The 72,089-nt window shown below is 37.3% G+C and overlaps 1 protein-coding gene across 1 annotated transcript; it reads left to right on the top strand.

Annotated features, from left to right (window-relative positions):
• The first annotated feature begins 45,212 nt into the window (after positions 1-45,212).
• Positions 45,213-51,001, top strand: LOC128640314 (chymotrypsinogen A-like). The gene is made up of 7 exons (XM_053692807.1): positions 45,213-45,264; positions 45,374-45,477; positions 46,523-46,602; positions 48,106-48,184; positions 48,812-48,992; positions 50,473-50,606; positions 50,811-51,001. The coding sequence occupies exons 1-7, from the start codon at positions 45,213-45,215 to the stop codon at positions 50,970-50,972; spliced, it is 792 nt and encodes a 263-aa protein (XP_053548782.1). The 3' UTR covers positions 50,973-51,001.
• The last annotated feature ends 21,088 nt before the right edge of the window (positions 51,002-72,089 follow it).

Raw genomic sequence — 72,089 nt, 5'->3', positions numbered from 1 at the left:
GTTTATATCATAACCTATGTTTATATTTTTTTTTAATGCCAAGCACAATAACAATAAATAAAAAATATAATTATAAAATATAATTAAAATATAATTATAATATATATCGTCATAACATACATGGTATTAAGTTGTAAAGCTGTGTCAGTTTGGGGGTGAAAAGGTTAATCAAGGGGAGAGGAATATTTCATAATTTCAGAATAATAAATCACATTTTATTTGTATTGCACAGCAGATTTCAGGCAGTCAAATGGTTAAACATGCAGCTTTATTCTGCGTTGTGTTCCTGTATAACTATTGTACTTTCCAAGGCTTAGCAAGCTGTGTGATGTATGTGTGATGTAATGCACAATCACACCTGACAATGCAAATGAGTATAATTATATGCTGTGTAAGTGTTCTGTTGAATTATACTTGACAACGTTTGAAGGCCTGATTATTCTGATATATTGGGGAACAAAATCCACATTCCACATTAGGGCTTTATTGATAATTTGACATTCTGTGTAAGTTACTACTATTGATATAATTCTCAAAACCTTTTACTCTTACTATTTTTTTAGTAACTGTTTTTGTCAGTGCTTAGTGCTATAATGTGTGTTTTTCACACCAATTTATAGCACTGACAAAAACAGTTACTAAAAAAAATAGTAATAGTAAAACGTTCTGAATCTGAACGTGGGACCAGGTGGCTTCCTTGCTTGCTATTATGGACTGTGTCACTGGACTGTCACCTTCACTTGGTTGATTTTTTTGAGTGGCCTCAGTTAATAGGGAAAGTGGACTCAGGACGGAGTCAAAACAGTAACTAAAATTATTAAGAGAGAGACTGAGTAACGTTCAATCACCCACGTGGGGTGGGACCGGGTGGCTTTATGGCTACAGGCCAGGGAGGCTTACTAGTCAGCTCAGGCTTGGCTTGTTGCGAGGTTGGCTGCGTATTAGTAAACTAAAATGAAAATATTAAGGCTGCTTGAAATTTTAAAAACATAAACACTTGACTGTTCACTTGATTTTTTGTGTGTGGCCTCAGGACAGGAGTGAGACAGTGAGTGAATGGTTGTTATTATTATTAAATCTATATTCACAATGCCCAACCCATGATTCTTCTATGAGATATCAGACATGGATCTACTTTTTTGTGTGTGACTGTTGCAATGTAATTTGAAGCATGTGTGAGAAATATCAGGGAATATAAATAGGATTAGGCATTAGGCACCAATTGACAGTGTCAATTCAATTAAAAATTATTTTTGCATGAAAGTGATTCAATAAAAGAAAAATACATACTTTGGTGCCTACTGCCTAATCCTATTTATATTCCCGGATATTTCTCACACATGCTTCAAATTACATTGCAACAGTCACACACAAAAAAGTAGATCCATGTCTGATATCTCATAGAAGAATCATGGGTTGGGCATTGTGAATAATATAGATTTAATACTATAACAATAAATATATACTCTGTCTCTGGATGAGCATTTTTGTGTTAGCATCATGAAACAGGTAATTGGTTTAGGATTTAGAATTGCCACTGTGGTTAAGGTTAATAGAGCCCAGGGACAGCAATAATATACCAAATTTGTTGACCAAAAATTTACAAACCTGTGATACTGGACAGTGACACAAGTCAGGGCACACTTTTGCAGTGCACATGTGTCAAACCTTAACAAACAATAAAAACGTCCACATCAAAGGTAGAGCAGAACAGAATAGCCCTCTGTCATTGTTTTTGTTACACTGATTTTGATTTAAAGGGACAGTCTACCATAGAATTGTTATTGTTTCAAAAGATAGATAATCCCTTTATTACCCATTCCCCAGCTTTGCATAACCAATACAGTTATATTAATATACTTTTTACCTCCCCCTGATCACATGACTGTGACTGTTTATTATCTATTGTCTTAAATTTAGCATTGTTTTGTGCTAAATCTTAAATAACCCCCTGTGCCTGAACACAGTTTTATCTATATGGCCTACGTTTACTTTCTGTCTTTGTGTTGAAAAGAGATTTTAAAAGCATGTGATAAAAGGCAGCCCTCAAAGGCTTAGAAATTAGCATATGAGCCTACCTATGTTTAGTTTAAACTAAGAATACCAATAAAAAAAAAGCAAATTTGATTAAAATTAAAAGTCCTATCTGAATAATGAAAGTTTAGTTTATACTAGACTGTCCCTTTAACATATTACACTGAATAAAAATAAGTACTTAAATATTATATATAGTACATTACTTTGTAATGTTTTATTGACTGGGGATTGTCAAGTATTAGTCTTTGGTCAGATGTAAAGAGAATTTTGTGACTATTTTCTCCTCACTATTTTTCATTCAAATGTATTAATCTAGACGGAGAATACAAAATCTCAGTAAAGTTATCAGGGTTGTAATCCACCAGTAAGTAATTTAAATTTTGACCATTCTACCTACATATTTCATACCACTGATATTTATTTTATATAAGGTCTTAAAGGGACACTGTACCCATTAGTTTCTTTCTTGATTCAGATAGAGCATGCAATTTTAGATAACTTTCTAATTGTCTCCTATTATCACTTTTTCTTCATTCTCTTGCTATCTTTATTTGAAAAGCAAGAATGTAAGTTTAGTAGCCGGCACATTTTTGGTTCAATACCTGGGTTGTACTTGCTGATTTGTGGCTAAATGCACCCACCAATAAGCAAGCGCTATCCAGGGTGCTGAACCAAACAATGGCTGTCTCCTTAGATTAGATGCCTTATTTTTCAAAAAAATATAGCAAGAGAAAGAAGAAAATTTGATAATTTTTATTAGTATTGTACATTACATTGCCAGGTTGCCTATATTCTGCTGCTTGAGAATATCAAAGAATAAAAAATTACTTTAAAACTAATAGAATGTTTAATTCGAATTAGATTTTATATCTATTGCAACTATTATGTAACATTAATCTACACCTGCCTGAGCAAAGCAAGAGGCAATATTAGCACTATATTATGCTGAACGTCAGGGAGACAAAATCAATAACCCAGAATAATATTGTACTTATTAGTATGTATAATGTTCAGAAAATGATTGGAATAATACAATGTAGTTATCCACTGGTTAATTGGTAACTATATCTTATGCATAGGGACAGTAACATCAGCTTCAGCTAATCTAAGCAAAAATTATAGAGTGTACTGAGGTGAGGTCGTGAGCTGAGTGTCTCTCTGGAGTCCGCACTGTGCCACTCTGTGTGTTATAGGCGGTTGAGTTGTTTATGGCCACATCCGGATCTTAGACTATGCATTTTTTTTTTTATCTGATGGCCTCATGTTTTGTTTGGGTATTTAGCAGTGAGCACATAATATTATATTATACTGATTAACAAGTAACTGAGGTGAGGCGAGCTGAGTGTCTCTGCACTGTGCCACATTTAGATTGGAGTCTACATTTTATTCTGGCGCATCTAATTTATAGGTAGCACACTGGCACATAATATTATATTATACTGAGGTCGTGAGCTGAGTGCCCAAGACTATGATAAAGGACAGGTGAGGATATATGAGTGCTCAGTGCACTCCTTATAAATATTATTTTAGCAATCCCCAAATCAATTTATTGATGTTGTAGGTGGCTGCTTTGATGCTGTGTTTAAACAGAGCTGTCTACAGGCTCAATGTTGTCATAAAGTTATTAATAGAAATCCAAACTTTGGAAGCTGGATCAAATTAGTGCCTAATGAGTAACTGTGTCTGATTGTTCTTTTTATTGCAGTAAGTGACGGCTAAAGAGCTGGATAAAATGAATATTATGTGAATCATTAGTAGAAATTCAACACATGATTTCCTCCGACTCCTGCATATTAATTTATTTTTGTACTCCCTGGTGTTAATAAGCTTTTGATTTTTTTATAACTGTGAACATTCTCATTAGAGTACAAGCTATTTTTTCTTTTTATGCTACATTATTAATGAACCCAAAAAAATACACAGTTTGAATAAACTACAACCATGCTCTAATTCTCAAGTATTTTATAGACATTGTTTATCAAACTTAACTTTCTTTAAAAGCACTTATCATAAAATACCATGGCTGGTGTTACAATTATAATCTTTTTATTAATGAACTAACCTGCAGTGCACCCCACTGGGAGTGTAATTTCTTCTGCTGGCTGTGCTTGCTTTGGCTATTCAATAACTGAGACTCCAGTATCAAATATGTCAGTATAGTTTGGTAAGCCACAAGCTAAATCAGCTATTTCAAAGGGCAAAATAGTGAGCTACTTTTAAACAGTTTAATACACTATAGTTGAAAAATGGATTCTTAGGAACAATGTAAATTGGAGAAAATTTTGGGATGAAATGTCCCTTTAAACTTAATACCAGACAAATCTCTTCAAACATTTTATTTATTTTGTGGATTTGCTATTAAACCCTGCAGAGAGGTTAAACACATAATCAAAACTGCTCACCTGATGTGTTCAGCTAGCTCCTAGTAGTGCATTTCTGTTCGATTAGTCTGAATCATGAGCATACATAACATGACTGTGTTTTGTGTCTTTTTAAGACTAAACTAATATGTTATTCTTAAGCAGCAAAACAGAAATGTCTTGTAATAACAAGTTGTTTACTGTCCCTTTAATGGCAGATACCTTCTTTGGTATTAATAAGGTTTTGAGGGTTGAAAGCTAGGTTTGTGTACTTTTCTTTACCCCATAATGAGGTTATTTTTAAAAAAATTTAATTAGTAATTCTGACAGAGATATGTGTCAAGGAAAAAAAAAATTTTGGGGGTGGTTTTGACGTTAGTGAAAATGTATCTACTGAAACCTGTAAGTTCCCACTAACCAATGTCATCTGCTATCGTATGTGACAGTCTACATATGTTTATCCATTTTAGTGTTTTTTAATGTAGTTTATTCAAATTCCTTTTGACCTTGCCCTCGTTTTGATGTTCCAGTTGTTGCGCATGCGTAGATAGTTATTCAGAATCTGACTGCAGTTTAAAAGATATCAGATCCCATATCGCAATAAGGACAGGGCTACACTACACAGAGCATATCTAGATGTTCATTATGCAAGAAAGCAAGTAAGTTGTTTGTTGTTTTTTACATAATATGTTTATTTTTAGATTTACTTTGATTAACTCTAGTTCTCTCCTTCTGATTTCTCTCTTTTTTTCTCTGTTGCCAGGTGTTCAGTATTCTAATTTTTGGAAAATGGAAAACACTATATCCAACCTCAGAAATTTCTCAAGATTGGACTTTCCCTCAAAAATTGAAGTAATAAATAAAGGAAGACCAATGCCTGAGCTCAAGGACTTACTTCAAAAAGACAAAACCATGACACGTACATTCCAAATGGAGTGGTATCAAAGGAAAGAATGGCTGTGTGGCTGTGCTACAAAGAACCGCCTTTACTGCTTTCCGTGTATTTTATTCTCCACTACAGATAATGTTTGGACAAATGCTGGATTTGGAGATTTAAAAAATCTATCAAGGGGCACTAACAAACATGAGAAATCGACCAGTCGCATTCAAAACCAATTTGCTTGGAAAACCTTTGGATCAGCGAGAAGGATAGATACTTCTTTAAATGAACAGCGGAGATTAGATATCATCAACCACAATGCAAAAGTGACTGAAAACCGTGAGATTTTAAAAAACCTTATTCAAGCAACCTTCTATCTAGGCAAACAAGAAATAGCATTCCATGGTAACGAGGAGGGTGCAAAGTCTTCGAATCGTGGCAACTATGTGGAGCTATTGCATATGTTTGCATGGAAAGATGCAACTTTTGCAAGACATTTGCAAACATCCACTGTGTTTTCTGGATGTTCAAATAGAATCCAGAATGACTTAATCGAATCAGTAGCTGATATAGTAAGAGATGATATAAGAAAGGAGATTAATGCAGCCCCCTTTGTTGCAGTTGAAGTAGACGAGACAACTGATGTTACAAACATAACAAAAATCTCTGTAATTTTGCATTATGTGGCTAAAAGTGACCTGGATTGTGAGCTAATTGTGAAGGAGGCGTTCTTAGGATTTGATGAAGTGGTTGACAGACGAGCACCAGCTATTGCAGAGTATGTATTGGGAGTGTTGGAGAAATATCATTGTGTTGAAAAGCTGGTAGCTCAGACTTACGACGGAGCCTCTGTGATGGCATCAGCTATTAATGGGGTGCAAGCAAAGATTAAAGAAAAAAGTACCTGAAGCAACTTTTTTTTTTTTTTTAAATCAAAGTTTTTTATTTAGGTATTTAGCATTACAAAGTGATTAAAGAGGCATTAAATACAACATCTTTAGTACATAATAACCAGTGCACAGAAAGCATGAAATGAAACGGTACTACAAAATACACATATCTTCATCAATAATACAGCTTAGATGTGCATAAATATCCAAATTAAGTGTTGAAACCCGACTAAACAAGCTAAAGGCACATATATTCATTATTTCTACTGGGTAATGATACCTATTTTTTTTTTTTTTTTCATTGTTTTATATATTTAAATAAACACTCCTCCCAATTAAACTAGCCCACCTAATAGTATGATACCTAACATCTGCTTGTAAATAATGGACAAGAAATCATCAAACAAACCGTAGGAGAAGAGAATACAATTTACTCTATATGTATGTATTGTTTATAAGTTAGTCAGTTTGAATATCCATAGCAACTTGTACATCCTATAGTATGGTAAACTAAATATAACAATCATTGAATTCTACCTAACTTAAAAAGGGAAATAAGAAAAGCTTATTAGTAATTGTGGATTACACTTTTCTCCCTTGTAGTAAAGGACACCTTATAGTATAATATCAAGCTTCTATTTATGAAAATTGAGAAAGAGGGTATATTTGCAATAGAGGGGAGTTATATCTTATAAATTATGGCATAATGATGGTGGTTCAGAGTATCCATCATACATACAGAAGAACATCCAACAATCATACCAGCAAGGACATAGTATATAGCAACCATATCTTAAAATACTAATTTGCTGTGTGCTCAAGCACCTATGTAACTACGAGAAAATACTTTATTTGGCAGTAAATAGGATATATCAAAAGTAGTATAGATAGAAAGGGCTCTTGCAGGGGCTTAGTTTACCTCTGTGTCTAATTTTATACCTCTTAGATCTTAGTGAAGCAAATTATCAATAACTAGGCACTGAGAAATGCAGAGAAAATAAAATATAATCCAGATAAGCCTGGAAGAGACTACACATAGTTTTAACTATAGGGAGGTAATTTTGAATATATACCTAGCCTTCATGAAAGGAGCACTGTAAACTGCAGTCAAAATTAGGGAAATATTCTAACGCTTACTGTATAGCATGCCCCCTATGGAACTCAAATTATGTTTATCAAGTGGCACATAATGTGTAAGGTAAGACTTCAGTTGTTACCTAAATGATCTCAACTACATGCATTATATCCCTAAGATTTTTGCTAAGCAGGATATTTGTATATTGAAAACTAAACTATGCTGCTTGACGCAGTGACCCCAGTTGCAAAGAAGAATGTGTGTTCCGTCGGCTATGAAGAGCCATGAACTCCAATAAAGTTAATCCAGACCCTAAGCATACCTCTGCACAACATTTGCTAACTACCAACTGTAACCCACATGAGTATGTATATAAGGCAGAATATGTCAATAAAATATGAGAGTTACAAGAACCAGAAAGTTAAGGACCTACGTATCAAACTATTTAGATCTCATTAGTGAGTCCAGCAAACACAGTCATATAGATACCCGATTCTAGGTATTAGGTCTTCAGCTACAAACCGTCTAGGTTCACCCCACTCCAACTTTTATACAGCTTCTGCGAGGCAAGTTGCAAACATACCGGGAGACATGCCGGCCTGGAAAAAAGGCCCAGACAAAAAGCATGCCACCCCGGATCAACATTCGAGCAGTCAGTTGCCATCTCACTCTGTGTCTGCCTCGCTGTGTGTTAGGAGCCATAGTCCCGACTTTGACAAAATGTCCGGTGAGATCCGATGCTCCCGCTTCTCGCCTAGCAGTAAAACCCCCTCTTCCCCTGTGGGGACCGGCCGCATCCCCTTCCAGGGGAGCCGAGGGCAGCGCAACATACTCCTTGTCAGACCTCACAAGTAAGCTTCGTGTAAACTGCTCCTTACTTTGTAGTGTTCCGGAATTCTGTAGCTGTGCAGCAGCGTCTGTCGGGTCATCTCTGGCCTTATATCCGTGGTCTCAGTGGACCTCTCAGTGCCTCCAGCCTCTGGAACATTCGCAATGGGGCCTAACTCACTCATGGCCACTCTGCATGTGTCACGTAGATCAGCAAACCTGCAGTCCATTAGGTGCCCCAAGGCCTCCAGTTTAGCCCTTAGAATAGCATTAAAATCCTCCATGTTGCTATTGTTATATGATGTTCCCCTGTATGCAGAAGGTTATAGCAGATAAATACTGCTCAACTCGGAACTTGTAGGTGTCCGAGGGGGGTGATGTACACGCGTGATGAAGTCGCGGCCTATGTTCACGGACCTGACAGTTTAGGCCCAGCTTGTAGATTCATAAAAATGGAGACATCCTACAGCTTCATGTCTTCTCCTTTGCTGAATTAGTAAGTTACCCTGAAGCAACTTTTATTCATTGTTATGCCCACAAGTTAAACCTGGTGCTTTCTAATTCAGCTAAATCTATAGAGTGTAAAGAGTGTAAAGTATTTTTTTCTACACTTGAGGGAATGGCCACATTTTTCAGTAAATCGACAAAGCGCACCCACCTACTGGACGATATGGTGAAGAGACGTTTACCGAGAGCAGCACCCACCAGATGGAGTTCAAATTCCAGACTAGTGCAGACTGTCAACATGTATCAAAGTGATATACGTGCTATGTTCCTGTTTCTCAGAGAAAATCCAGATGGTTGGGATCATGAGACCTTGATGATGTCTGAAGGATATTACTGCTTTCTGAATAAAGCATCAACCTGCTTCTTGCTTATGACATATGAGGTCATTTTCATACAAACGGACGCACTCTTTCGATTACTGCAGTGTAAAGTGATGGATGTTGGATTCTGCTGTCGGAGAATTGCTGACACCATGAAATTTCTTGAAAATCACAGACAAGAGTTTGACAATTTGTATGGGAAATTTGAGGCGGATTGCATCAGAATGGGGCTGACAGACAATGTAAGGAGTAAACAGCCAATAAAAGATGTGAGGAGAAGGTTGTTTTACAACATTATGGACAATGTAAACGTTCAAATGAAAGCTCGGTTTGACCATTTTGCTGAGCTAGAATTCCTTTGTTTGGTCGATTGCACTAAATTGCTAGAGATGTCCAAACATATTGATGACCAAAAACTGCAGAGCCTATCAAGATATGGCAAATACTTTGATTTAGTTTGATTAAAATCTGATCTAATTGGATTTTATAGTTCTGAAATGGTGAGAAATGATTGCAGATCGCCTACAGATCTACTCAACTTTTTGGCTAACAACGATCTCATGAAGACTGTTCCAGAGGCAGTGAAATTACTGAAGCTGGTTCTCACGATACCAGCTACAACGGCCTCTGTTGAGAGGTCCTTCTCTGCTTTAAAGCGCATAAAAACACATAGCAGGAATCGAACCAGTCAAGGACGACTTTCCTCTTTGGCTGTTTTAGCAATTGAGAGAGAAAGACTGGTACAGTTGCATGAAAAAAACTGTGAAGATTTTCTTAATAAAGTTATTGAAAATTTTGTAAAAAAAGATAGAAGAATTGACCTTGTCTACAAATAAGGGAGATGAACAAGACCAGTCACAGAAAAAAGTTTTGATTGTTAATATTTGTTAGATGTTTTATCATATAAGTTATTAAAGACCTATTTTAAACATAACAAAATGTTTTTTTTTCTTTTCTCTGAAGTTAATTTAAAATACAATATTCTGGTATTGCAATATATGATCAAACTTTAAAAAAAATGCTTTATTCTCAAGGTCATCAACATATTGCAGTTGAACTGGTGCTTTAGTGCAATGTTTCTTAACCGTGGCCCTCAAGTAGCCTCAACAGACCAGGTTTTCATTATAGATGAACCAGTGCACAATTGAAGTGCTCAGCTTAGCAGCAGTAATACCATGGATGGATTGTTTACTAACCTGCTATCAACCATCAGCTGATTATTTCACCAATGCAGCACTGGTTCGGCTATAATGAAAGCCTGGTCTTTTGGGGTACTTGAGGACTTCAGTTGAGAAACAATGCTTTAGTTTAAATGCCAAATTTTACATTTTAATTTCAAAGGGACTTGCCAAAAAATGTCATTATAATCATAGAGAGTGGAGAAATTGCTGTCTCTGAGAAGGTAAAACCATGCACTCTTATTTTTTCATTTGTATTAATAGTGACCTTGTTGTCCTAAACTACGGTCTTTACTTTGTAAAATGTCCGCCACAGCCTTTGCCTGTGCCTATCCCTGTTCACCAGCTGCCACTGGTTCACAACATTTTTATATTTACTGAATAATGAAGGAATATATAAGCATAATTTGCTGCATTAAAGTAAAAAGTATGTTTTAAACATATTTTAATGGGCCTGGATTTCTAGATCTCATAATCAGATCAAGCATTTTGTTATCTGGCAAGAGTTTCTGTTACAATGCTTTAGACTAAAATCAGATGTTTACTAAGTTGACCAGTTCTCCAAGACACCATTTAAAGGGAGATGAAAATGTTTTCTTTCATGATTTAGAAAGAGCATGCAATTTTAAATAACTTTCCAATTTACATCTAATATCTGGTTTTCTTCATTCTTTTGATATCCTTTGTTGAAAATCATATCTAAATATGCTCAGTAACTAATGAGCATATTTAGATATGATTTTCAACAAAGGATATAAAAAGAATGAAGAAAACCAGATATCCTTTGTTGAAAATCATATCTAAATATGCTCAGTAGAAATGAGCATATTTATATATGATTTTTTAACAAAGGATATCAAAAGAATGAAGGCGTATCTGATTCCGAGCCACTGCCTCACCAGCCTCTGAAGTCACCGCACATCACTGCTGCCAGCAGCACTTGGCAAGCAAAGCAGGGAAGAAACCCTGACACTATCTATCTATCTATCTATCTATCTATCTATCTATCTATATGTAAAATATATAACGTATTTCAATATCTATATAGTTATATAAATCAATATAGATATAGATATTTATTGTACAAAAATATATTCATATCTATCTATCTATCTATCTATCTATCGGCTAGATTACGAGTTTTGTCGGTAAAGACTTGCGTTGCTAACGCTCCTTTTTTTTCCAGTGATCACATTAAACAACGCTGGTATTACAAGTTTTCTGAATGGCTGCGTTAGCACCTGCAAAAAAGCAGTGTCCAGCTCCTAACGCAGCCCCATTGTTTCCTATGGGGAAATACCTTTTTATGTCTACACCTAACACTCTAACATGAACCGCGAGTCTAAACACCCCTAATCTTACACTTATTAACCCCTAATCTGCCACCCCCGACATCGTCACCACCTGCATTATATTATTAACCCCTAATCTGCCGTTCCGGACACTGCCACCACCTACGTTATACCTATGAACCCCTAATCTGCTGCCCCTAACACCGCCACCACCTACATTATATTTATTAACCCCTAATCTGCCGCCCCTTACCTACAATTATTAACCCCTAATCTGCTGCCCCCAATGTCGCTGCCACTATACTAAATCTATTTACCCCTAATCCTAAATCGAACCCTAACCCTAACACCCCCCTAACTTCAATATTATTTAAATAAATCTAAATAAAATTACTATAATTAATTAAATTATTACTATTTAAAACTAAATACTTACCTATAAAATAAACCATAATATAGCTGCAATATAACTAATAGTTACATTATAGCTATTTTAGTATTTATTTTTATTTTACAGGCAACTTTGTATTTATTTTAACTAGGTACAATAGTTATTAAATAGTTATTAACTATTTAATAGCTACTTAGCTAAAATAAATACAAGTTTACCTGTAAAATAAATCCTAACCTAGGTTACAATTACACCTAACACTACTCTATAATTAAATTAATTACCTAAACTAACTACAATTAAATACAATTAAATTAACTAAACAAAATTATGAAAAAAACAAACACTAAATTACAGAAAATAAAAAAGAAATTACAAGAAGTTTAAACTAATTACACCTAATCTAAGCCCCCTAATAAAATAATAAAGCCCCCCAAAATAATAAAATTCCCTACCCTATACTAAATTACAAAGTAATCAGCTCTTTTACCAGCTCTTAAAAGGGCTTTTTGCGGGGCATTTCCCCAAAGTAATCAGCTCTTTTACCTGTAAAAAAAAATACAATACCCCCCCCAAGATTACAACCCACATACCCCTACTCTAAAACCCAGTAGGGGTATGTGGGTGCTTGGAACAGCCAATAGAATGCAATCTTAATCCTATTGGCTGATTGGATCAGCCAATCGGATTAAACTTCAATCCGATTGGCTGATTCTGGATTCTGTTATAGTAACGGCGATGTCTGGGAGTGGCGGAATAGGGGTTAATAAACTTTATTAGTAGCGGCGATGTCGGGAGCGGCAGATTAGGGGTTAATAACGTTAAAATAGTGTTTGTGATGTGGGAGGGCCTCGGTTTAGGGGTTAATAGGTAGTTTATGGGTGTTAGTGTACTTTGTTACAGTTTAGTTGAGTTTTGTGTAACATTTTTGTTGCGCAAAACTCATAACTACTGGTCTCAGATTGCAGAACAGATCGTGTCGGTATAGGCTGTACCGCAAGCTTTTTAGCCTCACTGCAAAACTTGTAATGGCAGCGCTACGGACGCTAATATGGCCATTTTTTCAGTGTTAAAACACAAACGCACAACTTGTAATTTAGGTGAATGTTAGAAAACCTGCAACTCCTACAAACACATTTGACATAGTCCAACGTTTAAAAAACCCCTGCAATATTGTAAAACTAAAAGGCTGTGACTACTGTATTTTATGGTATTGTAATATCTCGTACATTAAATTTTCCCACAAAGAAAATAACATGCCAAAATTAAAAACATGTTTTTTTTATAATAAACTTACTTTAAATACATAATAAACTATTTGTTATGGCTTCAATGGTTCAGTCCAAGGCCAGAAGGCATTAAGCCCCCCCACTATGCAATACATTATATTGTAAAAAAATAAATACATTCCTGTACTAAAGCAGCAATTTATTATACTTGGTGAGTCTGCTCTTACTGTAGCCTTTACCATATTGTGTTCACTTTCCTTAAGCTTGTTTATGTCACTTCCTGTTTCAGCTAGGGTGGGAAATTCAACTACAAGAAGGAGACCATTTCAGTTTCTAGCAGCGAGATCTGTGATATTAATTATGCTGAACATGTGATACAAGTGTCATTTCAGGAGTTATAAGGCTTAGCTTGAGACACCTGGCATTATGCCTCTGTGTTTGCTTCAGCCTCAATTCAACATTTTTCCAGGCTTCAGGAAATTCTAATCTTTTATGGTTTGCTCTGCATTGTAGTCTTTTGTAACACATGATCTTATAAACTGTCCATATCTCTTCAGATAGAATGTTATGCACCACCAGAGAGTCCTGCCTGCAGCACACAGTGCAAACATATATACAGCTACAAGACAAGTGCGGTCTGACAGTGCAGGGTAGCCATTCACTGAAGATATATAGTTAGGGGTGTATGTAGCATACTTGCAAATGGAGAACTAGACTGCTGTTTCACTATGTTTAGCTTTTATCAATGGTAACCTATGGCATACTTGAACAAAAGGCTAGTAAACTTTATGGTGCTTCACAAGCTGCTAGATTTGGATCTTGTATAAACCACATTATAATATGCTCTATTATCTGACCTCTATGAATTATATATTTCTATAAGAACTGCTTGTTTGGATATTGAGCTGCTATATTTTTGCCTCTATGCTACGCTGCATGAAATGTTGAGTTTTCTGGTCTTTTAACCTGACGTTTCAACCTACTGCATTAATAATGAGCTAATTTGTAAATGGGGGCACTAGTTGAGTTTACAATTAACCAATCACATTTGAAACCATGCCTGTAGGTAAATAGCATACACCTACAATTAATGAAAGGGATTATGATTAATCCCAATTTAAAGTTAGCTGTTGCTGTAGGATTTGCTTGAATGTTTGGGGTTGCATTTTTCTCTGAGAATCATGGTTCACAAAGAGTTGCGAAATGAACTGCAATAGCCAATTGTTGAAAGCTATCAATCAGGAGAGGGATGTAAAATTATAATGTGGCACCCCAGAGACATTGCAAAGGTCAGGATGACCCTCCAAAGCTGATGAGAGGATGAGGATAAACTTGTCAGGAAGGCTACTAAGAGGCCAACAGAAAGACTACAGGAATTTCTGGCAGGTACCGGTCACTTGTTGCCTATGACCACCATGTCTCGTAATCTGTACATGTCTGGGCTATGGGCTAGGGTGGCAAGACAGGAACACTTTCTTTCAAAAAGAAACATCCAGGTCAGAGTAAATTATGCCAAAAATGAATTCAGTCCCCCCAAACCATGTGGGAATATGTGCTATGGTTTGAGGAGACAAAGGTTGAAGATTGCTGCCTAAATTGTTTTGCACAAAGCCAATAAAGTTCATCAGCCAAGGACCACCATACAGACTTTGAAGCATAGTAATTGTAGCATTATGCTTTGGGGTTGATTTTATTCAGATGGGTCAGGGGCTGTTGTCAAAATAGATGGGACAATGAATAGCTCCAAATACCAAGATATTTTGGCACTAAACCTGTGTAATCGCACAGGAAAAGCAGAAACACACCAGAGTCTAGTTTGAAAACGCGAAGAAAGTTGTAGTCAGGGTTTGGAGAAGTGCTGAGAGAAGTCAAACAAGCTGAAGTCGATATACAGTAAAGCAATCCGCAAATAGTAACTAGATTAAGGGTGAGCAAACAACCAGAATAATCAGGCATGCAAGATGGCAGGAAGTGACCTCTTATAGGCCAAGAACAGTCACATGATCAGAGTAAGGTGAAGAGAGTTTAATGTAATGAAGCTAGAGACAGGTTCAAGGCAAGGTATGAAAGCAAATGGATTTAAGTTCTGAAATGGCAGATTGACAGAACAAAGGGTTAGTACCAGAGAGACCAGGCTTCAATACCATATCTGCCCCTAACAGTTCTCCCTCCTTCAGCTTTGAAGCATGAATATTTTCAACCGGTTTCAAAGATCTCTCTTCAGGTCCATATCCCTTCCAATTAACCAAATATTGTAAATGTCCAGGATGAACTCTAGAATCTAAAAAAAATTCTACCATATATTATTCTTCACCATCCTCTTGTTCAATAGGTGGAGGGAGTGAAATCCTACCTGGAAAAGTATTCTCATGAATTGGTTTTAGAAGAGCTGAATGATTCACAGGGTCTAATGTGGGATTTGTAGCAGGAAAGTAACTGGATTGACCTGTTATCTTATAAGGACCAATGTACTTTTGACTCAGTTTCTTAGATGGAACTTGAACCTTGAGATTGTTTGTGGAGAGCCAGACTCTGGGGCCTAGTTATCAAGCCGTCAACCTCAAATACGCTGGAATTCCGCAGCGTATTTGTGGCGAGGCTGATTCGCCTTAGTTATCAAAGGCTCGAGACTGGCAAAAGTAGAATTTTGTGACGTAAGCATCGTTCCGCCGGACTCAGTCCGACACAGATCGATTCTTACGTCACTCCAGATGTTCCGCACACAAGTGCGGCACATTCTCACTACTTTTGCTAGCTATCAAAAAACTAGCAGGTACTCTCGGCACTTTTACGGCCCAGCGTACCTGGTTTTCAATCCGCCACCCCTGGAGGCGGCGGATCCCATAGGAATCAATGGGAGTCTGACCATAGCGAAAGTACAAGTTCGCTGCTGACAGACATCCCATTGATTTCTATGGGAGCTGTCTACACCTAACACCCTAACATGTACCCCAAGTCTAAACACCACTAATCTGACCCCCCCTACACCGCCGCAACTAAATAAAGTTATTACCCCCTAAACCGCCGCTCCCGGAGCCCACCGCAAGCTACTCTATACATATTAACCCCTAAACCGCCGCTCCCGGAGCCCACCGCAACTATAATAAATGTATTAACCCCTAAACCGCCGCTCCCTGAACCCGCCGCAACCTATATTAAATGTATTAACCCCTATCCTGCCCCCCCTACACCGTCGCCACCTATAATAAATTTATTAACCCCTAATCTGCCCCCCCTACACCGTCACCACCTATAATAAATTTATTAACCCCTAATCTGCCCCCCCTACACCGTCGCCACCTATAATAAATTTATTAACCCCTATCCTGCCCCCCACTACGCCGCCGCCACTGTAATAAAATTATTAACCCCTAAACCTAAGTCTAACCCTAACCCTAACGCCCCCCTAACTTAAATATTAATTAAATAAATCTAAATAAATTAACTCTTATTAAGTAAATGAATCCTATTTAAAACTAAATACTTACCTTTAAAATAAACCCTAATATAGCTACAATATAAATAATAATTATATTCTAGCTATTTTAGGATTTATATTTATTTTACAGGTACCTTTCAATTTATTTTAACCATGTACAATAACTATTAAATAGTTATTAACTATTTAATAGCTTACCTAGCTAAAATAAAGAGAAATGTATCTGTGAAATAAATCCTAACATAAGTTACAATTACACCTAACACTACACTATACTTTAATAAATTATTCCTATTTAAAAATAAATACTTACCTGTAAAATAAACCCTAAGATAGCTACAATATAATTAATAATTATATTATAGCTATTTTAGGATTTATATTTATTTTACAGGTAACTTTGTATTTATTTTAGCTAGTTAGAATAGTTATTAAATAGTTATTAACTATTTAATAACTACATAGCTAAAAGAAATACAAAATTACCTGTAAAATAAATCCTAACTTAAGTTACAATTAAACCTAATACTACACTATCATTAAATTAATTAAATAAATTACCTACAAATAACTACAATTAAATACAATTACATAAACTAAAGTACAAAAAATAAAAAAAGCTAAGTTACAAAAAATAAAAAAATAAGTTACAAACATGTTACAAATATTACAACAATTTTAAGCTACTTACACCTAATCTAAGCCCCCTAATAAAATAACAAACCCCCCCAAAATAAAAAAATGCCCTACCCTATTCTAAATTAAATAAAGTTCAACGCTCTTTTACCTTACCAGCCCTTAAAAGGGCCATTTGTGGGGGCATGCCCCAAAGAAAACAGCTCTTTTGCCTGTAAAAGAAAAATACAACCCCCCCCAACATTAAAACCCACCACCCACATACCCCTAATCTAACCCAAACCCCCCTTACAAAAACCTAACACTAATCCCCTGAAGATCATCCTACCTTGAGTCGTCTTCAGGGAGCTAAGAGATCAAAGTGGCAGGAATTATAATCAAAAGTGGCTGATTCTGTTCTGAACTAAAATATATTATGAAAATCCTAATACAATTAATACAATTAATAGATTCTAGCGTTAATTTTCTGATATATTGATTAATATTGATTAAGGTTTCAAACTTATTAAGTTTACAAGATGGTGCAAAACTTAGGCCTTTTTCCAGTACTTTTTCTTGTTTTTCGTTTAGAGTTATTTTACTCAGATTAAATATACCCACTTTCTTGACATTTTTTATCTCACTTACTGTCTCTTTATTGTTTTGTTTAGAGGTTCCTCTCCCTCTTCTACCTCTAGCCTTCTTTTTCCTTGTGCCAATCTTGGTGGTTTTGGGGCCTCTAAAAAATCTCTTGAAGTCCCCGCAATCGCGGGGGCATCCTCTAAAAAATTTCTGCTATGTGTACTTTTCTCCTGCATATTGGAATGTAATTGTTCTCTATGATGAAATGTTCTCTGTGGACTAAAATTTTGATCTAGTGGTGCAAACCTATTTTGTAGTGGAATTCTCCAGTTTTGATGGTCATTATATTGATCTCTTTGTTGATCTTTATAGGTGTTTTGGCATTGCATATAGTAATTTCCAGATGTGTTATATGATCGTCTATATTGGTCACCTGTTGTATTATCAAATTGTCTATTATTATAATGACTGTCTGATTGTCTGTTGTCATTCTGTCTATAATTATAATTGTTTTTATATCGGTTGTATTGGTCAAATTGTCTATTATCATTATGTCCATAGTAATTCGTCCTATTGTGGTATTTATTATAATGCCAATTTGGATAATCTTTTTGATTATATTTTCTATTATATCCACCCTCATTTCTATATCCATTGTATTCTCTCTGTGGGGATCTATACGGTCTATTGTTGTTATTGTACCAATTGTCATTATTGTTTCTTATCGGTGTTTTTACGTCCAAAAAATCAGGTCCCTGATTCCATTGTTCTCTATTAAAATTATCATAATTAAAATCTGAATCTTTCAGATTGAGCTCGCATTCTATTGGCTGTTCCGATCAGCCAATAGAATGCGAGCTCAATCTGATTGGCTGATTGGATCAGCCAATCGGATTGAACTTGAATCTGATTGGCTGATTCCATCAGCCAATCAGATTTTCCTACCTTAATTCCGATTGGCTGATAGAATCCTATCAGCCAATCGGAATTGAGGGGACGCCATCTTGGATGACGTCCCTTAAAGGAGCCGTCATTCGTCGTAGTCCGTCGGTGAAGAAGGTGGTTCCGCATCGGCGGAAGGAAGATTCAAGACCCGGCTTGGAAGATGACTTCGCACGGATAGAAGACCTCTTCAGCGCCTCTTTGAAGATGACATCGGACGGATCGAAGACTTTTCTTCAGCGTCGCCTGGATGATGACTTCATCGGATGGAAGATTTCTTCAGCGCCGCTTGGAGGATTAACTTCTTCCGCTCCGGATGTCCTCTTCAGTTCCATCGGTGGCTCGGCTGAGTGAAGACGACTCAAGGTAGGATGATCTTCAGGGGATTAGTGTTAAGTTTTTGTAAGGGGGGTTTGGGTTAGATTAGGGGTATGTGGGTGGTGGGTTTTAATGTTGGTGGGGGGGGTTGTATTTTTCTTTTACAGGCAAAAGAGCTGTTTTCTTTGGGGCATGCCCCCACAAATGGCCCTTTTAAGGGCTGGTAAGGTAAAAGAGCTTTGAAATTTATTTAATTTAGAATAGGGTAGGGCATTTTTTTATTTTGGGGGGGTTTGTTATTTTATTAGGGGGCTTAGATTAGGTGTAAGTAGCTTAAAATTGTTGTAATATTTGTAACATGTTTGTAACTTATTTTTTTATTTTTTGTAACTTAGCTTTTTTTATTTTTTGTACTTTAGTTAGTTTATGTAATTGTATTTAATTGTAGTTATTTGTAGTTAATTTATTTAATTAATTTAATGATAGTGTAGTATTAGGTTTAATTGTAACTTAAGTTATGATTTATTTTACAGGTAATTTTGTATTTCTTTTAGCTATGTAGTTATTAAATAGTTAATAACTATTTAATAACTATTCTAACTAGCTAAAATAAATACAAAGTTACCTGTAAAATAAATATAAATCCTAAGATAGCTATAATATAATTATTAATTACATTGTAGCTATCTTAGGGTTTATTTTACAGGTAGGTATTTAGCTTTAAATAGGAATAATTTATTAAAGTATAGTGTAGTGTTAGGTGTAATTGTAACTTAGGTTAGGATTTATTTCACAGGTACATTTCTCTTTATTTTAGCTAGGTAAGCTATTAAATAGTTAATAACTATTTAATAGTTATTGTACATGGTTAAAATAAATTGAAAGGTACCTGTAAAATAAAAATAAATCCTAAGATAGCTAGAATATAATTATTATTTATATTGTAGCTATATTAGGGTTTATTTTAAAGGTAAGTATTTAGTTTTAAATAGGATTCATTTAGTTAATAAGAGTTAATTTATTTAGATTTATTTAATTAATATTTAAGTTAGGGGGGCGTTAGGGTTAGGGTTAGACTTAGGTTTAGGGGTTAATAATTTTATTACAGTGGCAGCGGCGTAGTGGGGGGCAGGATAGGGGTTAATAAATTTATTATAGGGAGCGACGGTGTAGGGGAGGCAGATTAGGGGTTAATAAATTTATTATAGGTGACGACGGTGTAGGGGGGGGCAGGATAGGGGTTACTAGGTATACTGTAGGTGGTAGCGGTGTCCGGGAGCGGCGGTTTAGGGGTTAATACATTTATTTAGTTGCGGAGAGGTGCGGGATCAGCAGGATAGGGGTTAATAATTTTATTATAGAGGGCGACGGTATGGGGGGGGCAGGATAGGGGTTACTAGGTATACTGTAGGTGGTAGCGGTGTCCGGGAGCGGCGGTTTAGGGGTTAATACATTTATAAGAGTTGCGGCGGGGTCTAGGAGCGGCGGTTTAGGGATTAGTAACTTTATTGAGTTGCGGGAGGCTCCGGGGGCGCCGATATAGGGATAGAACAGTGTAGTTTAGTGTGAGTGCTTAGTGACAGGCTAGCAATAAAGCTGGGAAAAAGCCGAAGGGCAGCGAGATCGGATGAGTGATAACTGTCACAGTCCGCTGCTCATCGCCCCGCGGCTTTTTGACAGCTTTATTTGATAACTTAGGCGTATTTTTTCAGGTCCGCGGCGGCGAAGGTAGGCGAGCTTAGGCGGGCGTATTGGGCCGGCGAAGCAAGAAAAGTAGACGGCTTGATAACTACCCCCCATTATCTCCAATAGGAAAAACTGGATACTGTTTACGATATTTGTTAGCAGATCTCATAACTTTCCTGAGCTTCACTGAGAGTTGTTTTCAAAATAGTCTTATGTAGAGCTGCAAGTCATTCTTCTACGGCTGGCATAGAATCTGTCTGGCGGTGGAACTGTGTTTTGCATGATTATAGGCAAATTCTGCTGTGGGTGGCAAATCAGCCCAATTATACTGAAGATAATTAACAAAACATCACAGATACTGCTTTTAAGTCTGGTCAAGGTGTATTAAAACATTTAACCAGCATTAAATGTTGAACAGATAGCTGATCACAATTTTCAAAATCAATTTATTATTATTATTAATATTATTATTTTGTTTTGCTAAAATATGCCTAGATTACGAGTTTTGCGGTAAGGCCAAAAACGCTTCTTTTTCATCTACCGCAAAACTCGTAATCTAGGCCATAGCTCTTTACTATTCTGTACTAGCCTTCTCCAAATTATCCAAATGGGATACTGTAACATCGGCAACAAATTTCACAAATTACAAATACCTTTTACAGTGAAGAAGTCGACAGGTGTTTCTTCTTCCAAATTTAGATATGTTTAGTTAATGAATCTTTATCTCCAAACTCTGCTTGTAGAACAGACTTCACTACCAAGGACAAACATGAGCAATAACTTGCAACAGCTGATCATTCACAGTATGGCATTATACAATATCCCTAAACTGAGTAAAAATGCTTTACAATGTATTTAGTTTATTGCGTCACTTTTTGTTTGCGCACTTCACATGCAATAGACCACTTTTCATACATAATCTGGCAGAACGTTTTTATTATTGATCCGAATGGTAGTCAATAAAACTTTTGGAAGGAAATTTGTTCAGTATATTTTGGGTTATTTCAAACTGAAAAAAATTATAATAACATGTCAATGTTGTATAAATATAGTTACCTCTACCGCCAAAACTACAGAATAAAAATGCTGACAATAGAAATAGAGTCAGAATAAAATTAAAATACCTTTAAAATTTTAACTTCTATAGACATTTAACTCCAGCGCCAAAGTATATTTGGATGTGGATGGGTGATATAAAAAAAATAGACCTCTAGGGATAACGCCATATTGGTGTATTAGTTTGGCAGCTTTTGTACTGTTTTAATACTGTATCTAATGCATATTCTTTTGTTGTCATTAAATATGTTAGGAAACATAACATATGCAATGAGCAATCCCTATATAGTACTAAAGGTTTATGCTAAAAAATATGTACCATTTACAAGAGCCCCATGTCAATTCTTTGGAAACCACTGGAGGCGCTGCTGTCTCCATACGTGTAGTTACATGCATTATGCTGTGTTGGGTATGCTAGAGTTCCTGAAGCCAATCCGTTATATATATATATCCGTGAATAATACAGGGTTTCAGCCTCCCCTTATCTTGATTGATGTTAAATGGCATGACTCTCTGTCCAATGAGAACAAACACAAAATACCAGAGTACAGCACATCAGCTAGACACACTGCAAGCTGCCAGGAGGGAGGCACTCCAGACAATCCAATAAATACAAATAGCAGCAGCACTTGTCCAAATCTTAAAGGGTAGGTTTATTGAGTACAGCTTAAAGAAATCACAATTAGTCTCTGGGCAGAACGATAAGCCCTTCTCAATGACAGACAGTTATTTGGAGCCACCAATTTTATTTTTTGAAGAAAGCTTTGTTTAAGAGAATACTTTATTTATTCAATATGGCGCCAGTCTTTCATTAAATATAGCAGTGATTTTTACAAAAAATTGGAGGATCTAGTACTTTCAGGCAATAAATATATTATATACTCCTTAGACGTGGTTAGTCTATACACATCTATAAGTCACAATAGTGGCCTAGGGGCTGTTCATCATACTTTGCTTACTAGTGGCAGATTTTCAGACATGCAATGCACTTTTCTAATTGAATTATTATATATAATTTTTAATGCAATTACTTTCTATTTCAGGACCAATATTACATACAAGTTCAAGGCACGGCTATGGGTTTCAATGTCACCCCCAATTATGCCAACATTTTTATGAATGTGTATAAAAAACGCTTTGTTTATGAGAATACTTTATTTATTCAATATGGGTCCACATGGTGGCGCTATATTGATTAAATTTTTGGCATTTGGGTTGGCGACATTGGGACCCTGCTGGGATTTGTGGCAGAACTTAACAATTCATCAAGGTTTTTTACATTTAAATTGAATTTCAGTGAAATCAGGATTGAGTTTGTAAACACTACAGTGTTTAAAGAAGATGGAAAACTATCAGTGGATTTATACAGGAAAGATATTGATTGCATAATAGCGCCCATCCTCCTTCTCTGTTAAAATCTCTTCCCTTTAGACAACTTGTAAGGGCTAAGAGAATTGTTTCTGATGAGTCTTTAGTAAATGACAGACTAATGAAAATGGGAAAATTATTCACTGATAGGGGATACCCGGGGGACCTGATACAGAAGAATATGGATAAAGTTCAGGCTCTGTCTAGACAACAGGTGTTGAGAGGTTCTACATCAGATAAGGAGAGTATGAGGAATAAAGACAGACTATTTTTTGTCACTCAGTTCAACAAACAGAGCAATCAGATTATGGGTATAATCAAAAAACATTGGCGTATACTTAAAGGGACATGAAACCCAAACATTTTCTTTCATGATTCAGATAGAGAATACAATTTTAAACAACTTTCCATTTTACATATATTATTTAATTTGCTTTCTTCTCTTGTTATCATTTGCTGAAAGGTTTATTTAGGTAAGCTCAGGAGCAGCAAAGAACATAGGTTCTAGCTGCTGATTGGTGGATGCATATATATACTGATTTTCATTGGCTCCCCATGTGTTCAGTTAGAAACCAGTGGTGCATTGCTGCTCCTTCAACAAATAATACCAAGAGAATGAAACAAATTAGATAACAGAAGTAAATTAGATAGTTTAAAATTGTATTCTCTATCTGAATCATGAACGATTTTTTGGGTGGTTTCATGTCCCTTTAAGGAATGTCACCCTTCAGTTTTGGAATTCCAGGATATGCCAATGACGGCCAACAGGAGGGCTTCCTCTCTTAGGGACCAACTATTTAGGACTGATATAGGTACTACTAGGGGTGATAAAACTTGTTATATCACCATTAAGAATAAGGGTTGTTATCTGTGCCTGGGTGGCTTCAGTTGTATTAACATGGTTAAAGGCAGTAATTTCTATCATCCCCATTCAAGTAAAAATTTTGAGATAAATGACTACCTCACGTGTATTTCTGAATACATTATTTATTTGATTAAATGCACTTGTGGCCTGATATATATGGGTGAATCAACTAGGAAAGCTAGAGAATGTATGATTAAACACAAATCAAATTTCAGGAAGGGGGATTTAAATGCTCCAGTTTCAAATAATTTTGTTCATGCAGGTCACCATAAAAGCATATTAAAATTGTTTAAAAAATATATTAATTTGAAGGTATGAAACTGGGTATGATACAATGGAGATCTCAAACATAACATATATATAAATATATATAATTAGGAAAATGGTAATAGCACTCCTGGTATAGCTGAAGGGCCCAAACTGGCCCACGGTGCCCTGGGTGCAATCCAAGTGGAATACAGTGCGGTTGAAGAAGGAGTCACTCACAGGGTCTTGTATCCCAAAAAAATACCAATGTATTTATTGACGTTTCGGGGTTACCCCCGTTTTCAAAATAAGCATACAAACTTACAAAAACGTACCCTCCTATGTACCCCTGCTAATCTAACACCGCTGGTCGGCAATCACGACCGCAAAACGGAAGTTGCACAGCGTCACGTGACTTAAAAGGTCACACGTGTTACCATGGCAACTGGACGCTAAGCCACGAGTGCCTAGTGTAAAGTTAAAAACAACAACATCAGCTGTAACATATTCTGGAGTAATGCCATGTGTAACCTATTAATTACTATAATCTACATGTCATAATACATCATGTTAATACATAGGATCAGACAGCAACAAGATGGCATCTCGCTGTGAAACAGTACAAACAGTCTCCAATATGGTCATAATACAGAATCCAGCGACTAGAAATGAAACAGCTTTAACGCAGTAATCATAAATTATCGAGTATATGGAGATATGCACGCATGAAACAGTATAAATAGCATAATTGTGCGGAATCTGCCCCATATTATACAGTATCGTTTTATAATGCATTGTTAAGCCTGTATTACAGACATAAATAAACAAGATTAAATGCTGTGTGATGTTTGAAGGGAAATGCCCATTTACATGGATGGATTGGTACAGGTGCTGACACTTGTAGATTAATATTAAGTGTACAAATTAGCCGTGGCCACTAATGATGTAATGAAAAGTAATGGTACAAAGTGGAGGTCTCTAATTGTAACGTATGTATGGAGTGTATATAGCTAATGGTGTCACAATGTCTCAATACAGAAACGTAGAAATAATGTTAGCTTCAGTTGGGATGTACAATATAAACAAAGTATCATGAAAATAATACAACGATAATGCAGAAAATAACAATTAAAAAATAACCAGTTAGTAAATACTGTGGCCTGTTAAGATACATAATGAAGAATTTAAAGATAAAGAAAAATAGGTTATATATATATAGATACATGGCCCACGTAGCATGTATCATAAGATAATTAACTAGTGATGAACATTCGCCTCAGGGGTTCCATGCAGTACAAGTAACAGATTAGGGAACCTATAGGAGGCAATGCCAGTCCAGGTGTACATTAAGACCCCTAGGGGTCATTCATCCCCACATCCAGACCAGATGCCTTTAACCTATACGTGGACGTACAACAATTTACATATTTACTAAGGCTTAAAGAACACTTCGGCACTTCTACAAGTGATGAGCCTGGAACAAAAATCAAGGGAAAAAGCACTTATGACCCCAACAGCAACAATGCCTCAATCCAAACATTTTCAAGACAAATATGACAGACGGGTAAGGAGGGCTGCAAGACGCATAAGATACACAGACACAATTTGATGGTCAATGAAAGAAAAGCCCTCAGAGACCTACAAGGGGACTCCAAAGTCATATTGAGGGAAGCGGACAAAGGAGGTGTCGTGGTCTTGCAAGACTATACCGACTATATAAAAGAAGTGATGCGTCAGTTGGAGGATAAAGATACCTACAGTACCCTTAGGGGCGATCAAACTAAAAAGTTCAAGAGTAAACTGGATGATTTAATCCAGCAATTACATAACAACAATCTGATGGACAAAGGCACCAGTGAATACATGACAATAGCATTCCCCAGGATATCGGTACTTAAGAGCCTTACGGATCCACCAGGGAGATAGGGCTAAAGCCCTCTTGCAAAGGGAGGCAAGGTGGATCTTTGATTTGGAAACCATGACCCCTAGGGGTCTTAATGTACACCTGGACTGGCATTGCTGCCTATAGGGTCCCTAATCTGTTACTTGTACTTCATGGAACCCCTGAGGCGAATGTTCATCACTAGTTAATTATCTTATGATACATGCTACGTGGGCCATGTATCTATATATATAACCTATTTTTCTTTATCTTTAAATTCTTCATTATGTATCTTAACAGGACACAGTATTTACTAACTGGTTATTTTTTAATTGTTATTTTCTGCATTATCGTTGTATTATTTTCATGATACTTTATTTATAGTGTACATCCCAACTGAAGCTAACATTATTTCTATGTGTCTGTATTGAGACATTGTGACACCATTAGCTATATACACTCCATACATAGGTTACAATTAGAGACCTCCACTTTGTACCATTACTTTTCATTACATCATTAGTGGCCACGGCTAATTTGTACACTTAATATGAATCTACAAGTGTCAGCACCTTTACCAATCCATCCATGTAAATTGCCATTTCCCTTCTAACATCACACGGCTTTTAATCTTGTTTATTTATGTCTGTAATACAGGCTTAACAATGTATTATAACACGATACTGTATAATAAGGGTCAGATTCCGCACAATTATGCTATTTATACTGTTTCATTGATGTTGCATGCATATCTCCATATACTCGATAATTTATGATTACTGCGTTAAAGCTGTTTAATTTCTAGTCGCTGGATTCTGTATTATGACCATATTGGAGACTGTTTGTACTGTTTCACAGCGAGATGCCATCTTGTTGCTGTCTGATCCTATGTATTAACATGATGTATTATGACATGTAGATTATAGTAAGTTAATAGGTTACACCTGGCATTACTCCAGAATATGTTACAGCTGATGTTGTTGTTTTTAACTTTACACTAGGCACTCACGGCTTAGCGTCCAGTTGCCATGGTAACACATGTGATGTTTACGTCACGTGACGCTGTGCAACTTCCGGTTTGCGGTCGTGATTGCCGACCAGAGGTTAGATTAGCAGGGGTATATTGGAGGGTACGTTTTTGTAAATTTGTATGCTTATTTTGAAAACTGGGGTAACTTCGAAAAGTCAATAAATACGGTTGTATTTTTTTGGATACAAGAGTAGACCCTGTGAGTGACTCCTTCAACCGCACTATATAAATATATATGTATAGGCATTATGTGGTAGTTTCATGGCTGTTCTATGGGAGTTACCTGTACTTTGAAACATCGCTGTGAATTTCTAATTTTAAAACAACTATCCTCCATATTAGTGTCACCTACATTTCAGTCGCAAGAAATCTACTGAATATACAGTGAAACAATTTGCATATGCATTATTTGAAATTTTACTACAAAGAAACCATTTTTTGTTTTAGCGAACGCAGTCACTCTTGTGTAAATATACTTTGAATACATGCTTCCCCCCTGCCGAATTCCAAGATCACTGGTAATGTTGGGAAACTTTTGCCAAAACTGTGATCCCTATTCTTTCCTATGAAAAGAACATCACCACTAGTTACTTATACACAACCGCCACCATGTTAATTAACTCACATTCGGCTAGATTACCAGTCTTGCGTTAGGGTTAAAAAGCAGCATTGAGAGGTCCCAAAGCTGCTTTTTAACGCCCGCTGGTTTTACGAGTCTGGCAGGTACAGGCTCACCGCTCACTTTTTCTCCGTGACTCGAGCATACCGCAAATCCCCAAACGTCAATTGCGTATCCTATCTTTTTAATGGGATTTTCCTAACGCCAGTATTACGAGTCTTGGAGAAAGTGATCGGTAGACCCTCTCCTGTCAAGACTCCTACTGCATTTAAAAGTCAGTAGTTAAGAGTTTTATGGGCTAACGCCGTAACATAAAACTCTTAATTAAAGTGCTAAAAAGTACACTAACACCCATAAACTACCTATTAACCCCTAAACCGAGGCTCCCCCCCATCGCAAACAGTTAACTAAAGTTTTTAACCCCTAATCTGCCGACCAGACATCGCCGCCACTTAAAAAAATATATTAACCCCTAAACCGCCACACTCCCGCCTCGCAAACACTAGTTAAATTTTATTAACCCCTAATCTGCCGTCCCTAACATTGCTGACACCTACCTACATTTATTAAGCCCTAATCTGCCGACCCCAAAGTCGCTGCCACTATATTAAATGTATTAACCCCTAAACCTAAGTCTAACCCTAACCCCCCTAACTTAAATATAATTTTAATAAAACGAAAAAAAATTACTACAATTAAATAAATTATTCCTATTTAAAACTAAATACTTACCTATAAAATAAACCCTAAGATAGCTACAATATAACTAATAGTTACATTGTAGCTATCTCAGTGTTTATTTTTATTTTACAGGCAACTTTGTATTTATTTTAACTAGGTACAATAGTTATTAAATAGTTATTAACTATTTAATAACTACCTAGTTAAAATAAAGACACATTTACCTGTAAAATAAACCCTAACCTAAGTTACAATTACACCTAACACTACACTATCATTAAATTAATTACCTAAACTAACTACAATTAAATACAATTAAATTAAATAAACTAAAGTACAAAAAACCCACACTAAATTACAAAAAAATAATAAAATAATTACAATTTTTTAAACTAATTACACCTAATCTAATCCCCCTAATAAAATAAAAAAGCCCCCCAAAATAATAAAAAGCCCTACCCTATACTAAATTACAAATATCCCTTAAAAGGGCCTTTTGCGGGGCATTGCCTCAAAGTAATCAGCTCTTTTACCTGTAAGAAAAAATACAATACCCCCCCAACATTAAAACCCACCACCCACACACCCAACCCTACTCTAAAACCCACCCAATCCCCCCTTAATAAAACCTAACACTAACTCCTTGAAGATCACCCTACCTTGAGACATCTTCACCCAACCGGGCAGAAGTGGTCCTCCAGAGGGGCAGAAGTCTTCATCCGATCCGGGCAGAAGAGGACCTAAAGACGGGCAGAAGTCTTCATCCAGGCGGCATCTTCTATCTTCATCCGGAGCAGAGCAGGTCCATCTTCAAGCCAGCCGACGCGGAGCATCCTCTTCCAACGACATCCAAATGAAGAATGAAGGTTCCTTTAAATGACGTCATCCAAGATGGCGTCCCTTGAATTCCGATTGGCTGATAAGATTCTATCAGCCAATCGGAATTAAGGTAGGAAAAATCAACATTGGCGGCAGCAGATTAGGGGTTAATAAATATAATGTAGGTGTCGGCGATGTTGGGGGCGGCAGATTAGGGGTTCATAAGTATAACGTAGGGTTCAGCGATGTTGGGGGCAGCAGATTAGGGGTTTATTAGTATAATGTAGGTGGCGGCGGTGTCCGGAGTGGCAGATTAGGGGTTAATAATATAATGTAGGTGTCAGCTATATCGGGGACGGCAGATTAGGGGTTAATAAGTGTAAGATTAGGGGTGTTTAGACTCGGGGTTCATGCTAGGGTGTTAGGTGTAGACATAAATATGTTTCCCCATAGGAATCAATGGGGCTGCGTTAGGAGCTGAACACTGCTTTTTTGCAGGTGTTAGATTTTTTTTCAGCCGGCTCTGCCCCATTGATTCCTATGGGGAAATCGTGCACGAGCACGTTTAGCCAGCTCACCGCTGACTTAAGCAGCGCTGGTATTGAGGTGAGATGTGGAGCTAAATTCTGCTCTACGCTCACCTTTTTGCAGCTAACGCAGGGTGTAAAAAAACCCGTAATACCAGTGTTGTCTGTAGGTGAGCGGTGAGCTGAAACTGCTTGTTAGCACCGCATAGCTTCTAACGCAAAACTCGTAATCTAGGTGATTGATTTTTTACTGCCCACATATGCACCGGTTATAGTTAATTGCTGGTTTTGATTGACGGGGCTGTCCTAGTTATTTTCACTTTTGTCAAAACAACAAAGTCACTTTATATACAAAGTTAACAGGGGGTTGCTATACTACACACAATAATTTAAATAAAAGAAATATTCTGATATCTGATCCAAAAGGAAAATCAAAGCTCCTCTTCTTAAGGTGCTGGATAACCAACATGTATCTACAAGGTAAAAACAAAAGGGTCGCCTCATGGTGTAGACTATGTGAATTATGAAACAAATAAAAAAATTCCTAATGGGTGCACTGACAAGTGAGATGGCACTATATAGATGAATATTACAAATAGACAGGCTGGATGTTACAGCCACCACCTGGCTGAAGCTCCCGGCAGAAAACTCCAGGGGAATTCTTCCTTAGACATGAGAGTCTCCAATATCCGACCACAGGCAATCAGGAAAAATCTAGGAGTTACTTTCCACAAACAGTGCGCTGAAACTTGATACAAGTACTAAGAACTTTAATAGAACATCAGTGTATGGCTGATCTGTTTAAAAACATGCAACGCGTTTCTCATCTCAAAGACGAGCCATTTCATCAGGCAACATCAAAACTAAGGACTAAATGCCTGAGATCAGTTCTGCCAAATAACTTTCTGCTGGTACTCCAGAAGTAGATCCTAATATTGTAAAATGTATCTCATCTCCTGGTGTCAGTGTTAGAAAGGCCTCCATAGATCATGGAAGATCTTACAAGACAAGCTGCGGGACTCTGATAAGTCCACTTACTAAAGCTTTTGAATAAACTGATGAAGCCGTTAATTGATTGTTTCTTTGATCCTATTATAATTTTGCAGTTAGGCTCAAAGGCCAAAATGGCTTCTTTTTGGTGATGCATTTGTTATCTGAATTCTTATATTAACATATTTTCATCCCTGAATAAAACAAAATCATTTAGATAAAAATAATTTTTGTACCCTAATAGAATCTTTGACAAAGTTTGGGGTTGCCTTCCGGAGCAATCCTATAAAACCTATAGACCACATTACCATTACCAATTCCAAAATGCTAGACAATTACAGGATAAAACCTCTAACTTTCAATTCTTCCTATCATGCTCATGACCATGGCAGTCTAGAGAATCAAAGAGCTAAGACAAAATCGAGACCATCTCAAAGTAACATTTCCAATTCCTTACACAAATTTCCCCCCATCTTTAATAGGAGGCAGAATATCACATTTTATAGACAATTAGACTTTTATTACCACAGATCAGTGAATTTCAAACACAGATTCAGTTGTTCTACTACACTTTGTATTAACTCCCTTTTCCAAGCCCAACATCCATAGACGCAGAAATTAAAAAAAAAACTTTTTTACATAAATGCCACAAAACCAGCCTTATACAATTTGGGCCGTTTTTGTAAGCAATATTGTTTTGGTAAAAAGGAAAAAACATAATTTATGTAAGAACTTACCTGATAAATTAATTTCTTTCATATTGGCAAGAGTCCATGAGCTAGTGACGTATGGGATATACAATCCTACCAGGAGGGGCAAAGTTTCCCAAACCTCAAAATGCCTATAAATACACCCCTCACCACACCTACAATTCAGTTTAACGAATAGCCAAGTAGTGGGGTAATAAAGAAAGGAGTAAAAAGTATCAACAAAGGAATTTGGAAATAATTGTGCTTTATACAAAAAATCAGAGTCCATGAGGTAGTGATGTATGGGATATCAATACCCAAGATGTAGAACTCCACGCAAGAGTCACTAGAGAGGGAGGGATAAAATAAAAAACAGCCATTTTCCGCTGAAAAAATAATCCACAACCCAAATTATAAGTTTATTCTTTTAATGACAAGAAAAACTTAAAACATCAGCAGAAGAATCAAACTGAAACAGCTGCCTGAAGAACTTTTCTACCAAAAACTGCTTGAAGAAGCAAATGCATCAAAATGGTAGAATTTAGTAAATGTATGCAAAGAGGACCAAGTTGCTGCTTTGCAAATCTCATCAACTGAAGCTTCATTCTTAAAAGCCCACGAAGTGGAAACTGATCTAGTAGAATGAGCTGTAATTCTCTGCGGCGAGGTCTTACCCGACTTCAAATAAGCTGAATTAATCAAAAGCTTTAACCAAGGAGCCAAGGAAATAGCAGAAGCCTTCTGACCTTTCCTAGCACCTGAAAATAAAACAAATAGACTAGAAGTCTTCCTGAAATCTTTAGTAGCTTCAACATAATATTTCAAAGCTCTTACCACATCCAAAGAATGCAAGGATCTTTCCAAAGAATTCTTAGGATTAGGACACAAGGAAGGGACAACAATTTCACTACTAATGTTGTTAGAATTCACAACCTTAGGTAAAAATTGAAATGAAGTCCGCAAAACCGCCTTATCCTGACGAAAAATCAGAAAAGGAGATTCACAAGAAAGAGCAGAAAGCTCAGAAACTCTTCTAGCAGAAGAGATAGCTAAAAAGAAAGTAGTTTAATGTCCAAAGAATGCATGGGCTCAAATGGAGGAGCCTGTAACGCCTTCAAAACCAAATTAAGACTCCAAGGAGGAGAAATTGATTTAATGACAGGCTTAATACGAACTAAAGCCTGTAAAAAACAGGGAATATCAGGAAGTTTAGCAATCTTTCTGTGAAATAAAACAGAAAGAGCAGAGATTTGTCCCTTCAAGGAACTTGCTGAAAAACCTTTATCCAAACCATCCTGAAGAAACTGTAAAATTCTTGGAATTCTAAAAGAATGCCAAGAGAATTTATGAGAAGAACACCATGAAATGTAAGTCTTCCAAACTCGATAATAAATCTTTCTAGAGACAGATTTACAAGCTTGTAACGTAGTATTAATCACTTAGTCAGAGAAACCTCTATGACTTAGCACTAAGCGTTCAATTTCCATACCTTCAAATTTAATGATTTGAGATCCTGATGGAAAAATGGACCTTGAGACAGTAGGTCCGGCCTTAACGGAAGTGGCCAAGGTTTGCAACTGGACATCCGAACAAGATCCGCTTACCAAAATCTGTGTGGCTAAGCTGGAGCCACCAGCAACACAAACGATTGTTCCATGATGATTTTGGAGATCAATTTTGGAAGAAGAAATAGAGGTGGAAAGATGTAAGCAGGTTGATAACACCATGGAAGTGTCAGCGCATCCACTGCTTCCGCCTGAACATCCCTGGACCTGGACAGGTATCTGGGAAGTTTCTTGTTTAGATGAGAGGCCATCAGATTTATCTCTGGAAGACCCCACATCTGAACAATCTGAGAAAACACATCTGGATGGAGAGACCACTCCAACGGATGTAAAGTCTGACAGCTGAGATAATCCGCCTCCCAATTGTCTACACCTGGGAGATGCACCGCAGAGATTAGACAGGAGCTGGATTCCCCCCAAGCAAGTATCCGAGATACTTCTTTCATGACTTGGGGACTGTGAGTCCCACCCTGATGATTGACATATGCCACAGTTGTGATATTGTCTGTCTCAAAGCAAATGAACGGCTCTCTCTTCAACAGAGGCCAAAACTGAAGAGCTCTGAGAATTGCACGGAGTTCTAAAATATTGATTGGTAATCTCGCCTCTTGAGATATCCAAACCCCTTGTGCTGTCAGAGATCCCCAAACAGCTCCCCAACCTGAAAGACTTGCATCTGTAGTTATCACAGTCCAGGTTGGCCGAACAAAAGAAGCCCCTTGAACTAAACACTGGTGATTTAACCACCACGTCAGAGAGTGTCGAACATTCAATATTAATTGTGATATATTTGTATAATCCCTGCACCATTGATTCAGCATACAAAGCTGGAGAGGTCTCATGTGAAAACGGGTAAAAGGAATCGCGTCCGATGCTGCAGTCATGAGGCCTAAAACTTCCATGCACATAGCCACTGAAGGGAATGCCTGAGACTGAAGGTGCTGACAGGCTGCAACCAATTTCAAATGTCTCTTGTCTGTTAGAGGCAGAGTCATGGACACGGAATCTATCTGGAAACCTAAAAAGGTGACTCTTGTCTGAGGAATCAAGAAACTTTTTGGTAAATTGATCCTCCAACCATGTTTTTGAAGAAACAACACTAGTTGATTTGTGTGAGATTCTGCAGAACGTAAAGACTGAGCTAGTACCAAGATATTGTCCAAATAAGGAAACACCACAATACGCTGTTCTCTGATTAAAGAGAGTAGGGCACCTAGAACCTTTGAAAAGATTATTGGAGCTGTTGCTAGGTCAAATGGAAGAGCAACAAATTGGTAATGCTTGTCTAGAAAAGAGAATCTCAGGAACTGATAATGTTCTGGATGAATCAGAATATGAAGGTATGCAAGTCTATTGTGGACATATAATGTCCTAGCTGAACAAAAGGCAGAATAGTCCTTATAGTCACCATCTTGAAAGTTGGTACTCTTACATAACGATTCAAAATTTTCAGATCCAGAACTGGTCTGAATAAATTTTCCTTCTTTGGGACAATGAATAGATTTGAATAAAACCCCAGACCTTGTTCCTGAAAAGGAACCGGCATGATTACCCCTGAAAACTCCAGGTCTGAAACACACTTCAGGAAAGCCTGAGCTTTTACTGGATTTGCTGGGATGCGTGAGAGAAAAAATCTTCTCACAGGAGGTCTTACTCTGAATCCTATTCAATACCCTTGAGAGACAATGCTCTGAATCCATTGATTTTGGACAGAATTTATCCAAATATCTTTGAAAAACCTTAATCTACTCCTTACCAGCTGAGCTGGAATGAGGGCCGCACCTTCATGCGGACTTAGGGGCTGACTTTGGTTTCTTAAATGGCTTGGATTTATTCCAATTTGAGGAAGGCTTCCAATTGGAAACAGATTCCTTGGGGGAAGGATTAGAATTTTGTTTCTTATTTTGACGAAAGGAACGAAAACAGTTAGAAGCCTTATATTTACCCTTAGGTTTTTTATCCTGATGCAGAAAAACTCCCTTTCCCCCAGTAACAATTGAAATAATAGAATCCAACTGAGAACTAAATAAATTATTACCTTGGAAAGAAAGAGATAGTAATCTAGACTGACAAAAATGGCATCACAAATAAAATGATTAGCATATTGCAGTAAGCGAATAATGCTAGATATGTCAGAATCCAATTCTTGTTGCTCTAAATTTTCCAACCAAAAAGTTGATGCAGCCAAAGAAATTGCAGGTCTGAGAAGATGTCCTGAATATAAATAGGCTTTCCTTAGATAAGATTCAAGCTTCCTATCTAAAGGATCCTTAAAGGAATTACTATATTCCATGGGAATAGTGGTACGTTTAGCAAAAGTAGAAATAGCCCCATCAACTTTGGGGACTTTTCCCCAAAACTCTATAGAAATTGCTGGTAAAGGATACAATTTTTTAAACCTTGAAGAAGGAATAAAAGAAGTACCTGGCTTATTCCATTCCTTAAAAATCATATCAGAAATAGCATCAGGATTAGGAAAAACCTCTCGAGTAACCACAGGAGGTTTAAAAATAGCATTTAAACGTTTACTAGACTTAACGTCAAGTGGACTGGTTTCCTCAATATCCAAAGTAATTAACACTTCTTTTAATAAAGAATGAATATACCCCATTTTAAATAAATAAGTAGATTTGTCAGTGTCAATATCTGAGGAAGGATCTTCTGTATCAGATAGATCCTCATCAGAGGAGGATAAATCATTATGTTGTCGGTCATTAGATATTTCATCAACTGAGTGAGAAGTTTTAAAAGACCTTTTACGTTTATTAGAAGGTGGAAATGCAGACAAAGCCTTCTGAATAGAATCAGTAACAAATTCTTTAAAACTCATAGGTATATCATGTACATTAGAAGTTGAAGGAACTGCAACTGGCAATGTACTATTACTGATGGACACATTATCTGCATGTAAAAGTTTATCATGACAACTATTACAAATGACATTCGGAGATATAATTTCCACAATCTTACAACAAATGCACTTAGCTTTGGTAGAACCAATGTCAGGCAGCAAAGTTCCAACAGATACTTCTGAGGCAGGATCAGATTGAGACATCTTGCAAAATGGAAAAGAAAAAACAACATATAAAGCAAAATGATCAATTTCCTTATATGACAGTTTCAGGAATGGGAAAAAATGCAAATAGCATAGCCCTCTGACATAGAAAAAGGCAAGAGGCAAACAGCAATGGGGTATTAAATTAATGAAAAATTTGGCGCCAAGTATGATGCACAACGTAACTGAAATTTTTTTGGCACCAACAATATCCGGAAATGACACACTTGCGTCACTAACGACACAACCGTGTGTAAGACTTTGCCGTTAACTACGACGCCGGAAATGACGAACTTGCATCAAAGGACGTACTTTTCATGCCAAAAATGATGCAATAAAGTCTAGCATTTGGCGCACCCGCGGGCCTAGTACTGCCCCCAATTTTCAAGAAAAAATTGTAGTCAATTTGAAAAAAAGACTAAACTCCAGGTAAGAAAAATATTTCTTAATATGTTTATTTTCCCTAAATATGAAACTGACAGTCTGCATAAGGAAATACATGAACCTGACTCATGGCAAATATAAGTACAATACATATATTTAGAACTTTATATAAATGCATAAAGTGCCAAACCATAGCTGGGGTGTCTTAAGAAATATAAAACATACTTACCGAAAGACACCCATCCACATATAGCAGATAGCCAAACTAGTACTGAAACAGTTATCAGTAGAGGTAATGGTATATGAGAGTATATCGTCGATCTGAAAAGGGAGGTAGGAGATGAATCTCTACGACCGATAACAGAGAACCTATGAAATAGATCTCCCGTGAGGAAAACCATTGCATTCAATAGGGGATACTCCCTTCACATCCCTCTGACATTCGCTGTACTCTGAGAGGAATCGGGCTTCAAAATGGTGAGAAGCTCATGTCAACGTAGAAATCTTAGCACAAACTTTACTTCACCACCTCCATAGGAGGCAAAGTTTGTAAAACTGAATTGTGGGTGTGGTGAGGGGTGTATTTATAGGCATTTTGAGGTTTGGGAAACTTTGCCCCTCCTGGTAGGATTGTATATCCCATATGTCACTAGCTCATGGACTCTTGCCAATTACATGAAAGAAAATGGACAATTATGTCCAGTTATTAAGTTAAGATCTTTCAATTTTATATCACTTATCAACATTTCAAAACCAAAGGTATTCACCTTTTTTAAAGAAAGCCAAATTAGATTTAACCAAAGCTTATTTAAAGTGAGAGTCTAGTCAAAATTAAACTTTCATGATACAGATAGGGCATGCAATTTTTTAAAAAAACTTTCCAATTTACTTTTATCATCAAATTTTGTTTGCTCTCTTGGTATTCTTTTTTTGAATGCTAAACCTTGGCAGGCTCATATGCTAAGTTCTAAGTCTTTGAAAGACAACTCTTATCTCAGTTTTTTAGAGCTAGGCAGCTCTAGTTCCTGTGTGACATATAGATAACATTGTGCTCACTATCGTTGAGTTAATTATAAGTCAGCATTGATTGGTTAACATGCAAGTCTGTCAAAAGTATTGAAATAAGAGGTCAGTCTGCAGAGACTTAGATACAATGTAATCACAGAGGCATAAAGATACAAACTGTGTTGGGCATGTGAAACTGGGGAATGGATAATAAAGGGATTATCTATCTTTTACAACAGTACAAATTCTGTAGTAGACTGTCCCTTTAACCCCATAGTGACCAGACAATTTTTCAATTTTCTTACCTTTAAGGACCAGGGCTGTTTTTACATTTTTGCGGTATTTGTGTTTAGCTGTAATTTCCATCTTACTCATTTACTGTACCCACACATATTATATACTGTTTTTCTCGCCATTAAATGGAATTTCTAAAGATACCATTATTTTTATCATAACTTATATTTTACTATAAAAAATAGTAAAATATAACAAATTTAAAAAAAACACACTTTTTCGAACTTTGACCCCCAAAATCTCTTAGACATCTACAACCACCAAAAAACACGCATGCTAAATAGTTGTTTCAAATTTTGTCCTGAGTTTAGAAATATTCAATGTTCTTGTTTTTTTTTTGCAAGTTATAGGGCAATAAGTACAAGTAGCACTTTGTTATTTCCAACTCATTTTTTTTTTCTCAAAATTAGCGAAAGTTACATTTTAACATTGATATATGTCAGGAATCGATGAATAAACCTTCACATGTATATATTTTTTAAAAGAAGAGAACCTAAGTTATTAAACTTGGAGTATTTTGACTCTTTTCATGCAACCATTTACTACCAATCTATGCTAAACTTAAAAAAAAAAGTGGCGATTTTTTGACACAAATAGCAATTTAAGAATATATGTACTGAGATCTTTAAGAGTTACTGCCAAAGAACACCCCAATATGTGTTCAGCAACATATGCCAAGTACAGTGATACCACCCATGTATAAGTGTGTTGGGTTCTCTGGGGGCTAAAAGACCTTAATTTTAGGGGGCGCATTCCAGTTTTCCAACTTGGAATTTTCACATCTGGTCATCATGCACCCATGTCCTATTTGGGACATTTTTTAAGCCGGTTAATGTAATTTACCCCCATCAAACCATATATTTTTGAAAAGTAGACACCCTATGAATTTTAAAATGCTGGTATTTTAACAATTTCCATGCACTAATTCAACCACCACTCTTTGTCAAACTTTTGGGTAAACATTTTTTGTGTTATTTTTCACACACATTGTAATTTAGGCATATATTTTCAGTTTCTGTTATGTGTTACTGTCAAAGAACACCTCAATATGTGTTCAACAACATCTCCTGAGTACAGTGATACCACCCATGTATAGGTGTGTCGGGTCTTCTGGGGGCTAAAAGGCCTTATTTTTAGGGGGTGCATTCCAGTTTTCCAACTTGGAATTTTCACATCAGGTCATCATGCACCCTTGTCCTATTTGGGACATTTTTGAAGCCAACCAATGTAATTTACCCCCATCAAACCATGTATTTTTTGAAAAGTAGACACCCTCAGGGTATTCGAAATGCTGGTATTTTAACACTTTCCATGCACTAATTCAACCACCAGTCTTTGTCAAACCTATGGGGAGTAATTTTTTGTGTTATTTTTTCACACACATTGTAATTTAGGCATGGATTTGCAGTTCCTGCTATGTGTTACTGCCAAACAATACCCCAATATGTGTTCAGCAACATGAGTACAATGATACCACCCATGTATAGGTGCTGTTTTTTGGGGGGGCTAAAATGCCTTATTTTCAGGGGGTGCATTCCAGTTTTTCACATCTGGTCATCAAGCACCTGTGTCCTATTTGGGGCATTTTTGAAGCCAGCCTGTGTAATTTACCCCCTCAACTATATATTTTTAAAAAGTAGACACCCACCAAAGTTTTGGGTAGTCATTTGTGTTATTTTTTCACACACATTGTACTTTAGGCATAGTTTCTCAGTTCCTGTTATGTGTTACTGCCAAAGAACACCCTAATATGTGTTCAGCAACATCTTTTGAGTATAGTGATACCACCCACGTATAGTTGTGTCGGGTCTTCTGGGGCTTAAAGGCCTTATTTTTAGGGGGTGCATTCCAGTTTTCCAACTTGGAATTTTCACATCTGTCATCATGCACCCATGTCCTATTTGGGATATTTTTGAAGACAGCCAATGTAATTTACCCCCTCCCCCCCCCCCCCAAACCATATATTTTTGAAAAGTAGACACCCTATTAAATTTAAAATGCTGGTATTTTAACACTTTCCATGCACTAATTCAACCATCAGTCTTTGCCAAACTTTTGGGTAGTCATTTTTTTGTTATTTTTTCACACACATTGTACTTTAGGCATGGATTCTCAGTTCCTGTTATGTGTTCAGCAGCATCTCCTGAGTACAGTGATGCCACCTATGCATAGGTTTGTTGGGTTGTTTGGGGATGCAATGCCAAACTTCTGACGTGTTTGTGATTTATTTTCACATTTAACATATCTTCTTTGCCTATCTTCTTTTTGGGGGCCTTTTAACATACCCCAATTTATTTGCTTGCCATGAACGTGCATTTATTTGAAAAGTTGACACCCCAATGTATTGTATATGGAATGTTTTGATGCCTTTGATGCAACTGTTTTAGCCAATAAAAATTGAGAATATATGTGGTGGTAAGTTTTTTATTTTTACACACACATTCATTTTTGACTGTGATTTAGGAGAGCCTGTTGTAAGTTATTGCAAGAAAACACTCCAGGTTGTTTTCTGAAAGTCCTCCTCAGTGCACCAATTTTAGAACTTATAACAATAGAACAGTAAAATTGAAAAGTCTGGCACAGTAAAACCAAACAAACAAACTCAGTAACAGTAAACGTAACCAAACCCCCGCCCCCCAAAAACCCAATGGCAAATGTAAAAAAAAAATAAAATTGGACCAGTGTGTAATACCACTTGAAGCAGTCCCCAATGCAGAGTCTAGGCTCTCTTCCATCACCTCCTGGGGAGCAGGTGCATCTTGGTACAAAATCCAAAATTCCTGAAATTATCTGGAGCTGAAACTGTAAAAAAGTCAGTTTCATTCTGGGGTTTGATTTTTTGAACAACAAAAAGTGTTGTGAGTTGCAATCTGCATTAAGTAAATTGCAACCTTTTTGTACCAAGCCCTTGTCTTCTGCATAATTAGGTAGGGCTGCAGCAGCTGATCTGCCAGATCAACCCCTCCCATATGCGGTTATAAGCCTTGATGTACACTGGCTTACTTTTGCTCTCAGCTCTGCCACGTACAGAGACCTTCACAGTCCTTTCATTGTGGATGGTGGTAAGAAGGTACACTTCCTTCTTGTCTCTGTACTTAACTGCCAACAGCTCCTCTTGGCGCAGAGCTGAGGTCTCCCCCCTATGTAGCCGGGTGCATGCAAGTTGTCCTGGGAAACCTGGGCGGTTCTTTCTAATTGTACCGCAAACTAATGTATTAAAATAATACAGTAGCTTGAACAAAAGGACACTTGCATAAAAATTGTCTAGATACAAGTGGTACCCTTTGTTCATCAGGGGTAATATCAGGTCCCAGACAATCTTGCCACTGGTTCCCATATGTTCTGGGCAACCTGGAGGGTCAAGGTGGATATCCTTTCCCTCGTACACCCTGAAGGCCTGAGTATACCCACAGAGCTTATACACCTTTACACCATACCTGGAGCGCTTGGAAGGAATATACTGCTTGAATTCCAACCTTCCCTTATACTTAATCAGGGTTTCATCCATGCATATATTCCTTCCAGGTGTATAAGCCTCTGCAAACCTGGCAGAAATGTGGGTAATCAGGGGGTGGATTATATACATCCTGTCAAACTGGGGATGCTCCCTAGGGGGGCACAGGGTGTTGTTGCTGAAGTGCATGAGATGTAGAATCATTTCATACACCTTCCTCGACAGACACTGGGAGAAAATGGGGGTAGAGCAGATGGGGCTACTGCTCCAGTAGGAGCAGATGGAGGGTTTCTTTATGATGCACATCAGCATAGTAATTTTTTAAATTCTGGCACATCAATAGGGACCCAGTGCTGCTTTGCCAAAAAGAGTCAGGCTTTGCAGTATGGAACTGATGGGCATATAAGTTAGTTTGGGCGACAATGTTCCCCAATACATCATCGCCCAGAAACACCTCCATAAACTGTTGGGGGCTAAATCCTGCGATATCCACATTGATGCCAGGATTTGCATTGAAGGGTGGGAGCAACACGTCTCCTTCTGGCAGGGGAGCTAGCAGCCACAGATACATCACTATCAGTTGACACTGTATCTAGTGATGTATCTGAGCACCTGGCAGGGTCACTATTACGGTCTAAGTCAGGCATAGAGGCGTCTGGTTCTGACGCAAGGATGTCATATGCCTCCTCAGCATTATGTGTCCTCTGTGACATGATCACACTCACTTTATTTAGTGATCTGTCACACAAAAAAATTACTAAAAAAAATTAACACACAATTTTAATTTATATTAACTAAAACTAGCTAAATGGCTCTGAAAAGAGCCTTTGGGGCATATTTATCAAGCTCCGTACGATCGGGTTGATTGACACCCCCCTGCTGGCGGCCTATTGGCCGCAAGTCTGCAGGGGGCGGTGTTGCACCAGTAGCTCTTGTAATGCTGCTGGTGCAATGCTGAATACGGCGAGCGTATTGCTCGCCGTATTCAGCGAGGTCTGTCGGACTTGATCCGCACTGTGGGATCAGGTCTGACAGACCTTGATAAATAGAGGCCTTTGTCTCTCACAAAAAAATACTAAAAAATAATTAACCTCTAAAAAATGCACAGAGAACAAAAAACTGCTGCTGTGCAAGAGCCAGTGATTTATAGTGATCACTGGCAAGATAAGGGTTAATGGCTCTAAAAAGGGCCTTTGGGTCTCACAAGTTTTTACAAATGTTTACTAAAGCTAGCTAGATGGCTCTGAAAAGTGCCTTTGGGTCTCACAAAAAAAACTACTAAAAATAATGAACCCCTAAAAAAATGCACAGAGAGCAAAAAAGTGCTGCTGTGTAAGATCCAGTAATTAGTGATCACTGGCAAGCTAGGGGTTAATGGCTCTGAAAAGAACCTTTGGGTCACAATTTTTTACAAATATTTTAATAGCTAATTCTCTCTCCCTAAACACAGATCTCTCTCTCTCTCTCTCTCTCTCTCTCTCACACACTCACTAAAATACAAGTGAGGAGAGGGAGGGAGATCCACACTGGTCAGAATCAATATTTACTAATATTGACATGATCAGAGAAATGGAATTATTTATTATTATACATTTAATTATAGGGGCAAGCTCAGATTGGATGACCCTAGACTGCCCCTATGATGAGGCAGGCTAGGGACACCCCCAGAAGCCCCATGATGCACTGCCTTTACAAAGGCAGCTCCGTCTTTGAAGCCACATGGGGGATGGGGGGAGCTATATGGGGCTTTTATGTGTATAAAAATATATATATATATTTTTATTTTTTTATTTTTTTATTATAACTTACTGAGTGCCTCGATCCCTCGAGGCACTCAGCACACAGTCAGAACATCAGAAGCCTGCCCATTGGCTTCCGATGCTCTGCTACACTGCCAGGCTCCACATGTAGCAAAACCAGAAGTGATTGCTTCTGGGGAGCAATTAAAACGGGGCCTGGCAGTCAGGAACAGTATTGCAGGATGCCTCAACATCGAGGCATCGTTGCAATACTGTTTGAGCGCCTGGATGCGATCTTGATCACTTCCAGCACTCAGATTACCCAAGTACGTGCCAGGCACAACCTTGGTCCTTAACGACCGCTTTTTGTAGGACGTGCCTGGCACGTCCTCGGTTGCTAACAGGTTAACAGTCCCAATCACCCCAATCATATAAAAGGCATCTCTGATTACAATGGAAAGATGCAAAGAAAATTAGATTCTCATGCAAACCCACTCCCTCACCTTTCCAGGTTTTTTACTAGATACAACTTCAGCCTCTCTGAGCTTCCCCTCCAACAATATAAAGAATATAAAAAAGGAAATTGCTTGTTCCCTTTGCAAACCTTCCATTTCTCTCGCAAATTTAACTCACGTAATATTATTATCATTTATTTGTATAGCACAACAAAATTGCATAGTGCTAATCACCTCCTATTCAGGCTATATTTCCTGCTCCTCTTCTACCCGTGGTAAAACTGACATTACCCCATGGGCTGTGGATAAAACCTTATGTAAGATCATACATCAGGCTTTACCTGGGTAATCCTAGTATTACCCAAACGCTTCTGGATAAAGTTACATGCTTGATTAAAGTTAATCACAGCGCTCAGCTGAACGCAGCGCTCATAACAGCTACAGAACCTAATCTCTAAGCACACATATATACAGTGCACTGTAATTCCACCATCTTCACTATTTTTTTGCCTCTACCTGGGGGGGGTTCAAGGGTGGCGCCATGCTGATCCTCTGGCATCCACCCTAAGTGAACCTTGGGGAATGAGGTTGCCTGATGAAACGGACTTGCATGTCTGAGAAACGCGTTGCATGTTTTATTAACCTGACTGAATAAAAGGTTTTACTTTTATTTGGTGCAGTTTTCTCTCTAAAACCTCAGATTGATTCATATTCATAGAGATTACTTTTAACCCTTCCAACTGAGTGGAGCCCAGATTGTCTGCCAAACACAAGAGGCCAGCCAGCCCTGCACTGAGAGGGATTCTGATTGCCTGTGAAGCCCAGGTGGCTATTTACAATAATTGTTTCTCATCTCCACAGTAGAACAACTACGGGTTATGTACAAGCATTCCATCTTAAAGAGACAGTGAAGTCAAAATTAAACTTTTGTTATTTAGATAAAACATACAATGGTAAACAACTTTCCAATGTATTTCTATTAGATGAAAGATAGAGATATATAAAGGAAAAGAGAGTTATCATTTGTGAATACAATGCACCTATAGATAATAAAAAGGATTAAGGGGTCGGTAACAATTGTTTAGATAAATGCTTCTAATGATCTTTTTTACAAAAATTAAACATTAAAGTCTATGGGAAGTTTTTCTAAAGAATTTTGACCAACCACCAAGGCGTCTATTTATATATGTGCGGACAGACATGATTCGCTATAGGGAATCATGTCCGCCGCACATTGATAAATTCTGACAGCATACGCTGTCGGCATTTATCATTGCACCACCAATCATTGCTATACGCCGCCTCAACTCCTGAGGCCTGCGAGCCATTCAGCCCTTGTTAAATAGACCCCCAAATGTCTAATTGTGTATGCTCTACCATAATAGGGCCAACCACAATCCTTTAGAAACAAATGATCAAATGACTTATCTACAAAATTCCCTATAGAATTTATTGTTGTTTTTTTGTTGAAAACTATTAGATAAGATTGTGATCAGCCCCATAATAAGTAAACAGATAAAAGCATATAATGAGCTAGGATGGTGAAAAGCATAGAGATACTGACACTGAAAAAAGAGCATTGTAAGTTCATCCTGTTCAATGCAGTTAATATTTTAAATATATGTATTTCACAGTTCATGCTGATATTCCCTTAATCCTGCAAATATATTTGTCTGTTCATGTTGCATAAAAACTGTGTTCATGGCTCACCTGCATTGTAACTACATACTGATTAACTTATTGTAAGATATAACTCACTAACATCTGTGTTTATCATATTCATCCTCACTGATAACAGTGTATAACTTCTGGTCTTATCAGTAAGGCTCTAAATATAGTGTTCAGTTCTGATTGGCTACCTGAGTATATATATACTGTAGTGAGATGTAGCTATTTCACTTGCTTTGGAAGTGAGGAAGAATGGCTCTCCTTTGGCTCTTATCTTGTGTTGCCCTTCTTGGGAGCGCCTATGGTAGGTTCAAGTAATTTCTTTCTTTTTTTCTATGTGCTTTGTTGTCTCCCTTGTCTCTACCTATGATGGCTGCACTCAAATCATGACCGGTAACTTTATTGCTTTTCAGGCTGTGGTGTCCCCGCCATCCAGCCTGTTCTTTCTGGATATTCCAGAATTGTGAATGGTGAGAATGCTATCTCTGGGTCGTGGCCATGGCAAGTGTCTCTGCAGGTCAGTTGTGATGTCTAATAAGCTACTTATAGCTGAGAAATATACAAATAGCTATGTTCTCTTTCAAAATTACTGTAAGATTTGTGTTAAATTGATTTATAGGAATAGGAAAGTTAAAATTAAATTTACATTATTAAGATAGAGCATATCATTTTTAAATGTAGTTTATTTTCAATTGTGCTTTGTTCTCTTAGTATCCCTTGTTGAAAAAAAATATGCATATACTCTACACTAGTGGGAGCTAGCTGCTGATTGGTGCCTGCACACATTTGTCTCTTGTGATTGGCTTACTAGATATATTCAACTAGCTGCCAGTGTTTCTTCAGCAAAGAATAACAAGAGAATGAAAGAAATTTGATAATAGAAGTAAATTGTAAAGTTGATTAAAATTGTAAGTTCTATTCAAACAATGAAAGAAAATGTAGGGATTTCCTGTCCCTTTAATTAATTGATGTGAGACAGAATTATATTATTGAATGCATTTTGCTTTCTTAATTGTGTTATGTATATGGAAGGAAAACTCCAAGAATTCTATTCTGTTTAGGAGAAAGTATATTATATTTTTTTGGGGGGGAAGAGTATGCTCAACAATAATAATGTTATTATCGGCAAATACTAATATATATTTAGATCTAAAGTTTTGGGGTGCGTATACAGGGCACCTACTATGGGGTGATTCTAGAGCTTGAAAAATTGGGGATGTTAACAAAGGTTGGCACAAACTGGGTGGTACATACTGTATAGTGGTGACTAGCACTATTACCAGGCCCCTAAAAACGCCAATGCACCTACAGCAAATAATTGAGAGCTTGGATACCATCAGCAATACTACAATAAAGAAAAACTAACTTTTCCCTTGAGACATAATGTCAGAGTACTTCTCATCTTCTCGCTCATAACCTAGGAAATTTTTGTTTTATAAACTTATATGTAATCAGAGTTTCTTTTTTCAAAATAATTGACCATAATGAAGGAAAAATATATAATATAAAGATTCTGTATTTATTGATGATGATGATGATTTTCTTTTGTTTGATCACTTCAGGACAGCACTGGTTTCCACTTCTGCGGTGGTTCCCTGATCAACACCCTCTGGGTTGTCACTGCTGCTCACTGTGGTGTCACGTAAGTAACTCAGCTCATTTTTATTTGGCATCTGTATTTTTATGACATATACTTTTTTTTATATTTGGTTGGACACATTCATCTCACCCTCAGGATGCGAGGATGAAAATCTAAAATAATTATTCTTATTAGGTATTTTAAGAACATTTATGACAGCTCGCATCACAACCACAATATGGTGTAAATTAAAACCCATATTTTATTCTATATACTTTTGCATATTTTATAATGGATCAGATCTGTACTTCATATTTTTATGCAATATTTTGCTTATCTCTCTTTCTGTCTCGGTCACACACATTGAGAAGTGTTTTAAAAATGTAAAAGTGTTTTTGATGGTCTTCTACATATTTATAACACTTTATATAAGGTTGGCATCTACACTTTATTGTGATGTTGCAATGAAGGCCCAAAATCTATTTATTCTTTCTTACTAGTAGTCTTGAGAACCTATCTGACACATATGTCTCCTTCCTAAAATATCAGTGAAGGCCTATGTTAAAATAATGTCAGCATGGGCACATTCCATGTAAATGGACGTGAGGATGGAAATTAAATTATTTTTAAATTCTTGAACCGTCAATCAAATCAGCCTCACTCATGATTTATCAAGACAAAATTATTTAGATGGGATTCTAACAAAAATCAGATACATATATTGAAAATTAAATCCAGCTAAAAAAATGGAATGCCTGTTATTTATAACTGGTGTCTACACAGTAAATTTATATTAAATTAAAACATCTAAATAAAATATATATTTTTAACACTGAAGAGAAAACTAACTAGTTTTCCACCAAATATATTCCCCAGTATATTTAGTTTATAGCTGATAACACCATCTTATGAGGGTAATAAAGGTCCTGTAAATATTTTGGCAGATATTGGACATTAAATTTCCCTTTTAGCATAAAATTTAATGAACTATGTTAGCCTTTAATATGTTTCATATGAAACATAAATAAAATGTCCCCAAAACTTTATGCTGTTTACTTTATTGTATCAGCCATTTTAGTAAAATCATTAAAACATATTATTTATAAAATTTCCCATAGATAAGGTGTCTTCTTGCACAAAACATTTTTGTCTAAAATATATTTTTCAGAATCTGAAGAATGAACTCCACAGAATAACAGTACAAGATGATTTATTTGTCCCTCTTGATCTATTATATATAATCAAAACACTAGATCCATGCATCTCCTTTCCATGAGTGTGTGCTCTTGACAAAACATGGAGATGTAAAAAGATCTGTATATTTTCAAAAAAATCAGTATTAGACTTGCAGTATCCTACCCATAATGTACAATTTATTTATTTCCAATGTATTTTTTGAGGATACATTTGAAACTATCTGCAATTTTGTTCATGGTTTAATGAAGTTTAATGTCTTCATCTTAAACTTTTTTTTATTTTTAATAACTTTGTTGACAAACTGGTTTTAAAACTACTTACTGCACTATACCTAATAAAACTAATTAAGACATATTATATTCCATGTAGAACCTCACACCGTGTCATTCTGGGTGAATATGATCGTTCTTCCTCTGCTGAGCCCATCCAAACCAAGACCATTTCCAGGGTAAAGACACAAACACTATGAGATCTGACACAAGGGGCATCATGTTATTTCTATAGTAGGGAAGGGCAAATATCTGTATTTTTGCATTAAATGGTAGAACCAATGTGCCCCCTTGTAATTCATTTTACCATTAAAATATCTCTAGAAGGTACAGTATGTTAATAACTAATTACTGAATTTTACCAGTAGAGCATCACATGTTGTGTAGTGTAATATTTGAATATTTAAACACAATACGCAATTACATTAAACATTGATTTCAATACACTTACATTGAAGTCTATAAGAATAGTGTTTATTTTGGAATATTCATACGCTGCACTGGATTAACAGAAAGGTAAGGGGAGCGTGCAAAGACAAATGTCAGACATTCAGCAAAACATTCCCCATTTATTAGAATAAAATGTGCAGAGCCATTTGCCATTCCATATTCATCAGCAGCTTTTGAGGTTAACAGTAATTGCATTAGATGATAGTATACATAAACATAACAATTTAAAGTGATGCTAAATGTAAGAAAAATTATGTTAAACATATTTCTAACAATTTGAAATCAAGTCTTTTTAATATTGTTAATAAACAAATTATAATGTCTGGTTTAATTTAGTGTTGTCTTTTTGACTCAAGGTTTTCAGACACCCTAACTACAGCTCATTCACCATCACCAATGACATCACTCTGATCAAACTCTCCAGTGCTGCCACACTCAACAGCCGCGTGTCTACTGTCTGTATCGCTGGATCCTCTTCTGTGTTTAATGGCGGAGAGCGATGTGTGACCACTGGATGGGGCTACGTTGATGCCTACTGTAAGTGAAACTTCAGCCTGTAAGCTAAAGATATTGATAGTGACCAAACAAGCAAGTTATTTTCAGTTTGCAATTGAGAATGTTAATGTAAAGAGTTTTTCATGTGAGTTATAAACCCAAAATATCTTAGAGAAAGAGAAAATGCAATAATGATTTAGGGCTAGATTGTGAGTGGAGCGCAAACGTTTGCACCCAAGTGATAATGGGTTTATCGTGAGGGTTTGCACTTGTCGGGTTTACCGCTCATATCACGAGTTGAAAGTAAACACGATTAATAGAGCGCAATAACGATTTACGCTAGAATGATTACCGCAACCTCAGAGCTCTGGTTAACTGTATGTATTGCAAAACAAAAAAGTCTCACAAAACACATCAAAAATACATTACAAAGTATAGTTACACTCATCTAATTAAATTATTTAAAAAAATATTGCACACAAAAGTTATAAAGGCTCAAAGTTATGAGGTCTCAGGTGTAAAAAAAAAGGCAGCCAAAGGGATTTATCATTGAGATAAATACATATAAATGTCTAAATATGTCTATGTATGTATTTATAAATGTCTATGTATGTGTACATATGTGTTTATGTATTTATATATGTATTTACAGACTTATATACACATATAAACACATAAATACATATGTATACATAGACATATATAAAAGTGCATTGGAGCCCTTTGCAGTTAAGTAGAGGAAAACGTAATTTTTTAAACTATTTATATTTAATTAATGTATTTGATGTAAATATTTCACATTCCAATGTTCTGCACATAGCGGAATATATTCTATGTATTACTAAATAGATATTCCTACATATATCTGTATATATCTATACCTATATATAGTCATGTGTATATATATATATATATATATATATATATATATGGATAGGTATAGATATATATTATATCAAAATGGCATCAGATATATGTAGAAATATTTATTTGTGAATAAATAGAACATATTCTGTCTGTTATGTGAAGAACATTGGAATGTGAAATATTTATATTTTCATTTCATGTTAATGCAAATGAGAATATATGTGTTTGTGCAAGAGTGGGGTGTTTTTTCCACTTTTTTCTCCATTAACTTCTATGGGGGAATACGTGAACGTGCACACAATATTCTAAATTTTGATTTTTGTGCATGTTGGGTTAGCACAAGAGCAAAAAGTTTACTTTCAGCTCACAATACGAGTGCAACCTGACGAGAGCAAAAATCTTACTTATAGCAAAATTAGCGCTCAAGCAGAATCGTTAATTTGCGCTCCACTCGTAATCTGTCCCTTAATGGGCAATCAGATATAGAGAAACAAAATTGATGACTATATGTATATATGTATTTGTTATGGAGTGAATATTTAAATTGGATATTTCAAAATCAATAAACCCGTATATGTATGTGGTATGCATAAGTAAATATATATGTTCACAGACTATACTAGCTGTTAAAGTTTGTCTAATTCTTTTCTTTTAGCAAAAATTACCCCAAGCAAACTGCAGCAGGTGTCTCTGCCTCTTCTCACCAACACTGACTGCCAGAGATACTGGGGAAGCCAGATCCTTAGCACCATGATTTGTGCCGGAGCCTCTGGTGCCTCCTCCTGCATGGTATGATTTACGCAGTTTTTGGACTGAGGAAAAGCTCTTTTGTACATTGACTATCAGTACCGCTAATTTCTTTAAGTCAGGATATTTCTCTTAATACCATCCTCTCCTTTAATGCAAATTAGATTTTCTTGGGTAAATTATTATCTTTTAGGGTTGTCTGTTGAGCCAGTAGAACAAACTTCTGTTTTCTTACACCTTCTTTAGGGTGACTCTGGTGGACCTCTTGTGTGCCAGAGGAATGGAGCTTGGACCTTGGCTGGTATTGTTTCCTGGGGAAGTTCTACCTGCTCTCCCTCATCTCCAGGAGTCTACGCTCGTGTCTCAGTTCTAAGATCCTGGTTGGATCAGATTGTTGCTGCTAATTAATTTCTCAATATCTGTGCCTATAATTTATCAATAAAATGAGTAATCTACAACTATGTGTAGTCTGCCTCTTCAATGTATTTCTTTCAGCACTGCTCATTTAATTTTGTCACTTGTCTCCTTCCAGGGCAGTTGCAAATATTTTGGCATCTTTGGCAAAGTTACATTTTGTTGGCACCACACGTTGCTCTCCTTCTTCTTTGTCTTACCCAAATCTTTTCATATGGCAAAACAGCCAATAAATAGCTATTTTTTATGTTTTATAGTAGATACAAAATAGATTGGTTATGTTAAGAAAGTAATCTCTTAGAAATGTGTCCCTGTAGCCTATTAAGTTCAGCATCATAAGAGTTATTGGACTAATGAGAAACATTTCTGCCTTAGGGTCCATTGATCAAAAGTTCTCCAACATGGAGAGAAATTATAGTGCAGAATTCACAGGGGCTAAAGTCACTGAAATTTCTAAGAAAAAGAGACTCCCATAGAAAGTAGTGAAGCTCTTTGGGATTGAGAATTACACAGGGGAAATTGAAGTTAACAGTGAAGCACCTGGTACTGATATAAAGTCTCGGTTTGGAACAAATACAAATTAAAGTGAAATGTTTTTAAGAAATTTAACTTTTCTGACAGTTAATTAAGTGCATTGTGGCTTTGAGCAAATTTCACCTGCATGCAGCTGGTGAGACAAATCTGTGAGACCAGCAGGTGTAAAATGCTTAGAGAATATCAAAAGAGTTGTGAGAAAGCTGCAGACATACCATGAGAACTCCTATGTTTATCCGGGGAACTTCCCTGTCCCTCCCACTTTCTGGAACTGTCAGGGTAATTTAATGCAGAACAAATACAAAGTGCAATGTATGATCCTAATGTGTTCAAGTTACACAGAAATTTTCAAAGCATAATCAGAATTTGTAAAATTACAATCCTAAATTCACTGTTTTATGCAGACTCTAAATGCAATAAAATACAAAATAGAAAGTGCAAATCTTAAATGTAATAAAAAACTTAAAGGCCAAATTCTAAATCTAAAATAAAATGCAAAGTATGAAATAATACTGTGTTGGATCCTATTACTATGCTATGTGTACTAAATATTATTAATCTACTTGTGGGTTCTCTCACACTAGTTTATTACACACCATCACCACGTCACTTATACACAATTCTAACTCACACTCACATTAGTTTTTTCACTCACCCCTATCTTAATGACAGATAACAATATTTAACAGTATTCACTCACACTACAGATGCCATTTTCAATGACCCTAACAATTTGTTATTGCCATCTAGTTAATAGTATTAACATCACATTCATTTGTATAGAGTCATTTAAGTGATTCACACTAACATTATGGGGATATTTATCAAAGCGTCAACTATGTTGCATTCGCGGGCGACAATATGCTCGCCTAACACTGGCAAACATTGCGGCCGCGGATCTGAATACGATCTCCATATTTATAAAAAAAGCCGTCAAAAACACGCGCACCAAGTACGGGGCGATGAGCATCGGACTTTTGTTAAGTCGTAATTCGTGTTTCTCCCAACTTTATTTATACCAACTAAACTGCCTATTAACTCTTAAACCGCCACCATCCCGCATCGCCGCCACTATAATAAACCTAATAACCCCTAATCTGCCGCTCCCGACATCACTGCCACTAATATAAATATTAACCCCTATTCCGCCGCTTCCCGACATCGCTGCCACTATATAAACCTATTAACCCCTAAATCTCTGGCCTACTAAAATTCTATTGGCTGATTTGAACAGCCACTAGAATTTCAGTAGCTCTCATCCTATTGGCTGATTTGAATTTAACACTCAAATCAGCCAATAGGAATGCAAGGGACACCATCTTGAATCACGCGACCATAAGAAGAGGAGCTCTGAATCGTATGTCATCAGGATGGACCAGCTCCACGCCGCAGGGATAAAGATAGAAGATGCCGCTTGGATGAAGACTTCTTCCGCCTGGATGGATGAAGACATCACCGCCTGGATGAAGACTTCTCTGCCTGGATGTCGGGACTTCAGAACTGTAAGTGGATCTTCTGGGTTAGTATTAGGATTTCTTTAAATTTTTTGGGTGGGTTTTTATTTTAGATTAGAGTTTGGGCTTGTAAAAGAGCTAAATGCCCTTTTAAGGACAATGCCCATCCAAATGCTCTTTCCAGGCCAATGGGTAGCTTATTTTTTTTTTTAGAGTTAGTTTTTTTTGGGGGGGTTGGTTGGGTGGTAATTTTTACTGTTGGGGGCCGTTTGTATTTTTTTTTACAGGTAAAAGCGCTGATATCTTTGGGGCTAGTTTTTTTTTAATTTTGGGGGCCCTTTTTTATTTTAATAGGGCTATTAGATTAGGTGTAATTTTTTTTATTTTGGATCATTTCGTTTGTTATTTTTCATAAGTTAGTGTTTGCTATTTTTTGTAACTTAATTTTTTTTGTAATTTAGTACTTTGTAATAATGTTTAATTATATATTTAAATAATTTTAGTAATGTTTTAATATGTAATTTAGTTTATTTAATTGGTAGTTTAATTTATTATTATTATTATTAGTATAATAGTTAGGGTAGGTTAATTTATAGTTTAAAATTAGTTTATTTTAATTCTACAGATAAGTTTTAATTTATTTTAAGATAGGGATCTTGTAATTTTAATTTAAAGTTAAGGGGTTGTTTGGTTTAGGGGTTAATAGCTTAATTTAGTTTTTGACGATGTGGGGGCAGACGGTTTAGGGGTTAATAGGTTTAGTTAGTGGTGGTGATGTGGAAGGCCAGAGGTTTAGGGGTTAATAAGTTTATTTAGTGGCGGCGGTGTCAGGGAGCGGCGGAATAGGGATTAATATATTTTATTTGTGTCGGCGATGTGGGGGGCGGCAGATTATAGGTGTTTAGACTTGGGGTTTATGTTAGGGTGTTAGGTGTAAATGTAACTTTTTTTCAGCTATAGAAATCAATGGGGTATATTTCATTCTCTTGCAGCATCGAACATAAGCTTTTGTTGCTTATATACTCCAATTGATCTCTATGGCATCTGCGGCCTCAAGGGTGGAGGTTTGTAAGCCAGGTACGATGCATCGGAATAGCCGCAAGCGTACCTGTTAAAAGTTTGATAAATTGGAAAAAGTGTCAAATAGAGGCAAATGTGTATTCAGAACATCTGTAATGACGTAAACATCGATCTGCATCGGATTGAGATAGCGGGATCGTACGTTTCGTCACAAATTTCAACATTTGACGATCTTGATGCTTTGATAACTAGGTCAGATCAATCTCGCAACAATTACGATGTGGAATTCCAGCGTATTTTCGGTTGACGCTTTCATAAATAGGACCCTATCATCCCAAATCACATGAACACTTTGTTTTTCCCTCACTTCAATTATTTATTATTACTAACATGGTCATCTTATACAAAGATCGTAATAAAATACACCTCCAAATTTAGTAGAGCCATACTAATGCGTAGTAGTTGACATATATTGACATATTACACTTCATTCACCCAATCCAATCATTACACAAGGTCCCACGCCCCCTTTTATACGTCATTGATGACGTTATTTAAACATCTGTACTCTTCTAGTTTTGTGTATATACGCAATTATAGACATCCTGTCACATGACACAGGATAATCACAACAAGCAATCCACACGCCCCTGATTACACATCATAGTTCATGCCGCATCATATGACAGAGGCCAATCCACCAGATACGCCACTCAGATGGGCGTTCTTATACTAATAAACAAAAGATCCGGGGTAAAGGTCCAGTAAATATTCAATCAGTAGATCTCGGAAGCGCACACTCTATATAGGCAACTTTAAATCAATTCTAAGAGTTAGTAGAATAGCATTAATAGTGACAGTAAACAAATCACCATCAGACTTATACTTTATAATTTATAGAACATGAACACACAGCGGGCATTATTAACACAAGAGAGTTCGCTTTGCATATATTGCGTAAATATTTTGATAAGACGATGTATTGTAATAAGTTACTTCTTTGTTGGTAGCATTTTGATTAATTTGATATGCAACAGATGAGGTAAAGTGGGTGTGAACAGATGCTACATCCTGACAGGTAGTTAGTTATTTCAAAAGACCGTGCTTGTTAGTAGGAGAAATATGCCTGAGGAAACAGTGTGTTGAAGCTGAGAAACGCGTTGCAAGTGTGTAAAGGGGCAATTGCAACCCCTGATTTTAAGAATTGTTTTTACTCTGTTTCTGTGCTTTTTTTGTTAAAGAAAAGGTGCCGGTACTAAAAAAAAAAAAAGTGCCGGTACTCATTGATTATTGATTAATAAATTCTGCTCAGTAACTTTAAAAAAAACAAAGGGACAACATTATTTACAATATTTGATTGATTTTGCAGCCCCCTCTTGTGAAAACTAGAGTATTTACATTATGATTACAAATATTACCTGTTATGAGTTGGCAGAGGTGGGGGAACTCAGTGCCGGTGAGTACCGCCACAAAAAAACCCTGCTCTGTTTTAATAAACCATCATTTTGTACTACAAGCACAAGTCTGTTTGGGAGGAGTGAGTCTGCTAGACCACACTATCATTGGAGCAGTAAGATGGGAAACTGAGAGATCCCAGTCTGTGTCATTCAGCACATTGGTGCTGCCACAATTGTGAGTACATTTGGTAGTAAATTGACCGCTAAACCTCTGTAATGGCATAGGAAAAGCAGAAATACAGGCATCTAGTTTGAAATGTGAAGAAAGTTGTAGTCAGAGATTGGAGAAGTGCTGAGAGAAGTCAAACAAGCTGAAGCCGATACACAATAAAGCAATCCCAAAATAGTAACTAGATTAAGGGTGAGCAAACAACCACTATAATCAGACATGCAAGATGGCAGGAAGTGACTTCTTATAGGTCCAGAACCAGTCACATGATCAGAGTCAGGTGAAGAGAGTTTAATATAATGAAGCTGGAGCCAGGTTTAAGGTAAGGTATAAAAGCAAACGGATTTAAGTTCTGAAGAGGCAGATTGACAGAGCAAAGGGCTAGTACCAGAGAGAGTCCGGGCTTCAATAACATATGTGTTCCTAACAGTTCTCCCTCCTTCAGAGAGATGTCCTCCAGACTATCTTCTATCCTAGCTTTGTAGGCTATCATAGATCCCTCAGCATGCTAGGAGCATCTCTTTTCAGTTCCATAACCCTGCCAATTAACCAAATGCTGTAAATGTCCATGATCAACTCTAGAATCTAAAACAAAAATTCTACCATATATTCTTCCTCACCATCCACTTGTTCAGTAGCTGGAGGGAGTGAAATCCTGCCTGGAAAAGTATTCTCAAAAATTGGTTTTAGAAGACATGAACAAAACACAGGGTATAATGTAGGATTTGTAGCTAGAAAGTAACTGGATTGCCCTGTTATCTTATAAGGACCAATGTACTTTTGACACAGTTTCTTAAATGGAACTTGAACCTTGAGATTCTTTGTGGAGAGCCACACTTTATCTCCAATATGAAAAATTGGATTCTGTTTACGATATTTTTTAGCTGATCTCATAACTTTCTGAGCTTCACTGAGAGTTGTTTTCCAAATAGTCTTATGTAGAGCTGCAAGTCATTCTTTCTACGGCTGGCATAGAATCTGTGATTGGGTGGTTAATAATGAATGCTGGATGTTACTCATAATTTGCAAGTGTGTGGGTTGTAACTGTGTTTTGCATTATTGTAGGCAAATTCTGCTGTGGGTAGCAAATCAGCCCAATTATACTGAAGATAATTAACAAAACATCACAGATATTGCTCTAAAGTCTGGTTGGGCAGTATTAAAACCTTTAACCAGCTTTAAATGTTGCAGACAGACAGCTGATCACAATTTTCAAAAATAATTTAATATTATTATTAATATTATTATTTAGTTTTGCTAAAATAGCAACAAATTACAAAACTTACCAATACCGGTTACAGTGAAGAAGGGTGTTTCTTCTTCCACATTTAGATATGTTTAGTTAATTAATCTTTATCTCCAAACTCAGCTTGTTGAACAGACTTCACTGCCAAGGACAAACATGAGCAATATCTTGCAACAGCTGATCATTCACAGTATGGATTTTTATACAATTTACCTAAACCCAGTACAAATGGTATACAAGGCATTTCGTTTTTTGGGTCACTTTTTGTTTGCGCACTTCACATGCAATAGACCACTTTTCATACAGAATCTGACAGAACTTTATTATTATTGATCCGAATGGTAGTCAATAATACATTTGGAAGGAAATTTGTTGAGTATATTTTGGGTTATTTCAAATTAAAAAAACTATAATAACATGTCAATATCGTAAAAATATACGGCTAGATTACGAGTTTTGCGCTACGAGCGGCTCGCTGCTAACTTGCAAGTTATTTCCACCGCTCACCTCCCTATAGCGCTGCTATTACAGGTTTGCAAAAACCCGGCGTCAGCAGGCAATATGGCAGCGTTTTGCTCCATTGAGCTCCATACCGCACCCAAATACCAGCGCTGCTTTGAGCTGGTTTTACATGCTCGTGCACGATTTCCCCATAGACATCAATGGGGAGAGCCTGCTAAAAAAAAAGCCTAACACCTGCCATAAAGGAGCGTAAAGCTCCGTAACGCAGCCCCATTGATTCCTATGGGGAAACTAAATTTATGTTTATACCTAACACCCTAACATAAACCCTGAGTCTAAACACCCCTAATCTGCTGCCCCCTACATCACCGCCACCTACATTACATTTATGAACCACTAATCTGCCACCCCTGACACCCCAGATATAACAACAAGACTACTGAGTATAGACGAGATGTGTGGAACTGTCAGAAAAGCTCATAGGAATTAAGATAAACTACAATAACTTTAGGTAGCTTGTTCATTAAAGGGACATAATACTCATATGCTAAATCACTTGAAACTGATGCAGTATAACTGTAAAAAGCTGACAGGAAAATATCACCTGAGCATCTCTATGTAAAAAAGGAAGATATTTTACCTCACAATTTCCTCACAGTTATACTCAGCTGCAGCCCAGCTGCAAGTAAAACAAAAATGAAGAAATGAACAGCAGCCAATCAGCATCAGCAGTGCTGAGGTCATGAACTATTTTACTGTGATCTCATGAGATTTGACTTAACTCTCATGAGATTTCATTGTAAACTTCCTTACACTGAATATGGAAATAACATGAGTTCACGAGGCTCATCCCTTCGGCTGTGCCGGGACAGACATACTGATATGCTGCTTAGAAGTCCTTTACAATGGGATGTGGCTACTGAGAAACTTTTGAGGTAAACTATCTTTCTTTCTTACATAGAGATGTTCAGGTAATATTTTCTAGTCAGCTTTTTACAGCTATACAGCATCACTTTCAAGTGTTTAAACATTTGGGTATTATGGCCCTTTAACAATACATTTTTAGATGACACCAGTCTTTTGGGACCTTAGGTGATATGATTAGGCGAATTCTCAATTCCCATGTTCCGCCACTTCTCATAGAAACATGAACTAAATACCACATATAAAATGTAGATAAACAAAACAACATGGAAATGCAGAAATATGGAAGTGAGTCATTAGCAGCACCTACCTCCATCTAAGTTTATATATTTTCACAAACATTTTATTTTATTAATTGGGTCAACAACTAATATAGGAGCAGAATGAACTAGCCTAAAAGTACCCTTCAACATTTAGTGATACTGAGAGATTTCTGAACTATAAGATGAACTTAACTCTAAATGTGTGGATCGAAATATGAAGTTTTATTTTTATTTTTTTTTTAAAATAATTTTTATTGAGGTAAAAAGAAAAAAGAAACATCAACACAGAAAATATGTCTTGACATATAGTAGAGTCAGTAATAGCAATAACACAATGCTCATAGAGAAGATATGCATAAACTCAGATATTAAAATACAGATATCATCATTATAGGTTCAATAAGTACTCTGTAACCAAGTTATGAACTAACAGGCAAAAACTTTTCATTATACAGATATTCACTTAGGTAGGCAAAAAAATATTAAATCTGAAGCTGTAATCATAGAATGGAATAATAGTATATGACAAAAATTAGTGTCAAGGACATATTGTAATGAAACCTCGGGGTTTTTTAACCCGTCACCTGAAGAGAATAGGAATATTCCCCCAATTGCGGAATAATCTACCAGTGGTTGATCTGTTTTAGGCTAAGTGTCGCAATATGGGGGATTAGCAAGATGGGTTTTTGTTTTAAGGGAGGGAAGTGCAGCGGGCCAAAGCCGCTCTAAATAAGAGAGGGGAATGGGGGGGGGGAGGGCGGAGCCAGTTAGGGTGTCTGTCCTGTGTAAACTTGGGTTTCTTATAAGTGATGGTAACTCTGATTAAAGATGTATAAAAGAGAGAATAGAAATACATACATGAGATGTAGGTGACTTCAGCAAGCGCCCCTCTCCTGGGGAAGTGCCATCTATCGGCAATGTAGGTAAAGTGAATAGGGGTATGACCCGCAGGCAGCCAGTACCAGCGGGAAAGGGAGGAGAGGAGCCTAGTAGAAATAATCTTCAAATAGCCTACATAAAAGGAGTACAAATAACTGGAGGTATGAATACAATAAGGCTGGAAAAATATTCTCTACTAATGGCATAATTAATTAGGAACAGTAAGCACATAGCGTGCTATGAAAAGCAGCAGATATGTATCAGGAGCCGCATTGTCCAGCGCTATGATAGAGGGGAAAATGAACATCATGCAAACTGAGAATGAATCTTAAATATTAGTGCATGATAATCAGCTAACAATATGTCACTAGGGGTTATCGTAGCCAGTCTAAAATAGCGATATACTATGATGAATGCAGACATATTTAACTAACCCTTTGAGTTCAGGCATAGAGAACAATAAAGCGTATTTCAGTCTCCTTGCCTCCATTCCCTTTTGTAAATGTGGGACAGCAAATTTTACAGATCTAAGCTTTGTGCAATACTGCAGGGAAATACAATGGATGGCTTTTAGTTAGTTAGGTGTGTTGGGTATAGAATAGAGAGGGGTGATACTATATGTATTTATATATGGAAGAGCCAGAGAGACTGATAAACATAATACAGCCTTTGATATATGGATTCTAGAAAGGGTACCATGCTCATGGTATAATATAGAAGATGTAGTGCTTAGTATGAATGTAAAAGAGTGATACAAATTGTTCTGAACTGGGGCTTTCCCTAGGCTGACATGCAAATAGGCTGTTGCTTATGGCTATGAAGTGAATGTATAGTAATTGTGATACTCTAGCAATGGCACTAAAAATATACTAGTAGGACAGGGAGTCTTAATATAAAGGTCCCCATCAGTACCTTAATAAGAGGATAATACAGCTGCATCCTTAGTGACATGTACGTTAATCTTGCTATTAGTTATATTAGACCCTACATGTACGTTTACAATGGAATAAAATCAGAGTTAGACAGTCACACAAATATAAGGTATGCATGACAATATACATCAAAGACAGCCCTATTCACACATTATAACAACGGTCCTCAGTACATAGTTGGGGTCCTTTAGAGCGCTCTTAATTATAGAGCAGAGTAATGGGATAACATAGCAGCCATCTTAGCTCGCTTTTATGCACCCAGCCATATATTGCGTGTAATAAACCTCGTCTAGCAGACTTAATGATGCCCTACAGCATCTAGAAATATTGAAAGGTGTCTAGGGTTGCTCACTAGTAACTAACAAGCCAAAAAACTAAGACACAGATTGGAACAAGTAACGGCTAACTACGGTAAACCAAAATGCCTAATATGCATAATTAATGTCCAGGATGATAGAGGAGATCACGGCTGAGTCTTTTAGCCAACTCCCGTTATTGGGAACCCAAGGGGTACAGTCATTAGGAGGCTTATGGCTGGTAGGGTTGAGAGAGGGGTTGAGGTATTGCGTGGCGGACTCAGGAAGTTTACTGGAATACCGGGTCTGTGAAATAAATATCCCAACTTACTCGTAAGGCACTCAGAGATCTCTAGATCACCAACTCCGGAGAAGATAGAGATGCAAGTGTCGCTAGGCTTCCTAGCCATGGGCTTATCTTTCTCGACTCCCACACCAACAGGGGCCAAGTCAGCAGCGACCAAGTCGAGAGCAACATCCCGATATGTCTCTGAGTTAGGAACGAGACTGATCTGAGGATCCGTCTTAGTAGGCCCCTCAAACAGCATAAGTAGGTCTTCATGGGTCTTATCTATGGCCTCGTCTTGGGAATGTTGATGTTATGGGTCATCTTCTTCCGAAAGGTAAGCAACAATGACGGGCAATTTGTTAAGATCATCCTCAGATGTGTCAAGCAGGCCCTCCCGAGCATGTGTTAGGTCCTGGAGGAGAATGTTGAATTGGGCGGCCATGCGGAGTTCCAGCGCAGCTAGTGCGCAGCTGGAGTGTAAGTAGGCTGGTGATGAGATACTGTGCTGCAGGTTAATAGCTTATGGCAGATAGTGTCGCGAGTTTCATCGCAAATGATTATGTACTCACAGTAAATTTAAGATGGCGGTTCGTGTCAAATCAGCCTGCACCTCTGCTCAGCTGCATTCTTTACATAAGCTGCCAGCAATGCGTTGAAACTGCGCAACAGACTCTGCGGCCCCAGCAGGGCACGAGTTGCTCTTCAGACGTTAGATCAAGTACTCGATCAAGCGGCAGGGTGGATGTTGTTTAGAGAAAGGGTTGGCAGTATCGGGCAGAGAATTCAGGCCACAGGGCCCATCGGCTGCCCAGGCTACTCCGGCAGGGATCACAATTCGTATTGCTGTTTACGATGGTCAGATGTGTACTCTCACCTCAAGGCTCCTATTTCTATAGTTTTTAGTCGGTATCCAGAACTTAGTTTTATGTTTTTTAGACGTTTTGTATGGAGAGCTGTAGACATGGATGTCTGGCTCCGCCCCCCTAAAGAAACTATTTTTTAACTACAAGTGAAGTGGAAGCACCTTTTTCTATCATTTACACCATTGCTATATTGCTACCTGGATCACATTGGCACACCTTGGTAGAGTCCGGAGAAGGTGAGCTGATACACCCAGAGCTATCAGCCTGCTTCTACCAGCACATAAGGGTGCTATTGATAAATGTGAGTACTACAATTGCTTGATGTCTACATGCTTATACCTGAATATGCTGATCTACACATGAGGCGCCCTCTGTGAATTTCAGTAGCTCTCATCCTATTGGCTGATTTGAATTTAACACTCAAATCAGCCAATAGGAATGCAAGGGACGCCATCTTGAATCACGTGACCATAAGAAGAGGAGCTCTGAATCGTATGTCATCAGGATGGACCAGCTCCACGCCGCAGGGATAAAGATAGAAGATGCCGCTTGGATGAAGACTTCTTCCGCCTGGATGGATGAAGACATCACCGCCTGGATGAAGACTTCTCTGCCTGGATGTCGGGACTTCAGAACTGTAAGTGGATCTTCTGGGTTAGTATTAGGATTTCTTTAAATTTTTTGGGTGGGTTTTTATTCTAGATTAGAGTTTGGGCTTGTAAAAGAGCTAAATGCCCTATTAAGGACAATGCCCATCCAAATGCCCTTTCCAGGCCAATGGGTAGCTTATTTTTTTTTTAGAGTTATTTTTTTTTGGGGGGGGGGGGTTTGGTTGGGTGGTAATTTTTACTGTTGGAGGCCGTTTGTATTTTAATTTATAGTTTAAAATTAGTTTATTTTAATTCTACAGATAAGTTTTAATTTATTTTAAGATAGGGATCTTGTAATTTTAATTTAAAGTTAAGGGGTTGTTTGGTTTAGGGGTTAATAGCTTAATTTAGTTTTTGACGATGTGGGGGCAGACGGTTTAGGGGTTAATAGGTTTAGTTAGTGGTGGTGATGTGGAAGGCCAGAGGTTTAGGGGTTAATAAGTTTATTTAGTGGCGGCGGTGTCAGGGAGCGGCGGAATAGGGATTAATATATTTTATTTGTGTCGGCGATGTGGGGGACGGCAGATTATAGGTGTTTAGACTTGGGGTTTATGTTAGGGTGTTAGGTGTAAATGTAACTTTTTTTAAACTATAGAAATCAATGGGGTATATTTCATTCTCTTGCAGCATCGAACATAAGCTTTTGTTGCTTATATACTCCAATTGATCTCTATGGCATCCGCGGCCTCAAGGGTGGAGGTTTGTAAGCCAGGTACGATGCATCGGAATAGCCGCAAGCGTACCTGTTAAAAGGTTGATAAATTGGAAAAAGTGTCAAATAGAGGCAAATGTGTATTCAGAACATCTGTAATAACGTAAACATCGATCTGCATCGGATTGAGATAGAGGGATCGTACGTTTCGTCACAAATTTCAACACTTGACGATCTTGATGCTTTGATAACTAGGTCAGATCAATCTCGCAACAATTACGATGTGGAATTCCAGCGTATTTTCGGTTGACGCTTTCATAAATAGGACCCTATCATCCCAAATCACATGAACACTTTGTTTTTCCCTCACTTCAATTATTTATTATTACTAACATGGTCATCTTATACAAAGATCGTAATAAAATACACCTCCAAATTTAGTAGAGCCATACTAATGCATAGTAGTTGACATATATTGACATATTACACTTCATTCACCCAATCCAATCATTACACAAGGTCCCACGCCCCCTTTTATACGTCATTGATGACGTTATTTAAACATCTGTACTCTTCTAGTTTTGTGTATATACGCAATTATAGACATCCTGTCACATGACACGGGATAATCACAACAAGCAATCCACACGCCCCTGATTACACATCATAGTTCATGTGGGCGTTCTTATCCTAATAAACAAAAGATCTGGGGTAAAGGTCCAGTAAATATTCAATCAGTAGATCTCGGAAGCGCACACTCTATATAGGCAACTTTAAATCAATTCTAAGAGTTAGTAGAATAGCATTAATAGTGACAGTAAACAAATCACCATCAGACTTATACTTTATAATTTATAGAACATGAACACACAGCGGGCATTATTAACACAAGAGAGTTCGCTTTGCATATATTGCGTAAATATTTTGATAAGACGATGTATTGTAATAAGTTACTTCTTTGTTGGTAGCATTTTGATTAATTTGATATGCAACAGATGAGGTAAAGTGGGTGTGAGCAGATGCTACATCCTGACAGGTAGTTAGTTATTTCAAAAGACCGTGCTTGTTAGTAGGAGAAATATGCCTGAGGAAACAGTGTGTTGTAGCTGAGAAACGCGTTGCAAGTGTGTAAAGGGGCAATTGCAACCCCTGATTTTAAGAATTGTTTTTACTCTGTTTCTGTGTTTTTTTGTAAAAGAAAAGGTGCCGGTACTAAAAAAAAAAAAAGTGCCGGTACTCATTGATTATTGATTGATAAATTCTGCTCAGTAACTTTAAAAAAAACAAAGGGACAACATTATTTACAATATTTGATTGATTTTGCAGCCCTCTCTTGTGAAAACTAGAGTATTTACATTATGATTACAAATATTACCTGTTATGAGTTGGCAGAGGTGGGGGAACTCAGTGCCGGTGAGTACCGCCACAAAAAAACCCTGCTCTGTTTTAATAAACCATCATTTTGTACTACAAGCACAAGTCTGTTTGGGAGGAGTGAGTCTGCTAGACCACACTATCATTGGAGCAGTAAGCTGGGAAACTGAGAGATCCCAGTCTGTGTCATTCAGCACATTGGTGCTGCCACAATTGTGAGTACATTTGGTAGTAAATTGACCCCTAAACCTGTGTAATGGCATAGGAAAAGCAGAAATACAGGCATCTAGTTTGAAATGTGAAGAAAGTTGTAGTCAGAGACTGGAGAAGTGCTGAGAGAAGTCAAACAAGCTGAAGCCGATACACAATAAAGCAATCCCAAAATAGTAACTAGATTAAGGGTGAGCAAACAACCACTATAATCAGACATGCAAGATGGCAGGAAGTGACTTCTTATAGGTCCAGAACCAGTCACATGATCAGAGTCAGGTGAAGAGAGTTTAATATAATGAAGCTGGAGCCAGGTTTAAGGTAAGGTATAAAAGCAAACGGATTTAAGTTCTGAAGAGGCAGATTGACAGAGCAAAGGGCTAGTACCAGAGAGAGTCCGGGCTTCAATAACATATGTGTTCCTAACAGTTCTCCCTCCTTCAGAGAGATGTCCTCCAGACTATCTTCTATCCTAGCTTTGTAGGCTATCATAGATCCCTCAGCATGCTAGGAGCATCTCTTTTCAGTTCCATAACCCTGCCAATTAACCAAATGCTGTAAATGTCCATGATCAACTCTAGAATCTAAAACAAAAATTCTACCATATATTCTTCCTCACCAACCACTTGTTCAGTAGCTGGAGGGAGTGAAATCCTGCCTGGAAAAGTATTCTCAAAAATTGGTTTTAGAAGACATGAACAAAACACAGGGTATAATGTAGGATTTGTAGCTAGAAAGTAACTGGATTGCCCTGTTATCTTATAAGGACCAATGTACTTTTGACTCAGTTTCTTAAATGGAACTTGAACCTTGAGATTCTTTGTGGAGAGCCACACTTTATCTCCAATATGAAAAACTGGATTTTGTTTACGATATTTTTTAGCTGATCTCATAACTTTCTGAGCTTCACTGAGAGTTGTTTTCCAAATAGTCTTATGTAGAGCTGCAAGTCATTCTTCTACGGCTGGCATAGAATCTGTGATTGGGTGGTTAATAATGAATGCTGGATGTTACTCATAATTTGCAAGTGTGTGGGTTGTAACTGTGTTTTGCATTATTGTAGGCAAATTCTGCTGTGGGTAGCAAATCAGCCCAATTATACTGAAGATAATTAACAAAACATAACAGATATTGCTCTAAAGTCTGGTTGGGCAGTATTAAAACCTTTAACCAGCTTTAAATGTTGCAGACAGACAGCTGATCACAATTTTCAAAAATAATTTAATATTATTATTAATATTATTATTTAGTTTTGCTAAAATAGCAACAAATTACAAAACTTACCAATACCGGTTACAGTGAAGAAGGGTGTTTCTTCTTCCACATTTAGATATGTTTAGTTAATTAATCTTTATCTCCAAACTCAGCTTGTTGAACAGACTTCACTGCCAAGGACAAACATGAGCAATATCTTGCAACAGCTGATCATTCAAAGTATGGATTTTTATACAATTTACCTAAACCCAGTACAAATGGTATACAAGGCATTTCGTTTTTTGGGTCACTTTTTGTTTGCGCACTTCACATGCAATAGACCACTTTTCATACAGAATCTGACAGAACTTTATTATTATTGATCCGAATGGTAGTCAATAATACATTTGGAAGGAAATTTGTTGAGTATATTTTGGGTTATTTCAAATTAAAAAAACTATAATAACATGTCAATATCGTAAAAATGTACGGCTAGATTACGAGTTTTGCGTTACGAGCGGCTCGCTGCTAACTTGCAAGTTATTTCCACCGCTCACCTCCCTATAGCGCTGCTATTACAGGTTTGCAAAAACCCGGCGTTAGCAGGCAATATGGCAGCGTTTTGCTCCATTGAGCTCCATACCGCACCCAAATACCAGCGCTGCTTTGAGCTGGTTTTACATGCTCGTGCACGATTTCCCCATAGACATCAATGGGGAGAGCCTGCTAAAAAAAAAGCCTAACACCTGCCATAAAGGAGCGTAAAGCTCCGTAACGCAGCCCCATTGATTCCTATCGGGAAACTAAATTTATGTTTATACCTAACACCCTAACATAAACCCTGAGTCTAAACACCCCTAATCTGCTGCCCCCTACATCACCGCCACCTACATTACATTTATGAACCACTAATCTGCCACCCCTGACACCCCAGATATAACAACAAGACTACTGAGTATAGACGAGATGTGTGGAACTGTCAGAAAAGCTCATAGGAATTAAGATAAACTACAATAACTTTAGGTAGCTTGCGCATTAAAGGGACATAATACTCATATGCTAAATCACTTGAAACTGATGCAGTATAACTGTAAAAAGCTGACAGGAAAATATCACCTGAGCATCTCTATGTAAAAAAGGAAGATATTTTACCTCACAATTTCCTCACAGTTATACTCAGCTGCAGCCCAGCTGCAAGTAAAACAAAAATGAAGAAATGAACAGCAGCCAATCAGCATCAGCAGTGCTGAGGTCATGAACTATTTTACTGTGATCTCATGAGATTTGACTTAACTCTCATGAGATTTTATTGTAAACTTCCTTACACTGAATATGGAAATAACATGAGTTCACGAGGCTCATCCCTTCGGCTGTGCCGGGACAGACATACTGATATGCTGCTTAGAAGTCCTTTACAATGGGATGTGGCTACTGAGAAACTTTTGAGGTAAACTATCTTTCTTTTTTACATAGAGATGTTCAGGTAATATTTTCTAGTCAGCTTTTTACAGCTATACAGCATCACTTTCAAGTGTTTAAACATTTGGGTATTATGGCCCTTTAACAATACATTTTTAGCTGACACGAGTCTTTTGCGACCTTAGGTGATATGATAAGGTGAATTCTCAATTCCCATGTTCCGCCACTTCTCATAGAAACATGAACTAAATACCACATATAAAATGTAGATAAACAAAACAACATGGAAATGCAGAAATATGGAAGTGAGTCATCAGCAGCACCTACCTCCATCTAAGTTTATATTTCTTTCATGTAATTAACAAGAGTCCATGAGCTAGTGACGTATGGGATATACATTCCTACCAGGAGGGGCAAAGTTTCCCAAACCTTAAAATGCCTATAAATACACCCCTCACCACACCCACAAATCAGTTTTACAAACTTTGCCTCCAAGGGAGGTGGTGAAGTAAGTTTGTGCTAGATTCTACGTTGATATGCGCTCCGCAGCAAGTTGGAGCCCGGTTTTCCTCTCAGCGTGCAGTGAATGTCAGAGGGATGTGAGGAGAGTATTGCCTATTGAATGCAGTGATCTCCTTCTACGGGGTCTATTTCATAAGGTTCTCTGTTATCGGTCGTAGAGATTCATCTCTTACCTCCCTTTTCAGATCGACGATATACTCTTATATTTACCATTTCCTCTACTGATTCTCGTTTCAGTACTGGTTTGGCTTTCTACAAACATGTAGATGAGTGTCCTGGGGTAAGTAAGTCTTATTTTCTGTGACACTCTAAGCTATGGTTGGGCACTTTATTTATAAAGTTCTAAATATATGTATTCAAACATTTATTTGCCTTGACTCAGAATGTTCAACTTTCCTTATTTCCAGACAGTCAGTTTCATATTTGGGATTATGCTTTAAATTATCATATTTTGTCTTACCTCAAAAATTTGACTTTTTTCCCTGTGGGCTGTTAGGCTCGCGGGGGCTGAAAATGCTTCATTTTATTGCGTCATTTTTGGCGCGGATTTTTTTGGCGCAAAAATTCATTTCCGTTTCCGGCGTCATACGTGTCGCCGGAAGTTGCGTCATTTTTTGACGTTATTTTGCGCCAAAAATGTCGGCGTTCCGGATGTGGCGTCATTTTTGGCGCCAAAAGCATTTAGGCGCCAAATAATGTGGGCGTCTTATTTGGCGCCAAAAAATATGGGCGTCGCTTTTGTCTCCACATTATTTCAGTCTCATTTTCATTTGCTTCTGGTTGCTAGAAGCTTGATGTTTGGCATTTTTTTCCCATTCCTGAAACTGTCTTATAAGGAATTTGATTTATTTTGCTTTATATGTTGTTTTTTCTCTTACATATTGCAAGATGTCTCACGTTGCATCTGAGCCAGAAGATACTACAGGAAAACCACTGCCTGCTGGATCTACCAAAGCTAAGTGTATCTGCTGTAAACTTTTGGTAGCTATTTCTCCAGCTGTTGTTTGTATTAATTGTCATGACAAACTTGTTAAAGCAGATAATATTTCCTTTAGTGATGTACCATTGCCTGTTGCAGTTCCCTCAACATCTAAGGTGCAGAATGTTCCTGATAACATAAGAGATTTTGTTTCTGAATCCATAAAGAAGGCTTTGTCTGTTATTTCTCCTTCTAGTAAACGTAAAAAGTCTTTTAAATCTTCTCTCTCTACAGATGAATTTTTAAATGAACACCATCATTCTGATTCTTTGGACTCTTCTAGTTCAGAGGATTCTGTCTCAGAGATTGATGCTGATAAATCTTCATATTTATTTAAGATGGAATTTATTCGCTCTTTACTTAAAGAAGTACTAATTGCTTTAGAAATAGAGGATTCTAGTCCTCTTGATACTAATTCTATACGTTTGGATAAGGTTTTTAAAGCTCCTGCGGTTATTCCAGAAGTCTTTCCTGTTCCTAATGCTATTTCTGCAGTAATTGCTAAGGAATGGGATAAATTGGGTAATTCATTTACTCCTTCTAAACGTTTTAAGCAATTATATCCTGTTCCGCCTGACAGGTTAGAATTTTGGGACAAAATCCCTAAAGTTGATGGGGCTATTTCTACCCTTGCTAAACGTACTACCATTCCTACGTCAGATGGTACCTCGTTTAAGGATCCTTTAGATAGAAAAATTGAATCTTTTCTAAGAAAAGCTTATCTATGTTCAGGTAATCTTCTTAGACCTGCTATATCATTGGCTGATGTTGCTGCAGCTTCAACTTTTTGGTTGGAAACTCTAGCGCAACAAGTAACAAATCGTGATTCTCATGATATTATTATTCTTCTCCAGCATGCTAATAATTTCATCTGTGATGCCATTTTTGATATTATTAGAGTTGATGTTAGATTTATGTCTCTGGCTATCTTAGCCAGAAGAGCTTTATGGCTTAAGACTTGGAATGCTGATATGGCTTCTAAATCAACTCTACTTTCCATTTCTTTCCAGGGAAACAAATTATTTGGTTCTCAGTTGGATTCTATTATTTCAACTGTTACTGGTGGGAAAGGAACTTTTTTACCACAGGATAAAAAATCTAAAGGTAAAAACAGGGCTAACAATCGTTTTCGTTCCTTTCGTTTCAACAAAGAACAAAAGCCTGATCCTTCGTCCTCAGGAGCAGTTTCAGTTTGGAAACCATCTCCAGTCTGGAATAAATCCAAGCCTGCTAGAAAGGCAAAGCCTGCTTCTAAGTTCACATGAAGGTACGGCCCTCATTCCAGTTCAGCTGGTAGGGGGCAGGTTACGTTTTTTCAAAGAAATTTGGATCAAATCTGTTCACAATCTTTGGATTCAGAACATTGTTTCAGAAGGGTACAGAATTGGTTTCAAGATGAGACCTCCTGCAAAGAGATTTTTTCTTTCCCATGTCCCAGTAAATCCAGTGAAAGCTCAAGCATTTCTGAATTGTGTTTCAGATCTAGAGTTGGCTGGAGTAATTATGCCAGTTCCAGTTCCGGAACAGGGGATGGGGTTTTATTCAAATCTCTTCATTGTACCAAAGAAGGAGAATTCCTTCAGACCAGTTCTGGATCTAAAATTATTGAATCGTTATGTAAGGATACCAACGTTCAAGATGGTAACTGTAAGGACTATATTGCCTTTTGTTCAGCAAGGGAATTATATGTCCACAATAGATTTACAGGATGCATATCTGCATATTCCGATTCATCCAGATCATTATCAGTTCCTGAGATTCTCTTTTCTAGACAAGCATTACCAATTTGTGGCTCTACCGTTTGGCCTTGCTACAGCTCCAAGAATTTTCACAAAGATTCTCGGTGCCCTTCTGTCTGTAATCAGAGAACAGGGTATTGTGGTATTTCCTTATTTGGACGATATCTTGGTACTTGCTCCGTCTTTACATTTAGCAGAGTCTCATACGAATCGACTTGTGTTGTTTCTTCAAGATCATGGTTGGAGGATCAATTTACCAAAAAGTTCTTTGATTCCTCAAACAAGGGTAACCTTTCTGGGTTTCCAGATAGATTCAGTGTCCATGACTCTGTCTTTAACAGACAAGAGACGTCTAAAATTGATTACAGCTTGTCGAAACCTTCAGTCACAATCATTCCCTTCGGTAGCCTTATGCATGGAAATTCTAGGTCTTATGACTGCTGCATCGGACGCGATCCCCTTTGCTCGTTTTCACATGCGACCTCTTCAGCTCTGTATGCTGAACCAATGGTGCAGGGATTACACGAAGATATCTCAATTAATATCTTTAAAACCGATTGTTCGACACTCTCTAACGTGGTGGACAAATCACCATCGTTTAATTCAGGGGGCTTCTTTTGTTCTTCCGACCTGGACTGTAATTTCAACAGATGCAAGTCTCTCAGGTTGGGGAGCTGTGTGGGGATCTCTGACGGCACAAGGAGTTTGGGAATCTCAGGAGGTGAGATTACCGATCAATATTTTGGAACTCCGTGCAATTTTCAGAGCTCTTCAGTTTTGGCCTCTTCTGAAGAGAGAATCGTTCATTTGTTTTCAGACAGACAATGTCACAACTGTGGCATACATCAATCATCAAGGAGGGACTCACAGTCCTCTGGCTATGAAAGAAGTATCTCGAATTTTGGTTTGGGCGGAATCCAGCTCCTGTCTAATCTCTGCGGTTCATATCCCAGGTGTAGACAATTGGGAAGCGGATTATCTCAGTCGCCAAACGTTGCATCCGGGCGAATGGTCTCTTCACCCAGAGGTATTTCTTCAGATTGTTCAATTGTGGGGGCTCCCAGAGATAGATCTGATGGCCTCTCATCTAAACAAGAAACTTCCCAGGTATCTGTCCAGATCCCGGGATCCTCAGGCGGAGGCAGTGGATGCATTATCACTTCCTTGGAAGTATCATCCTGCCTATATCTTTCCGCCTCTAGTTCTTCTTCCAAGAGTAATCTCCAAGATTCTGAGGGAATGCTCGTTTGTTCTGCTAATAGCTCCGGCATGGCCTCACAGGTTTTGGTATGCGGATCTTGTCCGGATGGCATCTTGCCAGCCATGGACTCTTCCGTTAAGACCAGACCTTCTGTCACAAGGTCCTTTTTTCCATCCGGATCTGAAATCCTTAAATTTAAAGGTATGGAGATTGAACGCTTGATTCTTGGTCATAGAGGTTTCTCTGACTCCGTGATTAATACTATGTTACAGGCTCGTAAATCTGTATCTCGAGAGATATATTATAGAGTCTGGAAGACTTATATTTCATGGTGTCTTTCTCATCATTTTTCTTGGCATTCTTTTAGAATACCGAGAATTTTA

This window comes from Bombina bombina, chromosome 1, assembly GCF_027579735.1.
Source record: "Bombina bombina isolate aBomBom1 chromosome 1, aBomBom1.pri, whole genome shotgun sequence".
In the NCBI taxonomy this organism is placed as follows: Eukaryota; Metazoa; Chordata; class Amphibia; order Anura; family Bombinatoridae; genus Bombina; species Bombina bombina.
This window is presented reverse-complemented; position numbering and strand designations above follow the sequence as displayed.

Excerpts from the sequence above, each read along its gene's own strand:
- LOC128640314 (XM_053692807.1), top strand. The coding sequence starts at position 45,213 with ATGGCTCTCCTTTGGCTCTTATCTTGTGTTGCCCTTCTTGGGAGCGCC. Across the intron at positions 45,478-46,522 it reads CATGGCAAGTGTCTCTGCAG|GACAGCACTGGTTTCCACTT; the intron begins GTCAGTTGTGAT and ends TGATCACTTCAG. Across the intron at positions 46,603-48,105 it reads GCTGCTCACTGTGGTGTCAC|AACCTCACACCGTGTCATTC; the intron begins GTAAGTAACTCA and ends TATTCCATGTAG.